Raw genomic sequence first — 72089 nt, forward strand, 5'->3', positions numbered from 1 at the left:
TGTCAACATGAGTATCAATATTTTTAGTGTATATACACATTTGTATAAGTAAATGCAGAAGTGTAACAATTCCTTTGGATGCTTTCAAATGAGTTGCAAACATGGCTTTCTTTCAGTACAAGAATAGAGACCTGCAGCTCTTTACCAGCTGCACATGAACTGAAGTTGTCAAGAGGGTTGATAGAAGGTCCCTGAAGGATCTTAAGCAGGAATCATGGCCTCTGGGGTTCCATCTGTCAAGAGAGGATTGTCTTTCCTACATGAAAGATAATAGCAGCAAATACAGCTAGAAACAGTTAAATATGTACATTCCAGTCATGTCAATAATATTTAGGCAAATGAATTTCTACAAAACACATAGGTCCACTCTCATATACTGATCACCTTAAACTCTTATGCTTGGACTCTGTGTTTTTCTCTGAGCTAAATATCTGCAAGAAAATGCATTTATAGATGTGGCTTCAATGTGCCAACACATGCATGAAGAAATACTGTTTGCAAACTTAACACAATAACACCTGCACCTATTGGCTTTGAAAATGCTTCTTTACAGGAGCCTAAAAACCCTTGTCAGTATCAGGGGTTCAGTAACCTTCTTTTCTAAGGGTAACAGTCCAAGTTTTCAGCAAGACGAGGATCCGCCTATGGTCGGTTGCTTTTCAGAGATAATGAAGACAACTTGAATATGCTGTTTGTATCTTTAAATGAGTGGGGAGCAACTTTCTGAGAAAGAATAGATGAGTGATAAGAATGCTCCTGGATCCTGTTGTGTGCACATCTCTTTCTTATTCTGCTGTCCATGATGATAGAAAAGGAGCTTCCTCACTAATGCAAGTGTTGGCATGCCCAGGGTGCACACATCCCATGCATTCACATGCTCAAGGCTTTTGTGGTAGGCAACATAAAAATCTCATGAATCTGACACCCCTATTATATAAATGAGGGGCAATAACCTATTTATGGCTCACAACAAGATCAGTCATGGAGGCCAATCCATTGGGATTTGAGTTATACAACCATTCATCGAGCTTTGACTGTCTAACTGAATCTTCCATCCTCAAAAAGATCATTAAATCAATACTAGGGAGGCAATTCCACACACCACCCTCACCTATTTAATATAGGGACTGGAGGCCATGTTATCAGAATGGTAATGTACAAAATATACATTGAAGCAAGCCAGAGAACTCAAACACAGGAAAAGCACATGAGCATCAACCTCCATGACATTTGACACTTTGGAACTGATCACATGTTTCCAGAATAAACATCTCACAATGACCTACAAGGAATTGTCATCACAGTCAAGCTGCAAAAGTACTGGATGATGGCTGGAAGCTGACATGGAAGTGCTAATAAAAATAGTTTCTAAATAAATTAATAAATACATGTTCCATGGCTCTAATTTTATTAGTACTATATCTTTACATCCATCTGCTGAGGGCTATCCTACTTGTTAAAGTGTCTAAATCAATTTACAACCATACAAATTAAACATTTATGATTTACAAATTTCATATTGCACGAACCCAAAAAGTTGTCCAAGGAAGCTCCTGGAAACCAGCAACAGTTGCAGGTTCAATAAGCACTGCTGGAAAGGTTTTGTGAATCCCTGCGTATGTTCATGGCAAGGACCATTAAACAAATTAAAAGGCCTTTGAATGTGTGTAATTATTTTATTATTTTCCAACAGGGAAAATGACTGCCCCAGTGAAGAAAGAACCTATAATTTTGCTTATGCTTCCTCTCCATTAGCACCCATTGAAATTAGTCACTCCTGAACTTTGGAGTAAATTTGCAACTGTATCCAGAGCAGCGTTAGGTGAGGTTAAGATGTTGAAGACCCCCAAACTCAGGAGACGGCATTGTTATTCCTCTCTCATGAGTTTAACCAAGGCTTGAATAGACGGCACGCAACCTGGGCTTCATCCTGGACTCCTCCCTCTCCATGACCAGACAAGTCAACAAGGTCTCCTCGTCGTGCTTCAACATCCTGCGCATGCTACGTAAGATCTTCCGGTGGATCCCCACCGAGACCAGGAAGACGGTCACCCAGGCCCTCGTCACCAGCCGTCTGGACTACGGCAACACCCTCTACGCCGGAACCACCGCCAAACTCCAGAATAGACTCCAGCGGATCCAGAACGCCTCAGCACGACTCATCCTGGACATCCCCCGTCGCAGCCACATCTCCGGACACCTGAGGGATCTGCATTGGCTCCCGGTCAACAAGAGAATCACCTTCCGTCTCCTCACCCACTCACACAAAGCCCTACACAGCCAAGGCCCAGGATACCTCAACAGCCGCCTCAACTTCTACGCTCCCAAATGCCAGCTTCGATCGACCAGCCACGCCCTCGCATCCGAAGAGCCACCACAGGAGGACGGTCCTTCTCCCTCCCGACCCACCTGCGCCTGACCCAGGTCCACCTCGCCTTCAGGAAGCAACTCAAGACCTGGTTGTTCGAGCAGTAGCAGATCCCCCCCCCAGCGCCTTGAGACCCTCTGGGTAAGTAGTGCACTATATAAATGCAATGATTGATTGATTGATTGATTGATTTTATTTAAAATGGCTTTTATCTTTTTTTGGGAGTGGTGGTGAAAGATGATGATCAATGGACACAAAATGTAATAAAAGTAATTTGTAAATAGAAACAATAGCTCTATTGTGTGCCTGTAAGATTAAGATATGATTATGGTAATGAGGAGTGTATTCAGTAGATCACAGCATTATCAAGGACTAATGAAAACACATACCAGTTATTTCAAACTCAAACTCAAAATAAGCTTTATTCAATTTTAGTCAGATAAAATCACAAAAGCAGACATAACAGATAAAATACATTTTACACACTCTTAAAATACATAATGTTATTCAATATTTCCAGAAAATAATTTTTTCCAAAGAAGGGCCAAGAAGTACAGATAACTGCGATGTTTAAAGGTGGGAGGGGAGAATTTTACCCATCATGTATAACTCACAATACAATCACTTACAGTTTATTTAGTTTGGATTCCCAATAACAGTTATCCACTAATACTCTTCCTGCGTCTAAGTAAACTTTTTAAAAAACTGACCATTGTACTAACGCAATACATGCTATCCAGTAATTGCAAACATAAGAAGGCCGGTCGGTATTGCCTCCATCCCCTGCCCTCAGAAGAGGCAAAATCCTTATCGCTCTTTCTTTTGTATATAATTTGCAAAAAAAAAAAAACATGAATTGTAGATTGTGGCGATAGATCGTCGCAGGGGCAACAACATAGCTCTCTTGACCAGTCATTCCTGTCAGGGTATCTGACTAATTGATAAAAAATCCCAAATCTAAAAAGTGTTAACATATACCTGTCATATCCACTTAGACAACATAATGAATAAGGCTGAATTTCATATGTTGGTAAAATCAATTGATGCTGTACAACTTTTTGCTTAATTTCCAGCGCAAGTCTGTTTGCCTCCAGGTGGCTCATACAATTTTTTTTTAACTCTTTTCTGGAGATAGAATTTATTGACTCAGGGCAATTATAGTACTCAGGATGCCCAAGATGACACATACTTTTTTATATATATTTCAACTAGGTGATCTTGGTTGCGTGATCTAGCTTCATTGAGTCCTTGATTATTTCTTGATTCAGAGCAGTTCTAGCAGAACTCCAAATCCTATGCCAGAGTAACACTGGCTGGGCTTTGATGACATCTGCAATATACGGAATGCCCAGCTCACTGTGGCAGTTATAAACAGGAGTACTGCTAGGTACTGCTAAAATAAACTTTAAAAAAGCATTCTCAACATATTGAATAAAATAGGAATCATAAAAAGCCCACACACCTGTCCCGAAAATGACAATACTCACACATTTTGCCTTATATAACCTAAGGAGTGTCTCGGGGGGCCCCCCTGTTCAGAACAGAATATACTGAATCTGCTTGATTGGATCAGTAGCCCTTCTCGGGTTTTAGACACCAAAATTGTATCATCGGCGGATAATAAAGTTGGAGTTTTTACAGCCCCGCCCCACACAGGTGCATCCCTGTATGAGTGGCGCTATAATACGAATTAAATGCATCTGAGAGAGAGTGGTTACAGAGACTTTAAGGGGACTGTTAAAGGGTGTCAGTGAGAAATTCCATGGCCTCCATGGCAGAGGTTGTCATTGGGTGGTGCCAACAAAAATTGTTGCACTGGGCGTCACCAACGCTAAAGCTGGCCCTGGCCGAACCCGCAATGTGTGTACTGTGAAAGATGGAGCAGCTGCATCAAACAGGCACCCTGCTTTTCACTAATTTGATTTTCCTAATTTGCTGTCCCCAGGGCAGCAGAACATGTTATGTCTGCTCTGGGAGCAGCACCCTATCTGTAGTAAGGTGTACTCTCCCTGATTGCACGGTTTCACCTAGTAAAAAGTGTGCGTGGATGAAACAGGTACAGTGCACCCTTTGTGTAATGCGTCCTCTGGTATAGGGCCTTGTGACGTAAGAAAATCAAGATGAGATTTAATGTGTATCTTAACATAGAGTTTAGTGCCTTTAAGATTTCCAGGATCTTCATGGTGACACCATCTAAAGAATGAAATGAACACAATAATTTATCACAATGCCTGTTGTTTAACATGGTCTCTGACACTGAGAAACACCAGTGCTCACCCATTCTCTCCTTTGCCAAAGGAAGGATTCATGGAGCCATCCACACTTATCAGAAGGGACCACACAGTGCATCATATAATCAGCTTTGTCTGCTTGCATTTGCCACAATATCTCTTGCACAGGTATAATGCAAGGTGCAGGGTTAGCCTTGAGCCCAGACTCAAATCAGGTTACATTGGTGTGGGAACTCATTGAGGCTACACTGAGAAAGAGTGTGTTTTTAGGTGAGATTACTGGATAGTACTAAAAAGGGACATCAATCAGGAAGAGCAGCAGCTACCTTTGGCTTGCCCTTTGATACTCCTGGAACTCCCCACATCATCAAGCTCTCCTTTCAGGGGTAAGTTAGGCAGTGCCAGGGACTTGAGAGTCCTGTGTCCTTCCTGTAGTGTTACTCCATGCCTTTTACTGCCCCTTCAGCAGCAGTAAGAAGGAGGTTGAGAGGCAAATACTGGGGAAAGAGGATAGTCCTTTGGGGAAAGCATGTTTGATTTCACTTCTGGTAAACCATAGTATTCAAGACAAGAGCGGAATAGTGCCGAACTGTACTGTGGTTTTGGTATTCCATTTATCACCTTTGGATTATGTATCATAATTCAGAAATGAGGAGAGTGGCAGCGAAAAGATCATAAGAGAGACGCCCCCTCCTTCTTCAGAGAACGATGCAGACCACCACACAGATCTATACCGTCTTCGAAACGTATCCCTTGATTCCACTGTGTGTTAATATGTGAATATGACAGCACGAGTATCAGAGCACTGGACTACATTCACTATTTAAATGTACATACACATTTTTATTGGTAAGTGCATAACTCTAAAAATACTAAGCCTGTCCTTTTTCTCACATAATGAATTTCTAATATGACACTGCCAACTATGTGAATAACTTTTAAATATTACATTGAGTCCTACTGAAGCATGTGATTGAATACTTCATAAACAGTTGCAAAGACTACTTCAGTGAAACCAGAAGATCCACTGGTTTCCTAAACAACATCATTTGAGATCTCTTCAGCACTTTTCCAGGTGCACATGACAATACATTGTCAACAAGTTGGAGTAGGTCTCTGGAGGAGCTAAAGCAGGAGTATGGCCTCTGGGGTGTCTTCTGTCATTACATGCTTTTCTTTCTTCTATGAAAGAAAAGAACAGCACTTGCAAACCCAGGCAGATAAACAAAGAAATTCCAGTCATGTATCAAAGTCAAAGTCAAAAAGCTTTATTTCGATAAAATTTCATTATCATAAAAGCAAGTTAAAAAAATGAATGACATATATCCAGTTAATAGCAACAAATATAACATTTGCTAGAATAAATATGGTGTAAGAAGGAATTAAACAGTATTTTTAAGCTTTCTGGCTCGAATAGCCCAAGCCCAGAATAAAAATTTAGCTAAGGCACAGGCATAGGGTACATAGCTGTCCGAAACAAGTATCCTGATTGCCACATCATGGCTCCTGGTTCCCAGTTGTCGGCACAAATTCTTCAGCCACGCCCTTCTTGGTTTGGCATATTCGTTACAAACAAATAGAAAATGGGCTAATGTCTCTGGGTAGACTAGACATGAAGGACATAGGTCGGTTTTGTATAGACAGGAATTCCATGTTTTGGTGAAAGTGTTCAATGGCAAGGTACCCGTTCTAAATTTAAAATACAGAGATCGTGCAAACGGTTTCCCGATAATATCTAAGTAAGGTTCACGCCTGGGAATGTCTTTAAACTTCAGAAAATCCTCAGTGAGCCTTCCAATGGATACGCTAGAATGCCTTTGGGAGCAAATCCAATCCCGATATAAATTTTTAAGTACTTGCTTTGGAGGAGAGGTTCTGCTTAACCAAAAGTCCGAAAGGCCCAGGTTCGTCAATAGGGATTTCATGTCTGTTAGCCATTTAACTCTGGCCCAATGTGGTGACGCCATTATTTCTTCCAGTCCTCTGGCGTAGGCACTAAGTTCCTCTACTCGCCAAATACGGGCCCATAATAAAAGAGGACGAAAATTCGCAATTTCGCCAATCTGAGTACAGTCAAAGTCCATAAATAAGGGTAAAAGTGGGGTGCTTTGAGGGAGGGACATTATTTGTCTACAGAAATTGTTCTCGGATTTTTGGAGAGCTTTTGAAGATGCGAAGCCCCAAAGTTCAGCTCCGTAAAGTGCAGAGCTGACACCCTTGGCAGCATAGATCTCTAGGACTGTTCCTATTGGTTTGAACGAACTGGAACGTTGCTCCCTCAATAGGGCACCTGTGATCCTTTTGTGATTCAGCAGCATCTTATCTAAATGGGGAGACCAATCCATTTTGTCTGAAATGCGTATCCCTAAATAGTCAAACACTTTCACCCTTTCCAGGGGCTCAGTGTTTAAAATAGGGGGACGCACATGCTGTTTAGGGGGGTTAAGGACAAGGTATTTTGTTTTGTTGGTGTTTATAACCAAACCCCGATCAGTGCAAAAGGACTGGAAGTTATCCAGGAGTTTCTGTAGTCCCATGGGCGTTTTGGAGATTAGGAGCGTGTCATCCGCGAAGAGGAGGGTCGGTATACGAACCCCCGCCAGCGATGGTTCATCAGATGGAACTTTGAGTAAGTGCTCCACCACCCCATTAATGTACAAAGAGAAAAGGGTGGGAGCCAGAACACATCCCTGGCGGACCCCTCTCTCGACCGGAATACAGCCCGTTTTCTCCCCTCCAGAGCCCCACCTAATTTGGGCAAAGCTGTGCTGATGGAGCCTAACTAATAGGGATAGTAGATACTGTGGGAGCCCCATGTTAGCCAGGACCCTCCACAGTAAGTCCCGAGGGACAAGGTCAAAGGCAGTCTTTAAATCGATAAATGCGAGATAAAGACTACCCTTGCCTATCACTACCACCTTCCAGTAGAGCATCATAAGCCTAAAGGCCTGTTCTATCGTTCCAGTACCTACTCTAAAACCGGCCTGGAAATCGGTAAGTATTTTATTTTCATCTACCCAGTTAAGAATCCTGAGTAGAATAACTTTACCGACAACTTTTTGGGTTACATCTAGCAGGCTGATCGGCCTATAATTGGACGGGTCATCCCTTGGGCCTTTCTTGTAGATGGGAACCACCTCTGCCCCCTTCCATGATGCCGGAATGGGGGCACCCTTACAGATGGCAAGAAGGAGGGAGTGGATTAATTTGCCCCAGGTAACACCATCAGATTTTAACAGGTCCCCCGGAATGCCGTCAGGTCCTGCAGCTTTTTGTGGAGTAATGGAATTAATGGCATATTCTACTTCCTTCTGTGTGAATTCAGGATCACTGGGTAGAAGAATATAATTAATGTACGGAGAGGATTGAACAGACGCTCTCTCATTCAAATCATTATGACAGGAATAAAGTTTGGAAAAGTGATCCTCCCATACCTGCCCCGAAATATTGCAGGTTACGAGGTCGCTATCCGGTCTGTTCCGTGCCCTTATGGTGTCCCAGAAGGATTTAGAATCTTTTTTCATACTGGCTTCCTTAAGGGTTAGCCAGTAGGCATCCTCCCATTCCCTTTTAGCTACCTGTAGGGCCTTTTTGTGATCTTTTCTGGCAATTTGAATTAGTGGGGGGGACTTCCCTTTAACTGCCTCTATTAGGCGGGATTTGGCCTTCCTGCATGTTACCGAATACCAATCATGTTTACCTTTGGTTTTTTGTAGAGATTTTTGTTTCCCTGAAGGCAATTGGATCCAAAAAAGGTCACCTATGGTTTTTACAGCAGCTTCAAATATAGCAGTGGCCTGGTCTGCTGCTACGGTTAGATCAATCGAGCCAATATCAGCTTGCATGCTCTTAGCCACTTCACCTATTGCAGATAGTTTGTCGGTATTGAGCATTATCTTACTCCACTTTAGACGCCTGCCACAAGTGGCAACAGTAATCCCCTGTTGGCGACTTAGAGGGACTGGGAGTACTTCAGTAGGCCAAGGATTTTTTAGAGATAAGGAGAGTGGATTGTGATCGCTCTCTATAGTGCTGGTGATAACCATGTCATGAACATGGCTCCAGAGGCCCCTATCCAGCAGAATGTAGTCAATCCGTGTGCTTCGACCAACTCTGTTGAATGTGGGAGCACCCTGGAGGTCAGATCGGGTGCGACCGTTTGCAGCTCCTAAGCCAAACTCCAGTGTAAGTGCATTTAGGTGGATTGCACTGCGGGTCCAGCGTCTAATGGGTGGGATAGAGAGAGTGGGGATTCCCCATCTGTTATCCTCTTCTCCTAAATCTAAAACTCCTTCTAGGGGGAGTGGTTCGTATGTACAATTAAAATCCCCAGCTACTAGGATATGCCCATGTCCACTCTGCTCTCCTAACTGAGCCTCAAGCTCCATCATTGTAGGTGAAATACACCCATTTTTTGTTCCCCTGATATAGACGTTATAGAGGTCAACACTCATACTTCCCCGTATGCCCAATAAAGAAACACTAAGGATATCCGGTGTTCTTGGCTTCTTGGTGATTATCCTGCAGTTAAGGAGTACACTTATCCAAATAATAAGCCCCCCCGATGGCCGCCCCTTCCCTGCCTTGGGTTTTATTGCTGGTGTGAAGATAGTGACATACCCCACCCGATGTAATGGTTCGATGGCCCATGTCTCTTGGAATATACAAATTGTATGTGCATCGACCAGGGCATTCCACTCCGGGAGACCTAATTTCCTTGAAATCCCAGCAAGGTTCCAACTAAGGATTTTTAGCTTGTCATTTGCTAAGTTTCCGTCTGAGATCACAGTGCATTGGGAATTTAATGGTTCACTACTGTCCCTAGTTAGTAAGGGTGATAGCACCTCTGAATTTATAGGGAGAGATGTGCCCAGCACTGGATCATTCATGCTGTTGTTATCACTAAGGAGGTTAGTATCTAAACCTCCCTTGGGAGAAAGTCAATCAACCTCATCCAAAACGCAGTACCTATTTGGGTGGGCAAATTGGGTATAGGAAGGGTTGAAGGACAGAGATGGGGACGGATCCTGCCATGGCTGCTGCCATTGCTGATTAGTAAATGATGGATGAGGAAGTTGTTGCCACTGCTGGGTAGGTTGAAGAAAAGGAGGAGGTAAGGGGTGGAAAGGTTGTTGCCACTGCGGGCCAGCATGGTGAGGGACAAAGGATGGGAAGTTAGGCGGTTGCTGCCAATGGTTAGAGGCATAATGGGGGGGTCGTGCGAACCCTTGATTGCTTGGCCGATGAAAGTTGGGTCTTGTCGAGTTGGGGAGGAAGTAGGATAAGGGGAGTGGTTTGATCTGGGTGGCAGGACTGCTATTAGGTGCATTACAAATAAAGGTCGCATCCCCCACATCTCTAAAGTTGACAGTAATTACATCCCCTAATATTGTTTTCTTACTTCTTCCCACCCAATCCCCTCTGCGCACAGTAAGAATTTCCCCACTCATACTACTAGGTAGTGGTCTATGTAATTGAAGCCACTGGGCACATTTATTTCTTAACTCTACATGAGTCTCTCTAACTCCTTCCTTCAGCGGGGGGACAGCAGTCAGCACCACCACAAAAGGAGAAACTTCTGGTGGCAGACTAATAGACTTAAAATGAGTCTGCCTTGGCTTGGGGGCCTCAGAGTTATTGGTAGAGTGTGGGCCTGGGGTGTTCGTAAGTTTCCCCTAGGGGTCCGTGGCTTGGGAAGTTGTAGATTTTGATCCAGCAGCTGGTTGCTGGACCGGTGAGGGGTTGCTCACTACTTTTGATGATAGTTGGGGGAGGTTATTCCCTGAGTGGGGAGGATGTGGTACAACTTGTTCTTTGGAAGGCTGAGGGATTTTCGCCTTGTCAGTTGTAGACTTAGTAACCTTAGCTGGCGGGTGGGGGTTAGGTGGTGGTTCTCTATGCCCTTGTTTCTGGACAGGCCCAGGCTCATTGATCTTATTGGCCCATTTGGTGTTAATGAGCGATGTTAGTCTATCCAGTTTGGAAATCAAGGGTTTAATTTGAGCCACTATTGTGGTTTCAAGATCATGCTTGAGGTCTGTGACCATGTTTTCGACCCAGCATGGAATGCCAGGCGTTGTTTGCGGAGTAGGTGTCACCAGATTGTGATTGCTAGTTTTGGCTTTGGACTTCTCCTTGAGTTTAGGCTCCTTGGTTTTAGACTTGGTTACAACTTTTGTAGGAATACAGGTAACCTTTCCCCTGGAATCACTGGGCACATAAGGGGTCGACTTGGCATTTAGCCCATCCAGGCCTGTCTCCGCTTCTCCGGGTGTCCGACAGGCTTCTAAATCTGGGGTCGCCTCCAGATCCACGAAGGACGGGTCAGACTCTGAACAGGTAACTGACAGGTCGACGGCACTCGGTACTGTAACGGTGCCCGTAGTGGTCAGGGGCAAGGGCAAGGAGCAATTATTCGAGGCTTTCTGGGAGGGTGAATTTGCGTTTACAAGGGAACCCAGGGAAGAGCGTTTGGCATGCATGAGGTCCAGGGAAACTCTTTTCTCCAGGAGTACAATGCTCTTATCGATTGTCTCGGTTACTCGTGAGATGAAGAGGTCAATGGGGCCAGTCACTTGAGCTACCTCCGCAGCTTTTTTGGTACAGCTTCTTGTTTTATGCCGCATGGTTCGCTTTAACAATAAACAGGCTATACCAGGTGTTAAGTGTCTGTGGCTTCACGGAGGGCAGAGTAACAATTGTCCTACCTGATAGGTGGTCTCAGAGCAATGAGACAGGGTTTCAGGGCCTAGGCCGTCCTCTGCCGTCCTTGAACGGCCTTAAACGGCCCGCTCTTTGCCCGGTCTTCGCCCCGAGCTGCGTCCCGCGCTGCGGGAGAGCACACACTGTTTATAGTAGTTTGAAAGGGCAGGGGGCGGAGCTAGAGGGAGAGCGGACCGGAAGATGGAATCGGTCTCGCAGGGACACCTGGATCAGGTAGTCCCTGCACGCTCGCAGCCCTCAAGTCTTCCAGCTCCCAAAGGTCGCCCTGAAATACCCCAGTAGGATGCAGGCAGAGTCAGCAGCAGGACCCTCGGCGAGCTGCAAAGCTGGGTCCAAGAGGTAGGCGCGGGTCCAAGGGTGCGTAGACAGCACAACAGGCAAGCAGGCAAGGTGTCCAGGCAAAGTGTCCCAGGGGTCGAGGGCTGCACAGTTGGTTTTATCGGCCCTCCGATGGGCGGGGGGCGGAGCTAGAGGGAGAGCGGACCGGAAGATGGAATCGGTCTCGCAGGGACACCTGGATCAGGTAGTCCCTGCACGCTCGCAGCCCTCAAGTCTTCCAGCTCCCAAAGGTCGCCCTGAAATACCCCAGTAGGATGCAGGCAGAGTCAGCAGCAGGACCCTCGGCGAGCTGCAAAGCTGGGTCCAAGAGGTAGGCGCGGGTCCAAGGGTGCGTAGACAGCACAACAGGCAAGCAGGCAAGGTGTCCAGGCAAAGTGTCCCAGGGGTCGAGGGCTGCACAGTTGGTTTTATCGGCCCTCCGATGGGCGGGGGGCGGAGCTAGAGGGAGAGCGGACCGGAAGATGGAATCGGTCTCGCAGGGACACCTGGATCAGGTAGTCCCTGCACGCTCGCAGCCCTCAAGTCTTCCAGCTCCCAAAGGTCGCCCTGAAATACCCCAGTAGGATGCAGGCAGAGTCAGCAGCAGGACCCTCGGCGAAGCGGCACCCGCGGAGCGGGTGCGGCGAGCTGCAAAGCTGGGTCCAAGAGGTAGGCGCGGGTCCAAGGGTGCGTAGACAGCACAACAGGCAAGCAGGCAAGGTGTCCAGGCAAAGTGTCCCAGGGGTCGAGGGCTGCACAGTTGGTTTTATCGGCCCTCCGATGGGCGGGGGGCGGAGCTAGAGGGAGAGCGGACCGGAAGATGGAATCGGTCTCGCAGGGACACCTGGATCAGGTAGTTCCTGCACGCTCGCAGCCCTCAAGTCTTCCAGCTCCCAAAGGTCGCCCTGAAATACCCCAGTAGGATGCAGGCAGAGTCAGCAGCAGGACCCTCGGCGAAGCGGCACCCGCGGAGCGGGTGCGGCGAGCTGCAAAGCTGGGTCCAAGAGGTAGGCGCGGGTCCAAGGGTGCGTAGACAGCACAACAGGCAAGCAGGCAAGGTGTCCAGGCAAAGTGTCATGTATTTAATGTCCAGGTAAATGAATTTGAACACAATGCACAAGCTCACTCTCAAACATGGAGCACCTTTAACTCTTAAGCCTGGACCCTATGCTATCAGCAGCCAAGACAATGCACTTGTAGGTCTGTTTTCAATGTGATAACACATGCATGAAGGAATGCTGTTTAGCATTTTACAAACTTAGCACATACCACCAGGACATAAGCATAAATACCTTTGTCAATGTCTGTGTTCAACAAGCTTCCTTTCAGTGGCAAAAGGGACATGTCTAAAGGCATTGGTATCTACAAGCTTGAATGTGCCCCACCCCTCAAGACCACCCACCCTGCAAGACAGGTTTCTGCCCCAATATGTTTGCTTTTCAGAGCTGGTAAATAATATGTTGATTGTGCCTTTAAATTCTTGGAAAGAAAACATGAGTGATGTTATGTGTGTATCTTTTCTGTCTGTCCTATCCATGATGGTAAAAATGGGAACTTTTCTAAATAACACTATTGTGGGTATGGCAAACGTGTTATGTTATGGTATGTTATGTTATATGCAGTTTTGTAGCGCGCTCAATTACTACCTGAGTATCCTGGCACGGATAAATGCAAAGGGCCATAGCACAGCAACAAAAAATGAGTAGTTTCCATTTATTTTGTGTTTTGGTGAAATTTGTAGTCTACCCCTACTGGATGTACAAGTGGAGAAAGACGTTAGGTGCAGTAGTACAAGATGCCCTCTGTTGAGTAAAACAAAAGGGGAACTGCCAAAGACAGCTGTGCGGAGTCATAATAATAAAAGGTGATAAGAGATGTCCCACTTGAGGCAGTGGTGCAGCGTCACTCCAGAAATTATTTCTAAAATCCTGTCACCTTTCCCTGAAGTATCAAAATACCTCAACTTACTCATCAGTGGGGCCCATAACACTGCGAGTTTCTCACAAAACACACTCATCCTACTACATGGATCAGCGAACTTCAAAGGAGTGCTGCTGTATCATGGCAGAATGCCTAAATTAACTAAATATTTTTACTATTTACACCTGCAGTTTAAACGAGTTTTACCATGGTTTTCATTTTATTCAGGCACATCACCAATATAGATGGATCTGCTTGTAAAAAAATTAGACGTAGGAAAATACAAGACCAGCTAAATTCTCCATTTATCTAATTTTTATTCAAAGCAAAGTTTAGCATGCCCAACAGTAAATTAATTTATTTATTTCTTTATTCAGAGTACTCTAAAGATAACGTTTTATTTCATGGAAAGCAGTTATATTCATTTATTTCAAAGATTCAGAAATAGACATTAATATTTAGCTTTCAAAACACAGATTTTAGCAAAGACTAATAGTTCCAAAAATTCATATCTCCTAACGTCCCTGACTAGCACCCTCAACTATAATACAGCCTTAAATCAAATAGAAAGGAAAATTAGCAAAGTATCTTACATCCCAAGGAAATCAGCATTCTGACAGCATCTCGTGAAGAAATCGAGAAGAGAGTTAAACAAAATCAGGGTTTTTTATACACTATTTCACTAACTTTATCTATCCGAAAGTAACTATCAGAATAAACTCAAATCCTGATTGGACAGTTCAAGGGTGGATGAGCATCACCTCATCATTCTAATATCCAGTTTACGCTGCTTCGACAATTAAAAAAAGTCCATTATCTTTATTAGCATCCGGCACAGTCAAGTCCCCAATTGGTAATTTCAGAATTCATTCTCACGATATACAATAGAGGCAACCATGTTTGTTGGCAGTCATCGGACTTCCAGGGCAGACTGTCCTTGAACCTTTTTTCATTCCAGCACAGGCAGCTCACATTCACTCTCGGTTTCAGCCGTGCCTGCGCAGTATCATTTACTGTCTCAGTAATCAAAAAGCCTCCATGTTCTGGAAGGCCTCAAGAGCCAGAATGGGAACTATCATAGAAACAAACACAAATAAATGTTAATTACTTGCAAAATAGCCTTTCTGTTTACAACCCCCCATACTAAGGTTTCCCTGTTAGTAATTACCTAGCAAATAAGCAACATAAATGCAAATTATACTTACTTATCCTCCGGATTTCTGCCACAAGTACATACACAAGATGCACATTTATGCCGTTTTGATTAAAATAAAGCTTTCGCATTATTCACAACACGAGAACAACATTAATTAGTTAGTTATAATTATGCCATACAAGCAGATTAGTATTCCCACATGTATATGTGTGTGCATACTATACTATGTTGGTTAATTTTCACAAACCATGCAATTAAAAATGATTATAGTTATGAAGAAATAATTTCACGAGGGGTACACAAAATTTTGTTTTTCTACCTCGCTCCATCAGCAGCAACACAAAGTCCTTCACATTGGTGCCAGATGATCCATTTGGGTCAGCAGCATCAGTGCAATAGCACAAGCTGTTACTACATATCTCTGTTTAGTCAACAGTACAAACGTGCAGAAGTGTAAGCTGATACCATTGTCTGTTAGCATGCCAGCAGGAAATTATGGCCGGACACAGTCAATGTTGTACCTATATACGCCCTTCTAACAGACTGGGTAGAACTGTGTATTTTTACATTTGAGATCTCAGCTATGAATCAATGAAGTGAGGCACTATCTACCACCCACATGGAGCAAAAAAAGAGTTCAGACATTTGTTAGCTGATTACAGTTCACCACATGTACTGGCATCTAATAATTTCTTAATTCGAGTGACTTCAATTCTCATGTTGAATACTTCATTAACACTGAGTTAGACCAACTTTTGTCAGACATGGAAATGATAGGCCTCAAACAGATAGTGACAGGTCCCTCTCATAAGGCAGGCCATACCTTAGACCTTAACTTTAGAACCTCCCCGGCCCGAAGGAGTGATTTTCCACTACCTCTCATCTGGTCTGACCACTACCTGATCATGAACAAGTTGCAGATCCTAAAAGATAATGAGTCTGTAACCCTAGTAGAATGGCTTGCAGAGGAAAGAAACAATGGAAATCAGTATCACTGGATTTTTCTTCAAAGTTTTTAAACCCATAGTGACCTCGTGGAGCAATGATATGAACCATGCTCTGGCCGACTCTCACAGCTCCCTCACCTGGGCACTCAATAAGGTTGCCCCATTTAAGCAGGTACCAACTATTCAAAGCTGAGGCCAGGCCCCCTAGTGCCCAATTGAATTAAACACTGAAAAAGCTAGGTGCAAATGCCTCGAACAGAGATGGTGCCAGACCAAATCCTCTCTAGATAAATAAGTTTAGAAATCAATGCTCAACAGCTACCATAACAATATTAAGTTGGCCCGCAAAAACCATATAACTAATAAAATTAACCAAGCTGGCAACTTAGCAAAAGAAAAGTTTTAAGCACTTATTGAACTTATTAAACCTCAAGCTTTCCTTGGGGCTATCTCTGCATCAAAAGGCTTGGCAGACTTCTTGAAAGGGGAAATCAACACAATCTACAGGAACTTTCCTACTACTCATGGGCATCTAAAGGAGGTAGTCAATTTCAACTTGCCCCAAAGGAATGCCACCTTTTTCTTACAGAGAGGCTTGAACCGTGCACCCTTGACCAAACACAGCTCATGCCAAATCAGGGTCTCAGCTCGATTTATTCTCTCGTATTATCACTGCCTGCCTACCTATTGCACCTTCTAAAACTCTCTTTGGACTCAGCTAAAATGATTGTAGCCTGTAAAATCTGTTCAGGGCTCTATAATTTTTAAGAAGCCAAACGTTGACCCAGAAAAAAATTCCAACTATCCTTCCATCTCATAACTCCCTCTTTTAGGAAAAAGCCTAGAATGCCTTATAAATATACAGCGTTCTGCTTTTCTGGAAGAGCATGAGATTTTGGATCTTTCATGATCAGGATGCAGAACAATGCACAGCTCTGACCCCGCGCTGGTTACAGTCACAGATACCGTCAGGCTCTGTGGTGGCTGGTACCCCGGCTATGCTGGTGCTGTTGGACTTCTCAGCAGCTTTTGACACTCTCTCTCAGGCTACACTAATTCTCAGGTTGTCTGATGTGGGTATTTCTGCTAAAGCACAATATTGACAATCTCTTTGGACTTCTTTAAGTCACGTAAAATGCCTGTCAACAAAGGCTTCCCACAGGGCTCCTCTGTAAGTCTCATATTAATTCAATATCAATGTGCCCGCCTCCCACTTGCGCTAATTGTCAAATCATTTGGTTTCGAGATTATATTCTAGACTGATAACTCCCAACTTGTCATCTCTTTTGATGAGGTCAAATCTCGTTTCTCTGACTGCTTGAGAAAAAATTCAAACTGGATAACAAGCAGTTCTCTTCAATTAAACAGTGACAAGACTAAAATATTGTTATTTGGAAAGGTTCAGGATCTCTGGTCCACTGAGTGGTGGCCTGCTGAACTAGGTCTTGCCCGGTCCCTGAGGCAGGTAGCAAAAAACCTCAGTAGAAAGTTGGATCAGACACTACCAATAAATGATCAGGTTATCGCCACATGGAGCACATGCTTTGCTACCATGCCATCTTGGGTGGACGCCAATGTCAGCGTTCTAGCTGCTGGCTGCCTCCCCCCTCTTGGCTATTTAAATCGCGCTCTTCATCGGCGCTCAGATTTAATTTGACATCTCCCCTGAGGCGGAAGCCGGGGGCTAGGCTCGAGATCACAGCTCTCATTTTAAAAAACGCCACGCTTTTGTTTTAGTATACTTGCTCACTTTTTAAAATACTAAAAGTTACTTACTGCTGACACTAGATTTTCCGCATCTCAAACCCCGCTCCTCGCGTAGCAGATTACGTGCTCACGCGGTAGGAGACAGGGGTGGACGCCATCTTGGGTGGACGTCAAGGTCAGCGTTGTAGCTGCTGGCTGCCTCCCACCCTCCTTCCCTCCTATAAAATGACCTCTACTACCCGACCGCGCAGCGGGCAGGCGCAGGTGGCGCGCTGTCGGCGCGCCAAAGGCAAGCCCGTCTGCGCCCGTCCGCGCCAGTCCAGCGCCAAGTGCCAGGACCCCTGGTCATTTTTCCTCAAACCATCAGACCAAGAAAGTTTACAACCGTGAGTTGTTGCTGAGTCTGAAGGGAACGGTGGAGGAGAATTGCATCTGCATAACACCCGATAAGAAAAATGCTGACTGGACCTATTTCTTGCCCAGCATGCTTTTCTCGCCCACCTGCAATTTTATGTATTCCTATCAAGGCATTCATTTGGTCACACTACATCAGGAGGGATAGGGAGGAGAATACAATCAACTGCATACTCATCAATGTTATGTCCCTGGTCAAACATAGCAAGGAATGCGCAGAACTGATTCAGGACAAAAATGCTAAAATTGCATTTACTACGGAGACCTGGACAGATGCTGCATCGGGACCGGATCTAGTCAATGCAACGCCTGCAGGCTACTGTAGCCGTGTTCTGGATAGAACCGGTAAAAGAGGGGGTGGGCTCGGTATTATCTCTCATGCCTCTATCCAGGGATCATTTCAGGCGGTGTCCTCACAGACATAAGAGGCGCTGGGATTTAAGCTTTCAATATCAAATCACCATACCTTCCAGGGCTGCCTCATATATCGACCACCCGGGTCAGGTCTCAGTTCCTCGATACGGTGGGCACTTTGTTGGAGGAAGCCCTATGTACCAAATCCTTTACCGCTCTAGGAGATGTTAATTTCCATTTAGAAGGGGGTTCAGACCTGGACCCTTTAGCTCTGATTGAAGCAATGCAGGGGGCAGTACTGACTCAGGTGCTAAGGGGAGCCACACATACAGTAGGGCACACTTTGGATGGCATCTTTACAAACAACCCGGACTTACATTTCATCCATACAGAGTCCTTGGCCTGGTCAGATCACTCAGTTATGCTTTTTAACATCCAAATACCCCAGCTGGTCAGGGCCAGGCAGGATAGGAAGTCATCCATCCCTTGATTTGCAAGGTTTCCTATCTTCCTTGGCTGACAATCAACCTCCATTGCACAGCAATGCGGCAGTCCAGGCCTTGGAAAACGATTTTCCCAGTTGGATCACCAAAGCCAGTGATCTTTTTGCCCCCCTCTCTAAATTTCCCCGTTCTCGCCAGAGCAATTCACACAGGTGGTTTAATAGCTCCCTGAAATCCCAGCAGCTCAAACTGCGTCAGATGGAACACAGGTGGAGGCGTTTCTACTTACCACTCGACAGAGAGGCTTACGTTGAGGCATGAAAAATATACAAAAGTGCAATTATAGCTGCAAAATCTTCATACTTCTCTGAAAGAATCTCTGTCGCCCCCAATAAGTCCAAGGAAATATTCAGAATTATGGGCGAGTTGACGTCTGATGCCAGAACTCTCTCTTCCCAGGTCCATACCCAACAATCCTGTGATGCTCTAAATAGCTTTTTCACTGAAAAGATCATTAAGATCAGGAACACTATACCCCCGCCCCCCTGCTGCTCCACCTGTCCCCTCCCTTGGTAACCCATGTTCACTGTCACACTTTCCCCTCCTCGACTCTCCTTCCCTCGCCAAACTTGCCTCCCGAGTCAAATCTGGCTCCCCCAATGATTGCTGCCTTCAGGGACATTTGCTTGGCTCTGCCCAACTGCATCTTGCCTCTACTAAACACCTCTCTTGAGGCCGGCATTGTACCCAACTCCTTCAAGGAAGCTGCCTTGGTACCATTGCTGAAAAAACCCGGAGCCGACCTAGAGGACCTTGCCAACTATCGGCCTATTTCTCTCCTGCCTTATTTTTCTAAGATCTTGGAGGCACATGTCACCTGCTGCCTCTCTCAGTTCATCGAGTCCTCCGGCTACCTTGAGCCTAACCAAGCTGACTTCAGACCTGCCCACTCTACTGAGGCTGTGATCTTAGTGGTTAAGGACTCTCTCAGGAGCAACGCCGACAAAGGGTTTCCTCAGGCCTTGATCCTTCTGGACTTGTCGGCAGCGTTCGGCACGGTGGACCATAACATCCTTCTCCACCGTGTCGAACAAGCCGGCATCCGGGGCGCGGCTCTGGTCTGGATTAAATCCCTCTTGACAGGCAGAACCCAGGCTGTTCACCTGGGTCCTTTCACGGCTACTAGGGAACCATTCATCTGTGGAGTGCCTCAGGGTTCCTCTCTGTCTCCCTTGCTTTTCAACCTTTATCTTCGCCCGCTCATCCATTCCCTGAAGAGCTGGGACAATACCGTCTTCAATTATGCAGACGACCTGCAAATCATCTTCCCTCTTAACACCCCTAACGCAGCTCTCGACTGTCAGGCGGTCTTGTTACATATCCAGTAATGGATGAACCTTAATCAGCTCAAGCTGAACCCAGGGAAGACTGAGCTAATTCTCCCTGGCAGTAGCTCCACTCACTGGGGCCCACAGTTTTGGCCTACAGAGCTGGGCTCCCCGCCCATCCCGGCTAAATCAGCAAAGAGCCTGGGGGTTATCATAGACTCAGAGCTCTCCCTCAAGCCTCAGGTTGGTGCAGTCGTATCCTTCCTCGTGTATTTTTCAGCTTCGGAGAATCAGGAAAGTTTCCCACCTACTCTCGCCTGAAGCCCTGATACAAGTTTTGATCGCCCTTGTGCTCTCGCGCTTGGATTTTTCCAACTCCTTGTATCATGGCCTACCGAAATACCTGCTACATAGGCTGCAAGTCGTGCAGAATCAGGCGGCCCGACTAGCCTTTAAGACCCCGAAGTGGCAGTCTGCAAAAACCACTACTCTGTAAACTCCACTGGTTGCCGGTCGAACAGAGAGCTGCATTCAAGATCGGCTACCTGACCTACAAAGCTGTGACTGGTACGTCCACCGTCTTTCTGAAGTCCCTAGTGACTCCTTACCGTCCGGCACGCAACCTTCGGTCCTCCCACCGTCAACTTCTGACCGCAGTCCCAATCAAACTCAAAAAATATGGTGGTTGCAGATTTGCTCATCTGGCTCCCAAACTCTGGAACCAGTTGCCGTTATCTTTCAAATCCTCCATGTCTCTGCTGGAATTCAGAAAACTTCTTAAAACCAATCTTTTTAAACAGTCTGGCTAGCTCCCCCTCTCATAATCTGTATAGACCCTGGAAAGAGCTTGATGGAAGGGTGCTGGAGGATCAGCTCACATCCTCTATGTTTACTCTGCCTGCAGAGGTAAATGAAGCTGCAGAAAGTACACAGACTGGATAGATTGAGCGTGTACTATTTTAGCTCAGCCTAAACTCTGTCGCCCTACTCGCACAGTACCATCTGCTCCCTGGTTCACCCATGTGTTACGAGACCATAAGGTGATCTGTAAAAAACTAGAGCGCGTTTGTTGTACAGATTACCTTCAGGCAAATAAAATTAAGCTCAAAGCCAGTCAAAGGATCTATAAAGAAATGATTAGGAAGGCTAAAAGCACATATTTTACTGATCGGATTGAGGGAGCCAAGAACTCTACTAGAGAACTCTTTGACACAGTTGCCAGTCTGGTCACCCCCAAGTCAGTAATTGTTCCTCCAAGTTTGGAACTTTGTGAAGTCTCTCGCCAAGTTCTTTTTAAATAAAATGGAACTGATCTTCTCAGCATTGGAACATCAATTGGGGTTGACTCTCCTTGAAGGGATACACAGGACCACTTTGGTCAATCCACACGAGGCGAAACTCTCTGAGTTCCGTCCTGTGAACTCGGAAAAGATACAAAAACTGCTAAAGGCAACTAAATCAGGTTCGCCTCAAGATCCCTGTCCAGCCTCAGTGGCACAGTTGGCAGCTCTCCCCATATCGTGCATTCTTGCGGATCTATTTAACCAGATGTTTGACATCGGAGAATATCCAACATGCTGGAAACAAGTGTCGATTGCCCCACTACTTAAAAAACCGACACTCAATATCTCAGAGCCTAATAGCTACCGGCCCATAGCCAGGCTACCACTGCCAGCCAAACTTATCGAGAAAGTCATGAATGCACAGCTGTGTGACTTTCTCAGGTCCTCTCAGTGCTTGGATATAGCCCAACACGGGTTCAGGGAAGGCCACAGCACCGAGACTGCCTTGATCAAATCCACGGAAGATATTAGGAAGGCGCTGGATGCAGGAGGACGGGCAGCTCTGGTCCTCCTCGATCTTTCCGCGGCCTTCAACACGGTCCACCACAGTATTCTGGTGGATCGTTTAGAAGGCTGCGGAATCCAGGGGACAGCCCTGAGCATATTGAAATCCTTCCTTGCCGATAGGGTCCAGGTGGTGGCCCTGGGAGATTTTGAATCTAGATCTTCCAAACTCCCAGGGGGGGTCCCATAGGGCTCCTCCCTAAGCCCCACTCTATTTAATATTTATGTTTCCTCCCTCGCCCCGGTGATTCGGTCATTTGGATTTGAATTAACATCTTACGCAGATGATACACAAATTGTGGTATCTCTGCTGCCGGGGAGAGAAGAAGGAATAGCGGCTAGGTTCCAGGACTGCATGACTGCGGTAAGCTTGTGGATGGCAGGCAACTGCCTTGAATTGAACTCCTTTAAAACCGAGGTTCTTCTCTTCGGAGCTGATGTTAGTTTCTGGAGCCCCAAATGGTGGCCCCATGATATAGAGACCCACCCATCCCGGCAACGAAGGTAAATAACCTGGGAGTTCTTATCGATAGCCAACTATCCTTTAAACCCCAAGTCAATGCATTAACCTCTTCCATCCACTGGATTATGAAAACCATTAGGAAAGTTCTCCCCTTCTTATCAGACAGTAGCAGGAAAACGGTGGGGACAGCATTTATGCTGTCACGCCTTGATTACTGCAACAGTCTCTTCCTGCAAGCCCAGCAGGGGCTGCTCAATAAACTACAGACACTGCAAAATGCAGCCGTTCGATTAATTACTGGCCTGCCCAAGTTTGCACTGGTGGCACAGGAACTGAGGAAACTGCACTGGCTCCCGGTACGCAAGCGGATAATGTTTAAATCATTGTGTATGGTGTACAAGGCAGTGAATGGACTGGGTCCATCCTTTCTTCAACAGCACTTTCAACTGTACACGCCAGGCAGACAGTTAAGGTCAGCCAACAAAGGGCTAGTTAAGACTTTTCGGATTAGGAAAGCACAGTGGGGAGGCCGTAGCTTCATCTCTGGAGCCTCCACCGTTTGGAACAAACTGCCCCTGGCTTTGAAACAAAGTACTAACCTGATGGCCTTCAGGAAAAACATTAAAACCTGGCTCTTTGACCTTTAGAAACCGACGGACATCCTAGCGGAGACATCATATCATTTCAGTGCCACAACACCGCTCGGTAACAGCGCGCTTTATTAATGGTATAAATAAATAAATAAATAAATGTACATTTTAAGGACATATTTTCCTTGGCTGCCGTCAGACTTTAGGGAAACAATAGTCCAGGCCTTAATTACGAGTCACTGGAACTATGTAAATGTGCTGCTATTTGCAACTAATGACACACTGTTGCCCAAGCTATAGGTCGTGCAGAACATAGCCACCTGATTGATTTGCAATGTTTTCTTAGGCTCTCCTACAGCACAAGGCGCTAACCAGCAAAGCCCCAATTCATCTGCACAGTAGGCTCAGACATTATTACCCCCTTAGACTGTTTATATCCACTAAGAAAACTTTACTACGGATTCCTCGAATCCGCACCCCAAGATTTGGTTGCAGATCTTTCTCGTATCTCTCCATATTCCATTGGAACAAACCCTTTTCTTATGGATGGAGCTGGGCAAGTTCAAAAGACTTCTGAAGATGTGGCTGTTATAATGTATTCTGTAGTTTGGGAAGCACAGAGATACACCTTCAGTTGTGAGTTGTTGCTCTACAACAAGTGGCAATAAGATAAGATAACATAACATAACATTCATCATGTCGATCAACACAGTTGCATCCACGAAGGGTATAAGAAGAGAATCAATACAGGCAGAGGATTTGTAGGGTTGGGAGTAAAACATGTACACTCTGGCGTTGGCCCCAAGCTCGCCCAGCTCGTATTTACCTCTGCTGCCATTTTGTTTGTTGTGCTTTCGAGCGAGCCCCTCCTCTCCGCCCCGCACCCGCCTCCCCAGCTGCTCCTCCCTCCCAAGGATTGATTAAAATTGCCCCGTAGACTGAAGCGCTGTGACCTCCCTTACGCTGTAAGAGGCGGCCGCTCACTCGCTCTCTGCCGATTTCCCCAGCGCTATCCTCATCCTCTGAGTGATTCCCTGATTGAAAACTGCCGGCTGGTATCGTAGCGCTTCTCATTAGCACTGCTCTTCTTTGCTTGCATCGCAACGCTTGTCCACATTGTAACCGCCCGCATTTGACTGCTCACATTTGCATATTTCATTTAGTACTGCGCTCGCTTTGTTTGGCTTCTACCTTATATATTGCTGTTCGTTTTACCTGAGCCTTCTCTCCATTGCTTTATTCACTTTTTGGCCCCAAGCTCGCCCAGCTCATATTTACCTCTGCTGCCATTTTGTTTGTTGTGCTTTCGAGCGAGCCCCTCCTCTCCGCCCGCACCTGCCTCCCCAGCTGCTTCTCCCTCCCTCCGCCCCCCTCCACTCTCCACTTAAGGCGAATGTCCCAACGCGCAGCGTCCACGTGCTACGGCCGCGCCGAAGGTGCGCCAAAGGTAAGCCCGTCTACGCCCGTCCGCGCCTGGACCGCGCCCAGCGCCAGACCCCTTGGCCCCCCCACCACCCAACCCACCCGCATTACATACGACGCCACCACCCTCTTAGCCCTAAATGCCGGCCGTCTCCCCAACTGCATCCAAGCCGCTCCTGGACACACCCATGGTCCCTTCTCTTGCCAGTCCTGCAAGTTCGACGGCACCAAGAACATCCATGAACACAAAACAGATATCTGACACCAACCACCTACAATGCATCCTGCTCAACACCGCTCGGTCCACAGGCACGCCATCTACCTTTAGAATCTACTAGACACCATCTCTGCGGACTTCGCCTTCCTAACAGAAACATGGATGAACGCCTCATCAGCCCCAGACATCACCATTACCATCCCAGAAGGCTACAAGATCATCCGTGAGGACCGCACCAAGCAAACAGGAGGAGGCATCGCCATAGTCCATAAGAATTCCATCCGCATCTCAACCAGCTCAGACGTCAACCTTGCCAGCGCCGAACACCTTCACTTCCAGATCCACACCGACCCCAAGACCACACTCAGAGGCACCCTCCTCTACCGGCCTCCAGGACCCCATGCACAATTCAGTGACGACATCACTGACTTTATCACCCCACACGCCCTCCCCTCCGAGGAATACATTCTATTGGGAGACCTCAACTTTCACCTGGAAAAGAGCAATGACAGCAACGCCACCACCCTTCTGGACAATCTCGCCAACCTCGGACTCAAACAACTTGTCACTACCCCCACCAACATTGCAGGTCACACACTCGACCCTATCTTCACCTCCAGCAAAAATGTCTCCTTCAGTCACACCACAGCTCTCCATTGGACGGACCACAGCTGCGTTCACTTTATCTACAAAAAGACCACAACCCACAACCATCCTCAACCTACTCTGCGAAAAAACTGGAACAAACTCACCATCGACCAGATCTCCTCATCGCTTCTTCAAAACCCCCCTGCCCACTCCTCAAACCCGACCAAGCAGCCATTAACCTCACCCAATGGCTATCCAACAGCGCCGACATCCTAGCACCGTTGAAAAAACGTCAAATCAAACTAGGCATCAAAACGCCTCCTGGTTCAACGATGATCTTAAGAAATCTAAGAAACTCTGTCGCTCCCTCGAGAAGGCCTGGAAAAAAGACCCAAACACCAGCACCAGGGACGCCTTCAAAAACGCCACCCGCATACACCACCAACTAATCCGGACTGCCAAGAAAGCCGCATTCAAAGACCGACTAGATAACAACGCCCACAACAGCAAGGAATTATTCAACATCGTCAAAGAATTTACCAACCCCTCAGCCAACTCCAACGACATCACCCCCTCTCGAGCCCTTTGCGACTCCCTAGCTTCATTCTTCCACAACAAAATCGCAGACATCCACAACAGCTTCGACAACCAACCCGGAGACCAACCCACCCAACCTTCTACAGGACCTTCACCCCCCTTGAACATCCTTAATGACTGGAACCCAATCTCCACTGAGGACACCATCCGCCTGATGAACTCCATCCACTCAGGATCCCCCACAGACCCATGCCCTCACCACATCTTCAACAAAGCAGACTCCATCATAGCACCACACCTCCGAGACGTCATCAACTGCTCCCTCAACTCCGCCACCTTCCCGGAAAGCTGTAAACACGCAGAACTCAGCGCCCTTCTGAAAAACCCACAGCTGGCCCCACCAAACTCAAAAACTACCGCCCCATCTCGCTCCTTCCATTCCCGGCCAAAGTCATCGAGAAAGCCTTCAACAACCAGCTCGCCGCCTTCCTCGAAACCAACAAATCCCTCGACTCCTCACAGTCCGGCTTCCGAGCCAAACACACCACTGAGACCGCCCTCATCGCAGCAACAGACAACATTCGAACTCTACTGGACAATGGAGACACAGTCGCCCTCATCCTCCTCGACCTATCCTGAGCCTTCAACACAGTCTGTCATAGCATCCTATTACAGCGCCACAGAAACATCGGAATCCAAGGAAAAGCACTGGAATGGATCACCTCTTTCCTCACCGGAAGAACCCAGAGAGTCCGCCTCCCACCATTTAAGTCAGAGGCCACTGAAGTCATCTGCGGCGTGACACAAGGATCTTCACTCAGCCCCACCCTCTTCAACGTATACATGATCCCCCTCGCGGCCATCGCACGCCAACACAACCTCAACATCATCTCCTACGCTGATGACACTCAACTGGTCCTATCACTCACCAAAGACCCTAACACTGCCAAAACCAACCTACATGAAGGAATGAAAGAAGTAGCCGAATGGATGAAGCACAGCCGTCTGAAACTGAACTCAGACAAAACAGAAGTCCTTATCTTAGGTACCTCCCCCTCCGCCTGGGATGACTCTTGGTGGCCAGAGGCCCTTGGAAAAGCACGCATCCCGACGGACCACGCACGGAACCTGGGCGTCATCCTGGACTCCTCAATCTCTATAAACAGACAAGTCAACGCCGTTTCGATGCACAGACAAAATATCGACTCCAAAATATCGAATGGACAAAATATCGAGTTAAAAATATCGATAATAATAAAATATCGATAACAAAAATATCGTTGGTCAAAATATCGATTAAAATAATGATAAAAAAATATTGAGTACAAAAATATCGACAAAATATATATAAATTGTCAAAGTAAAAAATGTCAATAATATGTTAAAAAAAGAAAAAAAAAATATTAATAGTAATATAAATTGTAGTTAATGTTTAGGAGCGGGATGTTGGGTTAATAGGGGATAAGGGTGGGGAGTAATTTAATAATAATTAATTAATTAATATATGTTTGTAAATATTTTTAATTAATAATTAATTGGTAATTAATTAATATTAATTAGTTAATTAATTAATATAATTTTGTACATATTTTTAATTAGTAATTAATTGGTAATTAAATAATATTAATTAGGTAATTACATTAATTGGAGTAATTTATTTATATATATAATTTTTAGTTATTGTTAATTAATTAATTGGGAAACAATAATATTAATTATTAAATTAAATTAATTACAGCTAATGTGCTAATATATTTACTTTATTGTTATTGTTAATTAATAATTAATTGGTAATTAAATAATATTTATTAATTTTGTGTAAAGGAGTATTTTTTAGGGTTCAGGGTCAGTTTTCAGTTTTTGGGTAAAGGGGTATTTTTAGGGTTCAGGGTCAGTTTTCAGTTTTTGGGTAAAGGGGTATTTTTAGGGTTCAGGGTCAGTTTTCAGTTTTTGGGTAAAGGGGTTTTTTTAGGGTGCAGGGTCAGTTTTCAGTTTTTGGGTAAAGGGGTATTTTTAGGGTTCAGGGTCAGTTTTCAGTTTTTGGGTAAAGGGGTATTTTTAGCGTTTAGGGTCAGTTTTCAGTTTTTGGGAAAAGGGGTATTTTTAGGGTTCAGGGTCAGTTTTCAGTTTTTGGGTAAAGGGGTATTTTTAGGGTTCAGGGTCAGTTTGGGGTTTTTGGGTAAAGGGGTATTTTTAGGGTTCAGGGTCAGTTTTCCCTACTGTTGCACCCACTGGAGTGGGAATAGTAATTTTAACCCCTACGCTATCCAACGCTTTCCCTACGCTTGCACTCTTTGGAGTGGGAATAGTATTTTTTACACTTCTGCTATCGTACGGTAATATAATAGTATCTTATTTAATTATAGTATGTTACTATATATATATATATGTTTTAACAAATAAGATTGTAAAAAATGTTTTTAATTATTTGTATTTATTATTTAATTATTATAAGTTAATGTAAGTATTTTTAAGTATGTTTTAGTAATTAAATTTTAATATGAATTTAATTTAACACTGTTTTAATAAAGTCGATATTTTTTACAACTATATTATTGTAAACGATATTTTGTACTCGATATTTTTGTACTTACCTGTTTGTAGATACAAACTCGATATTTTGACTGTCGATATTTTGTCCACGATATTTTTGCAAGTCGATATTTTGTCCCTCAATATTATTTCAGTAATCCCGCCATTTCATCATCTTGCTTTAACATTCTTCGCATGTTTAAAAAAACATTTCGCTGGATCCCCTCCGAGACTAGAAAAACGGTCACCCACGCACTGGTCACGAGCCGCCTAGACTACGGAAACACCCTATACGCCGGTACCACCGCAACACTCCAGAAAAAACTCCAACGCATCCAGAACGCTTCAGCCAGACTCATACTGGACCCGAATGCCTCAACACACGACTTTCCTTCTACACCCCCTCCCGCCAGCTACGATCCTCCAACCAAGCCCTTGCTACTGTACCTCGCATCAACAAAACTACCGTGGGAGGAAGATCCTTCTCCTACCTGGCAGCTAAAACCTGGAACTCACTTCCCACTCACCTTCGCCTCACTCAGAACTACCTAGCATTCAGAAAGCAACTTAAAAGCTGGATATTCGACAAGTAATTCCCCACCCTTCTTCAAGCGCCTTGAGACCCTCTGGGTATGTAGCGCGCTATATAAATCATTTGACTTGACTTGACATCCTTCAATACCGAAATGCACCCAAAGGAGTCACAAATTATGTTAATTGACGTGACTTGGGATGCAAATTCACTTGATGATAAGCCAAGGACATATCAAGAACATTAAAAACACAACCTCCACCCATCCTACCCAGCATTTCTCCAATGTTCGGTAAAGGTTGTCTATATACCCAAATATTATGATTTAAATCTCTTAAATCAATACATAAACTAATTTTGTTCCCTTCCTTTGGTGCGACGACATTTGGAGATAACCATTCCGATGATTCAATCGGTTCTATAACCTTAGCCTCTAACAACTTATCTAACTCTTTGCTAAGTGGTTCTCTCATCATATGTGGTATTGTTCTAACTTTATGAACAATTGGTTTAGCATTTTATTTCAATAATATACGATGTGAAAATCCTTTCAACATACCCAATTTATCTGAAAAAACACAGGAATGCTTTTCCGTTAACTTTTTCCCCCATTCATTGTCGATCTCCCCACCAGAAGACAAATTCTCCACATTTTGTTCAATAATCATTACAGGTTCTACAGCGTTTAGATTGAGTACAATATTCAAACCTTTCTGATGACGCCATCCAAGTAAATTAGATACTTCTTTGGTAATATATACTCTCCCATAGACTCAATCCTTTTTGAAAAAAATATCCATCCATTTCATCCCAAGAATATTAATCTTTGAACCACCATATCCTACAGCTCTCACATCCACTGCTAATAGATCTTTCATTTCTCCATGTAACTTTTCTTGAAAAGTTTCCTTTGAAACCAAGGTGAAAAGTCTACCAGAGTCAGCCAAAAGATTTACAGTTCGTTTTCCCATGGTAATTTCACAATGAGGTTTCTCTAATTTTGTTGTACTTTCTTTCTTTAGATTCGTGCAACCCTCATCACTTTTGATATGATATCAGAATCAAACTGTTCAACTGACCCTATAACTTGTGAAGAATCTTCCACAGTTTCAACAGATAGGAATAATTCTTCATGTTGTTCTTCCACATTTTCTATTTCTTTAATACCAGCAATTTTAGTGTATCCCTTGGATCTACATGCCTTTGCTAGATGACCCCTATGTCCACATTTTCTGCATGTCGCGTTTCTTGCAGTACATGCAAAGCGTGAACTTACATGGCCTGGACATCCACACCTGTAACAAATTATGGGTCTCTTATCAGTTGTTTCGAACAATCCATTTTCATTACTTTTAATTGGAGGAGGTTTTTTATACATATCTTTTTTTTACTTCTTTGATTTCCACAGCAGTCTCTTTACTCGATATTACCATTGAATTTCCAGAAACTCCTTTACTTTTATCAATTTCTTTAACCCACATGTCAGTATTTTCCATGCTTCCAGCAATTCGAATAGCTTGTTCTAAAGTGGGATCTTTTGATAACAATTTCTCTTTTACTCTTTTGTTATTCGTGCACCTAACAATTTGATCTCTTATCAAAGAATCACACAAACCTTGAAAGTCGCACAATGTATGTCTTTCAAAAACAACTTTTACTTTTGGAGTAAAATGCTTTTCTAACATTTGTATGGACATTTATTTCAAGTTTCAAGTTTATTTTATTTTTATTTGCTTTGGTACTCAACTGAGGTCCACAAATAATTTAAACATAAAATGCAGGTTTTTTACAACAGTAACATTTTGTGTGCTAATACAATGTTAAAAAGGTTTTAAAAATTTATAAAAGTTATAACAGACAAATTCATTTGGCGGGAATTTACATAAAGTGATCAGTTCCTTTGCTAAGTTAATCCTACATTTAATGTATATGGCTTGCAGATACGGCTTCCTTGCTGTTACCACCTTTGGATTTGGACAGGAAAACATCAGATGCTCAACATCTTGCTCTCCTCCATTACACAGATTACATTTAGAGTTTTCCTTTAAGTGCCATTTGGCTGTTACAGTTTTGACTGGTAATATACAGAACCGGAGCACAACAATCGCTCTCCTGACAGTATGATTTAGATTGAAAGCAATGTACTGTTGAATTTTCTTGTATGTTATAGTTTCAGTAAAACTCTTATATGTAGATAGTTTAGAGCAGTGCAGAAGGTCAAGATCAAAGCTAAGCCTTGAGGTGAAATGTTTCAAAAAGAGTTTAGGCTGGGATGGAGTCCAAGCTAGCAGCAAATCGATATTAATCTCCGCTAGCTTAAAGGCAACTGACATGTTTTTCTTAAAAACGTGTTTGGATGAGTCACGATCAATTGTTTATGTTTTGAGCAGCGTCGAAGAGTTCCTTCCTTGGCGTGCAGGAGATTATATGCTGAGATATTGCTGCTCAGACACAAAGGGCCCTCCCTGCCACCACACCTCTGGCCCAACTGCTTGGGTGACCCCCCACACCCAAGGAAGAGGTCAAGAGCCTAGGCGTATGGATTGAAAACGACCTGAGTTTCAGAACACAGGCAAAAAAGACGGCAGGAATCTGCTTCGGACTCCTCAGGGCCTGCAGAAAGATCTTCCCCTAGCTCCCCGCGAACGCCAAGAAACTCCTGATTCAGGGCCTCATCCTGGCAAGACTTGACTACTGCAACGCAATCTATCTGGGAGCTCCCGAAGCCACCCTCAACACCTTGCAGAAAGTTCAAAACGCCGCAGCCCGCCTACTCACTGACACACCCGCAAGATCATCGGCTAAGCCAGCTCTCAAGCTTCTCCACTGGCTCCCAGTCAGAGAAAGGGTTGCCTTCAAGGCTCTCTGTCTGGCCCACAAAACCCTCTATAACAATGGCCCTCCCCTCCTCAAGGAATTCATGATCCCCTACAAAGCGGAAAGGGCCCTCCGGTCCAGCGGAGAGAACCTCATCTCAGTCCCCAGAGTTAAAAAAGCCAGGTCCGGAGGCCGCCGCTTCTCGGTCCACACGGCCAAACACTGGAACAACCTCCCACGGAGACTGAGAACTGAGCCCAATCTCCTCCAGTTCAGGAAATCACTAAAGACCCTTCTCTTTCCTCACCCATAATTCCCTCCTTTGCTGAACCCCCCTTGAGTTTCAGGTCTAGCGCTGGGATGCTCTAGGGTTACTACGCGCTCTACAAAACCTTTAAATAAATAAATAAATAAATAAATAAATATGCCCACCTGATGACATTAGCAATTCCTCAAGAGTAGGAGCAAGTTAGTGAGAACTCGAGACGAAGAGCTTGTACTGGGACGGCCTGTGACACCTTCGTTAGTCTCCGTAATATTTTCCCTTCTTTTAGGTCTAGGGATTTTCACTGGTTTATGGGAATATATTCCAAGGTATATGATAGTACAAGCGGTATCTTAACACTATATAACTTAAGAAGGGAAGAGAAATGCCTGTGTCCTGACGCTGCATATAATCTTGAAAGAGCTCCGCGTGTACATCAGCTTTCCTGGTAAGGTTCACAGTGTGTGGCCGAGTTTGTAGAGACTTGGTGAAGATTCTGCCTAGATAGGTGTATTCGTTTACTTCTTCCACCTTGTCTCCCCCGAGGGTCCAGTTATATTTAGAACTCTTTTTTTTTTTCCTGAAAAAGAAACTATTTTTGTTTTAGTAATGTTAGGGATTAAATAATTTTCCTCCATATATTTGTTCAGTGCCTGGAGATTGCTTTGTAGTCCAAATGGTGTTAAGTCTAATATGACAATATCGCCTGCGTATAACAGTGTATGTATGTTATGGGAGGCAACTTTTGGTGGAAAATTGCGTGCTTGCTGGAGACATTGAGGCATATCACTGAGATAGAGGGAAAAGAGTAGAGGAGCAAGGTGACATCCCTGTTTGAGGCCATTGGGGGTCGGGATAGGGCTAGTTAAGCCCTTTTCTCTACCCATTTGGACCTGGCACCAGGTGTCTCTATGCGGTGATATTAATATTCGTAATAACTGGTCAGGGATACCCATTTTACTAAGTTTTTCCCAAAGTATTCTCCTGTCCACCCTATCAAACGCAGTCGAAAAGTCGATAAAAGCTGCGTAAACAGCCTGAGATTTGATGGACACATATTTATCTAGGATAGTTTGAAGCATGGCAATATTATCCGTGACTGAATGCTTTGGTCTAAATCCAGATTGATATCGAGGGATCAGTCCAGATGAGAAGGTCCAGTTTTTAAGTTGATCCAGGACTTCCGCCATGAAGATCTTTCCAGTGGCATCCAGCAGAGCGATTTGTCTGTAATTACCAGGTTGTAGTCTTAATCCCTTTTTATGTATAGGTATGATGATACTCCCCTTCCACGACTTCGGGATTACCCTAGTGCTGAGAATGTAGTTGAAGAGGGGGGATAGCATCCTGCTCCACCCTTTAGGATCGATCTGGAGGGCTTTGATTGGGATTTGATCTGGGCCAGTTGCTCCTGTTGATCTCGCCCTTCTTATGTGTATCTCAATAGAGAGGGAGGTGGATGTTCCAGTGTTTAGGGATTCAGTTTCTGTATTGCTAAAAGACGTATAGGCCATTTCAGAATTATTGTTTAATTTGTATAGATTAGTGAGATAAGTTTCCCATTCGTTTGGGGGCACCGGAATACTTTGTAATGTTTTTTTCGTGCCCGTTTCTTTGAGATTATGTTCCAGTAGGCACGTTGGCTGTTCTGCTTTGCTGCTATCTGCAGATCCACCCAATTTTTATCTTGGGTTATTCTCTTGTGTTTTTCTTTTTCTCTCCTCCGTTGGTTCTTTAGTTTGTTAATTTCTGCTTGTCTAGATAGTGAACCTTCTAAGAACTGTGCTCTTATTAATTTATTTAGCAGCTTTATTCCAGTATCTAATTTTGGATTTTTGTTTTCAATCTTTGTAGATCTTGGTTGCGTCAGTTTTTTTTGCAATTTTTGCGTTCGTTTTTTTATGATCAATTCAAAATTTGTTATTGGGTTTACAGAGTGTGTTGTTTGAAGAAGCTGGGTAGTGGCTATTGTATTAGTTATCTTATTAAGTGTCGCTGAGTTCCAATTGATCCGCCTTTGGTTTTGATTTACCATGACTGTACTGTGCTTGTACATGATTTGAGTAGGTGAACATGAATGTATTTTCTACTCTGTAGATAACTGTAGGATAGCGTGATCGCTTCCATGAACAACATTTATTTTTAGTTGTAAGGCGGATCCAAACAAGTCGAGACTGGATATCATAAATGGACATTTCATAAATATTCACTGCTTGACCATCTCCCGTACCTAAAGATATTTCTGGCAAGTCATCATATATTCTTCTACCTTCCACTCCAAGGTTATGCAAAACTATAGCTTGTCTCCTCACAGGACCATATTTGTCCCCTCCAATAGCTAAAAGATATGTTAAAAATATATTTTTCCAATGCTTCCAAGGAATAGGAGGTTCTCCAGGAATTGCTAAAAAGTTTGGTGGTGCAGACAGAGATTCATCAGTCATACCTGCAATTCAAATTTAAAATAACAAGCAAAAATAATAACATTACACAATAGATTAAAATAACAATCTAAAACAATTAATTAAAGTAATTAATTAAAATAATAGACTGAAATAATAATCTAAAATAACTAATCCATATGATGATACAGGTCTATGATTTGAGTCTGTTGTTTATTTCAGTGAATAATTTTGTGAAGTCCTTCCTTTGTTTCAGGTACACAAATAGGAAGTTGGAGCAGACAAGCTTGAAGAGTAAAAACAGACTCCGAGAAAACGATCTTGATAAGTATCGTCTATTTCAGTTTCCTTTTGAAAGATGATGTACTTATTTTCATTAATAATGTGTCTTTCAATGTTGATGCCACACACTGCTTAACAGCGCTTGATTACATGAACAGCACGAGTCAGTTTGCCCCATGTGCTACTGTTTATTTTCAATTTGGCTCCCTTCACGCTTAATCGCACAATGTATCTGCTCTTGCCTCACGCGCTAATGTTTACTTTGAATTAGGCTTCCTTCAGTCAGCTTCACGCTCAATCACACGAGGTCTATGCGCTTGCCTGACGCGGTAATGTTTATTTTCAATCAGACTTCAGTCAGTTTCACGCTCAATCGCACGAGGTCTCTGCGCTTCCCTCACACACTGATGTTTATTTTCAAATAAGCTTAACCAATAACCAGACGAGGGCTCCGCATGAACTCTATATTTAATTAGGTAATTTATTTTCTATTTTTTTCAATTAGCCTCTTTTCACACAGCTTCAATTGTGTTATTTTCACACAGCTCCGCACAAGACGAATTAATGAGCATCCAATTGGCTAATTCTCCGAGTCAATTCCGAGTCTTTCAGAACTTCCTCACAGCAATTAATACATTCGTGCTTGGTGCTCATTAATAGAAAAGTCAATAAGGGTTAAATACGTTGTGTTACTGGAAAACAGCAGATTTTAGAAGATTTCAGTTTGTGCAAAGTTTGTCTTTCGTATAAACATCAATCACAGAGAAAAGGTAAATAAGAGCGTTGAAGTAAACCAGTCTCTTAAAAATCAAATTCTTCGCGCTTATGAATAAACAAAGGCCAACTTTCAATTTCAGATGAGAATTATCTTTAGTTGTACATTATTGTCTTCAATAGTGCTAAATTAATTTAGCATCATTCCAGAGGTGATGGTTGAGTCTTTTCCTGTTCTCTGCCCAGGTCCTCGTCGCCAACATATGTAGTAATCCACTCAAAATTAAGTTAAGGATAATCTTTATTCAGTAGATGTCATATACAGCAACCACCAGCAAACCCACCAAATACTGGTTTAAATTGGAACATTCACAATGATGCAATTCCACTGCATCATGGCTGCATCATCTAATTCTAAACATTACCACAACAGGTCAGCCTGAAACACATTTTTCTTGTTCAGGTCAGAAAGCCAGGAGCAAGACAGTTGATAAATGTGCAGGGGTCTGACTGCGTGAGCTGAACTTTGCGAGGCTGAGGATTTCACAGGGCTGTAAATGTGACCTCCTCAGCCTAGCAAAAGTGTCTCAAACCTCTCCCCATAGTGACGAGGAGGAGTGTCACTGAACATCTTGGTCCTGCACACTTCAATTTTCATCTTGCCAAAGATTGGTTGGTCAAAAGAGTGAGGGAGTTTTGCCTTCTCTCATTGGCTGGCCTAAGGACTCTCCTGCAACTTCTGAAGCTTCCCTCCTGGTGAGCTGCAGTTAGGCTAAGTTTTAATTTTTTGATGATTAAGTGATGCGAATGGGTGGTATGCACATGTGTGAATCCTTTGATGTTTGAGTGCATTTGTGCCACACTGACCTCCACTCTGCTAAAATTACAGGTCGCCAGTGATTAAAACATGTTGAATGCCTGTTGTTCTCTGGAATAATTGTATGGCTCTGATAAGGGAATGTACAAACACATGTGGTGTGGTAGATCTTATCTTGCTGCTGTTTTTACATTCAGTTGGATGTTTTACTAAACAAATTGTCCTGTGCAACAAATATTGTAGTATTTAGTTTTGTTAGGGATAGGTTAATTTTGAACAGACCTTACATCATCCTTCTGAAAAAGACATAGCAATGCTGATGAACTGTGTAATACCGAATCATTTGTGTCTGTAATAGTTTTGTTTGGACTGTTAGTTATTGTCAGCTGACACCAGAGTTTGTATGATTAGCTTGCTTTTCTTGTGGGTTGACTGTCTGTGTAACTATAACCTTGATAATCAATATTTCCTATGTATCTGCACAAGCTACTTTAGTAAAAAACTCCATCAGCCCTCTTCAATAAGCAGGACATAAGAGGGCCAAGAGGGCAGGGGCACCCGTTTTCAAGGTGCATTGTTTGTTTATCATTCTTCTTATGTAGGTAAGAGCTGTATTCACCTCCTTGTTTCTTAGTGTGTATATGAGAGGGTTCAGCATTGGAATCACAGCAGCAAAAAACAAGGAAAAGATCTTCTCTTCTCCATTTTTATAAAATGACTTAGGTGTCATGTAGTTACAGAGAGCAGTTCCATAATATAGGAGCACAGCGGTGATGTGGGCTGAGCAGGTTGAGAAACTCTGACACTTCCCGGTAGTTGAGCAGATTTTCAGGATAGTGATGATGATAAAAACATAAGAGGTGAGAGTCATCAGAGAGGCAGGAATCCCCACAAGTAGCCCAGTTACAAAGCTGAAGGTGATGATTCCACTGACATCACTGCATGTGAGCTTAGTAAGAACTGTGACATCACAGCAGAAGTGGTTCAGCTCCTGGTGCCCACAGAAGGACATCTTGGATATCAGCAGTGGATGAGGTATGGAAGCCAGCATTGAAATGGTCCAGGAGGCAGTGGCCAGCTGAGCACACACACTTTTGCGCATGATGGTGGCATACCGTAGAGGATTGCAAATGGCTGCGTATCGGTCATATGCCATGGCGGTGAGTAACAAGAACTCAGTGCCCACAAATAACTGAAAAAAATAAAGCTGGGTAATGCAAGCTACTAAAGAAATGATCTTTTTGTCACTCAAGTGGATGGCTATGGCTTTAGGAAGGGTGACAGAGGTTAACGAGATATCTATGAAGGACATGTGCAGTAGGAAGAAGTACATTGGCTTGTGTAGACGAGGATCAAAACAGATTGCACAGAAAACCATGGAATTCGCCAACAGAGAAATAAGATAAATGAGAAGTAGCAGAGCAGCCATGGGCTCCTGGAGTTCCGGATCTTCAGAAAATCCAAGAATGAGAAACTCAGTGACTGCAGTGTGATTTCCTACTTCCATTTGTTTTCTACCATGTGTGAAAAAATACAGACTCTAATAAGAAATGGGAAATGGGAAATGCATTGCACAACTATGACTGGATCAAGGGGCACATTAACACTCAAGATACCTGCTTCAAAAGTAGTTTCCACTCTCATGAAGATATTTTTTGTAAATATTTTCATAAACAAAGGGAATTTAAATGTTATTTTTAATCACACAGGTTCCCAATATTTTTGTTCTTGATTGGGATCTCCTAGCCTGTTCACAATAATGTTCTTTATTACTTACATATACTAAGTCAACTTTATGATTCTGTTGGACCATCTAAATGTAAAACAAAAACCCCAAGAGTTATTTAAAAAATATGACAAAATTGCATTTATTCATGTTTTCCATAGAAACAACATAAATCTACACAAGTGTTTATAAGGACAGTCAGTATATCTTGTTACTGTAGTTTTGACTAACTTTAAGCAATGAATTGGTTTTGCTTTCACCATTTCACTAAACTGTGAAAAAAAAATCAATCCTTTGTAGTCATAGCAGTTGCTGTCACTTGACCATGAGACTGATGGCAATTGTGTGGTTTTACTTAATATCTTTTTTTGAGTTTAAGAAGCTTTATTTCATCATATCAAATCAGTAACATACATTAAAGACCTAGAGAATAAAAGTATAAGAATATCATGTAAGCAAAATAGAGTAGGCAGTAAATCACAGAAGAACGCTATTTATATGTTTAAGAATTTAAGGAAAAGGAAAGGAAGGTAAAGGGAAAGGGAAGACGGGGTATAAAATATCTTTATAGTCAAAAACACTGAAATATATATCAATGATATGCTCATAAGAAACGTAAAATGTAAAGAACAAATAACTGTTGAATATAAACATTGCCAAATAATAAGAGAAGAAGAAAGATAATAAAAAGAGGAAGGAATTCAAGGGGGTTGGACATTTTCAGAACGATGATGAGAAACATTATTGATTGAAACTATATTTCAATAAGTAATTAATGGCATCCAAAAAACATCTCTAGTTACATGTGAATTGCATTGGGAGGCAAATGCCACATCTAACCTATGATATTGACATAGAGTATTCCACCATGACTTATTTGAAAGTTTAGTCAAACGTTTCCAATTCATTGTAATTCGTTGAAATGCTAGAGCCAACATAGGGTCAAACAACCCTTTTTCATAGGAAGGTAAAGGAATGGATTCTGAGAGACATACCACAAAGAGTAGAACATTGGATAATGGTGTGTGGATCTGAAAAATTTTAGATGGACGAACCCAGATTTGTGTCCAAAAAGAAAGAACAGGAGGACATGAAAAATGGGAATGTGCGAGATCTGCTGACAGTAAATCACAGGACCAACATTTCTTATTGCCTATGTGTGTGAAAGTAGCTATTGAGATAGGAGTGAAATATAATCTATGACAAAGAAAAAAAATAGATTGAGTGGTGGAAGCGGATCTTGAAATCCTCAGCGACCGAGCCCAAATCCTCTTCCATATATCAGTGCTCCACTGGAAACCTAAGTCCGATTCCCAAGCATGTTCCAATTTAGTCTTATCTTGTTCTGGATTTGTGGTGTAAAAGAATTTGTAAATTGATGAAACTTTTGGGATTAATGCTAAGATTTTAAGACGTGAGTCATGAGTAATGGGAACTTCATCAGAAGGGATTGAATAAAAAATGTTTAAAAGTAATTCCATAAGTTTGGAAAATGTATGTAAAAAAGTTCAGTGGCAATGAAATGTAGCTTGAAAGTCAGGAAAAGAACAAGGAGAGGTGCCATCGAATAAATCGTTAACCCAAGAGATTCCTTTGCTCTCCATGAGGCCCAGTATATAAGTCTATCTATATATATATAAAAAGAAAGTATGTCCGTCTGTCTGTTTGTCCCTTATGCATTACTACACCATTCATTCGATCACCATGAAACTTTGGGAAGTTGTTGAGTACACTCCAGTGAAGGTTTCTGTCAATTTTTTTTTTTAAATCGGCCCCCCAGGGCCCTCATAATTAATCGAATACTGAAATAGACAGCAAATTTGAGAGCATTGTTGACAGTTATGACCCCCAAATGGAAATCGATTGGTCAATCTACATCAGAAGCACAAAAGAAAAAGGCATTATGCGCTTCAGAAACAGGTGAGCAATGGGAAGCAAGATTACAAGCTGTTCGAATACAAACTGCTCAAGCCCATATTTCTCAAACGAACGAGCAACAAGAATCAAGATTAGAAGTCGATCGAGTACGCACTGCTCTAGCCCATTCTTCTCAAATGAACAAGCAACGAGACTCAAGATTAGAAAACGATCAATTACAAACTGCTCAAGCCCGCTCGAATGAAACAGGAGAGCAACCAGAATCAAGATTGAAAGCCAATCGAGGACGCACTGCTCAAACCACATTTAGAAATGTTTTCAAAAAGAAAATGAATACGTTTCAATAACAATGACACAATGTAAATTTAATTGTATCATAAAGAGTTTCCTTGAATTTCATTTCTTCTGAGATCGCAACAATGCGCGACGGTTCAGCTAGTTGTTAATAGTTATAAGACGATTATGCCACAGAGGAGAATGAAGAAAGGTGTTTCTGGAAATTGATTTAGGTTGAAAATGAGATTTTAATAAAGAGCAGGTGTTTTTAAATAGTGGAGGGGATGTGAGGGTGTTTTTGGCAGCAGAATAAAGAACTTCTTTGGTCGAGAAAGGAGCAAACATACAATGTTCAATAGTGACCCATAGAGGAGTAAAAGGATTCCGTAAGAAGCCAATAAAAAGCTTATTTTAAGCTAAATGCTTTATGATATAATCAAAAATCTGGAATGTTCCCTCCGCCTACAAGTCTCGGATTTCTGAGATAAAGTAAAGAGATTCTAGGAGGCATATTTTCAAGACAGGCGATAAAATTATCGACGCTTTAGCGGCAGAAAACTGCCGCTAACACAGCGATAATGTGCTTGATAATATGCTCTATGGAATTCCAATTGATGCCCGTGGTAGATATGAAGGACATCTAACATGGGCTTCAATTGGAATTCCATGGAGCATATTATCAAGCCAATTATCGCCAATTTAGTGTCAGTTTGCTTGCTCTAAAACGGCGATAATTTTATTGCGTGTCTTGATAATATGCCCCTAGATGTTTTGTTTTTCCATAGAAATTGAGAAAGAAGAGAGTCTATTTTTTTTTCAAAAGGTTCCATGGATATGAATAGGAATCAATGAAAAATAATATAATTAAATTGGAGTAATCATCATCTTAATGGAATCAAGACGGCCCCACCAGGAGAGGAAAAGAGGATTTCAGGATGAGAAGAGTTTGGATATGCGATCTAACTCTACATTCATGTTTAATTTAACCGAGTCAGTAATAAAATTGGAAAACCAAATACCAAGATATTGGATATTAGTGCTATACCAATGAAAACAGGTAGATTCAAATTGTTGTTTGAGGCAAAATTTTGTATTTGGCAAAACTTCTGTTTTATCAGAATTGATCTTATAGCCTGATACTGCTGAGAAATTGGATATTTCTTGTCATAATGAAGGAATTGAAGAATCTGGATTGGAGATGAAAAGCAAAATATCATCATCATAAGCAGATAATTTCAGGTGAAGATTCCCATATGGAAAACCAAAGATAGAGGGATTCTGACGAATACGGGAGAGAAAAGGTTCAAAAGAAAGAACAAACAAAAAAGGGGATAATTGGCAGCCTTGCCTAACACCTCTATGAAGTGGAAAATGCTGCAAAATTTGACCATTAACAATAGTAGTAGCAGAGGGTGTAGATTAAAGGAGAGAGATAAGAGAAATAAATGTAGTACCAAAACCATGCCATCTAAAAGATTTAAACAAAAAAGACTAATCTACCCTGTCAAAAGCTTTTTCCGCATAGATGGAAATCACCGCAAGCAGAAAAGATAGAGAAGGAGCTTTATTGACAACATTGAAAAATAGACAAGAGTTAACAGAGGTTAGTCTACCTTTAACGAATCCTGATTGTTCGGGTCCTATTAACCGCATCGCTGCGGCGGTTATTTTTGCGCTGTGCGGCTTTTTCCCAAAAGCCGTGTTAGATGACGAGCTCAGCTCGTCATCCGCACACGACCACCGTGGCTGATGACGAGCTGAGCTCGTCATCAGCAGCGAAAGGGTTAAATGAGGGAGGAAGGATTCGAGGTGTAATGCTAAGAGTTTAGCAAAGATTTTATAATCAACATTTATCAAGGAGATGGGGCGGTAGTTTCTGCAGCACTTGGGGTCTTTGCCTTCCTTATGAATAAGACAAATGGATGCTTTCAGAAAAGTACCACTTGCTGAACCAGTAGTTGGTAATAATAGATTGGAAAAATGAAGATAAAATTCTACAGAAAAATCATCAGGGCCAGGGGCCAGGGGATTTATTCTTCTTTAAAGAATTTAAGGAGGAGAAGATTTCCTGTAATGAAAGATCTATGTCAAGAGAGGTAAAATCTGCATCAGATAAAGAAGGAGAAGGGATATTACTAAGATATTCATTGATAAGCATATCATTTGGGGGGACTGAGGAGTGTATAGGGCAGTATAACATTTTGTAAATTCGGCTGTTATGTCTTTATCTTTAAAAAGAAGTTTACCATCAGTAGATTGAATCGATTCAATGAATGTTTTCTCTTTTCTAGATTTTACATATTTAGCAAGAAGTAATCCAACCTTATTACCACCACCGTAGTACCTGGCACTGCTACGAAGCATGGTGAAGGAGGCTCTATCAGTAGAAATTTTATTAAATTCCATCTTAGCATGGATAAGTTGTTGCAGAGTAGGAAGTTTGATATAAGATAATAATGTTTTATGTTTATTAGAAACTGCTTCTTTTTTCTTCGAAACAAAATCAATAATAAAGCCTCGAGCAGCTGATTTAAAACTGTCCCACACCGAAACAGGAGATATAGATGTATCTTCAATAATAGAGAAAATTCTTCAGCAGAGGAGGTGAAGGAAGAAGAAAAAACTGGGTCTTGTAAAATATAATTAATAAATCTCCACCTAGACATTTTAGAGTGAGAAGGAAGTAAATCGAAGTCAGCGACCACCGGAGCATAATCTGATATCAAAATGGGCTCAATCGAGGAGAAAATAAGGTTTTGGGCTAAGGATTTAGAAAGAAATATGTAATCAATCTGGGATAGAGAACCATGTGGAGGGGAAAAAAAGGAAATTCTGATCTGGGTTGCATAGCCTCCAGGCATCAACAAGTTGAGTCTGCGTAATAGTGTTAAGACATTGTTTGTGGGTTTTATGAGGGATAAAACGCACCTGGGATTTGCGATTTGTAAAAGGGTCTGCAACTTGATTACAATCACCTCCAAGTATAAAAAATTCATCCTTATTTTGAAAAAATGTGTCTGTAATAGTAGGCCAAAAGGAAGAATCAGGATCAGGTGGGCAGTAGAGCTTAAACACAGTGAGAGGAATGTTATTAATTAATAGTTTGACCAGAATCCACCTTTCATCGGAGTCAGTATCTTGTGTAACAAAAATGCACTTACATTTTTTGTGGCATAGAATTACTACTCCATTCTTTTTTGTTTTGGTAGGGGAGATCAATTCTGAGCCAACCCAAGTTTGTTTAAGTTTAAGTGCTTCAGCCTCAGATACGTGACTTTCTTGTAACAAAACCAAATCAGGATTATATGAGGCTAAATGCGAAAGAATTCTCTGCCTCTTTATAGGATTATTGAAACCTTTTACTATCCATGTAATAACTCTAAATGGAAAAGATTAACATCAAGAAACAACAGTGTATTATTAAGAAAAAATGCAATTGAGCATACAATGAGAATGAGCAATTGAAAATTGGAAGAAATAGATGGCAGTAATAAGATGAAATGGAAAGGAATAAAAACAATAGAGTGAGAAAGGTGGAGAATTGAGAAGAAATAAGACAATCCATTTCTTCCAGCAATAATAAGAGAAGAAATAGAATATAGTTAGAAAAAAGAAGACAGGATATGAAGAAGAGAGAATCAGGTATAGGTAGGAAAAAAAGAAGAATATAAGGGATAAGGGAAAAGGAAAAAGAAGAAAAGACAGCAAGAAGAGAAGACAATACATATCGAAAAGGACAACTGAAAAAACATACCTGAGGGGACAAAGAGCGAAAGAGAAACTGGGGCATGAACGACACATGAAAAGATTAAACACCTGAACACACGGGTCCGAACCACATCGGGATGGGGAAGAGAAGGGAAACAAAACCATGATATGAAACACGGACGAGCGGACCTATAGAGGGAAACAAAGGGAAAAAAAAGAAAAATGATAAGCATCAAATACATAAGACAAATGAAATGCACGTTTATTAAATCTAAGAAAAACAGAGAGGGAAAGACCTGCGTCACATAAATATTAAATAAAAAAAAAAAAGATCAATGAAGAGACAACTGATGAACCCTGGGACGTGTCAATATTGTCCATTACATAACCTGAAAAAATTCCGAAATTGAACTAAACTAAAGCAACGAGATGAACAATGTCATCAAGCATTTCAAATGTAGTTGAAAAAATACCCTTACAGCTAAAGAAGTATAATCTAATCAACCATTGGAGGGGCCAGCAGTGTCCATGTTGTTTGCAGTATGAGATTGAAGAATATTTTTGAGCTCCGTAGGGTCTTCAAAAGACCAAGTTTGATTTTGAAAAGTCACCTTATATATTCAGGGATGAAAAAGACCATATCTGGCTCCACAAGATCAAAGAGGTGGACGAAGACTTAGAAACTCCTTCCTCCTAGTTGCTGTAGCATTGAAGACATCTTGGGAAAGAAATACCTTCTAACCAAGCCAAGTAATTTGACGTTTGGCTCTAGCTGCAGAGAGGACTGGGAGCAAATCTGTGGATTTTAAAGAAAGGATGGTGACTCCTCTATGTCTGGCTGGAGACATAGAGAGTGGCGGACGAGGCCTAAGCCTGTGTGCTCTCTGGATGTTTCGGCAAGAAGGTTGCTAAAAAGGAGAGAGGGTCATCACCTTCCAAAGTTTCAGGCAGACCATCATTGCGTAGATTATTTCTCCTATTTCGGTTTTCCAAATCTTCAGTATGTTGTTTCAAATTACAAACTTCTTTTTCTAAAGTTTTCGAAAGTTTCTGGGAATGACCCTGAACCACTGAAAGCTGCTGTTCTACTGAAGAGACTCTAGTTTCTATTGTAGACCATTTCTCCTCCAGGAATTGCATCTTGTTATTTGTTTCCTCCACAAACGGGCCTAAGGCACGAATCTCCTCCAACAGCAATTCCATAGAGAAGGGAGAAGACGCCATGTCCGGAGAAGGAGGGCCTTGCTTCAGAAGTTTAGAAGCTGAAGACTGCAGAGATGATTTAGAAGATGATTTTGACAAGGAAGAGTGATTGGAAGATAACCCAGCCCTTGATCCTGTAGTAAAAGGTGAGACCAGAGCAGAAGCAGGAAGAGAAGATGTTGATGTGGTACGTCCTTTACGTGTAAAAACAAATTTCGGCTTGCGCAGTAAATTCATATATAAGAATCACCAAAATAATGCATAGGTCTTTGAACGAGTTAGCAAAAGTCTTGGTATACAAACTTTCACAAGAGAGGTGAAAGTTGGATGGCCTCTGGGAGTAAGTAGAATATTGACCACACTCGTCATATGATGGAAGGTATAGTATGGTTTAGTTTATAGTTGGAAGGAACCTGACTGAAGACCACCAAATAATGATGCAAGCAGAATTATATCAAGGAATATGAAACAGCCGATTGAAGTCAGAATAGATATGAAGTACCATACATTCTTTAATTGATTGAAGCTACAGGTGTTTTTTCCAGCTACCCTCTGAAAAGGTGCAGGCCCAAACCTGCCTAGAGTTCAATCTGGCTCTGCGAGATTATGTGCTTTACGCTTGTGTTCTTCCTTTTTGTACAAAGCTATCACCACAATCAACCGGCTCGTAGACATTGAACTTATTCAAGTTTCCTTACCAGTGAGAAAGCTGGTAAAATAATTTAAAAATAGGCCAGGTGGCTATCAGCTCAGGATCACCTACAAGTTATTCGCTCAAAAGCGCGTGCATGTTTAATCATGGATTTCTACCAGCCATTAACATTGCTGTCACATTGATCATGTCCATCTAAACTCACTGTTAAAATGCGATTACCCAATCTGCGACTCGGCCTGATCCTGCAAAAACCATACAAGTACGGAGATTTGAATGGTAAAAACATATTTCATACAGGGGCTGCCAAACCACTGAGTCTCATTCTCACATAATTTACCTGTGTCCTTATCTTTCTTGTCTCTGGTGTTATTGGCTCCTACCTATGTGTAGACAGCTGAACATTAGATCTTCTAAAGCTGTTGTTGATGAATGTCTGAAGGGGAGTCATGCCAGTTAACAGCTAGATTTACTTTAAATTACTAAATGTGCATCCAGGATGATGGGTGTTTGTGGCTTAGACTGTTATTAATCTGTCCATTTCAATCATCTCTTTTTTCAAATCCTTGGGTTAGCAGTTCAATAGAGGCTTAATACCCAGTGCAGGTGCCAGCTCTGTCTCAGCTGGTATATTACTTGCACTATTGTCCAGGCAGCGGGGTGTTTGCACCTACTTTCATACATTATTAGGAACAGAAGACCTTATTATATTTATTTACTTATTCGATAAACAAGAACAACCATACAAAAAAGTGAACAACAAGTGAAAGGGTTCTGGAAATCAAAAGATTTCCTAACCTCAGGCATATAGTGGTAAGGTGGCTTTTCAGTGATAATATACTGCTACCCTTGGTCCCTACCGACCTATAGGGTTCCCTTGTTCCTTTTCACCTTCTTTTATACATGCAAAATTTTATGAGTGCCCTTTTTTTTATCATTTTGAACTGCCATGTTTGCACAAATATCATCTCCTGACTTTTTGGGACACGTTGTACATCTGATTTAACTGTTGTTGGCCATCTGCAATGTTATATCAATCCCCAGCTAGACACTGCCTTTAGCTGTCTAGTAGTTACTAGTATAGTCTGATTCCAACTGCTAGAATTGCACTTAATTAATCTAAATTAAGGTCGACCTGGGCCAATTTTGTATTTGTATCTCTTGGGTATTTAACTTTGCCCCGGTAGCTAGAGTTTCCCTGCATACGAGGGAGCAATTGATTACTTACAAAATCTGCACCACATATCCCTCACCGCTGGCACCAGTGGTGGGGAACTTGGACTTTTCCCCAGGATGTGATAAACAGTGCCTCCAGGATTGGGTATATGAAAACAATACGTTAAATCCTGGAGAGGGAACCGTACCATTAGTCACAACTTTGACCCTGGAGGTCCCTCGCACACGATGGAGAAGCAGCCACATGCCAACTCATTACCTTCAGGAAGTTTAGTTGTAATCTATGCTTGGTATTCCACATGTTGTATATCCCTTGCATACTGGTACCTTCCCTGCCTCCCTTGTTACCACAGTTCCCCTCCGACCACCCCTCCCTTCCCTCTCCACCCTTGGTGCGTTCCTACCATAGAATGTTAGAGTGAAGCTCACCTTAGAATATTGGTGTGCTCAGTTGCCAGCTGGTACCTGAGAGTCTGGTTTGAATAAACGGCTTCTCTTCATCTCCCTGTGTCAGTGGTTTATTCTAACAATTTGGCGATGAGGATGGGATACAAACCCACGCGTGCAAAGCACAATGGAAACTAACGAAACAAAAATAAATCTGGTCTTAAGGCTTTGTGTCTTAGTCAACTCAAAACTGCCTAACGGTGTATATTCATACAAATTAGCTAGGAGAGATAACTAGGTGTTCAATTGGAGCAGAAACAATCGGAAGCCACTTTTATTTGAACTAACAACAATGTACATACATTTTGCAAAAATGGTGTACCCAGTTTTGATATCCTTAAATGAAGATAACAGTGGTCTAACATGAATGAACAGCTTACCGGCGATTGTACTCTCGGATACAGTTCATCGCTATTGGACCTTAGATTAAACCCATCAGACATTATTCGATTGATGTGTCTATGTATTGCAATGTAATGTATTGCGACTTATATAGCGCACGTATCACCCAAAGGCATCAAGGCGCTTGCCTTGGGAATTCGTCCTGGCTTTTCCCTGTGAGATAACCTCTACTGGGCATCCCCAAGGTGAAAGTCAGGCATCCCGCAGCAGGTGGGCCGCTGTAGTGGAGATTAAGCAAGCTATTGCCCAGAGTTGCAGTGTGGGACCCCATGATAGGCACTGAGGCGAGAATTATCGAGTCCATGGACATTTTTGGGCTCAGGACCCTGCCGCATCAGGAATTGAACCCTGGTCCCGGGCCAGACCTCTGCAACAGGGTCTGCAGCTCTAATCAGTGAGCCACACTCCTCCATGTCTATGCATTATAATCTGTGACATGGGAGGAACCTCTAGGTAAAAAGTGATTGAGGGAAAAGGGATTGTTTCCAGGGTGGAATGCTTGGATAAGTATTCGTCACTACCTATAAAACACAATAAAAAGGATTGAAACCTGGAGACCAGTTACATCCAGGTCAAAACTAAGCCTGCTCGAGAACAACAACAACAACTGAACTCTAACAACTGCTAAGGATAACTCCTAGCTTAGTCCTTCTCATCGGAAGCTCTCTAGATCCTTCTAATTCCATTTTCAACAAAAAAAACTCATTTTTATGTGGAAATATGGATGTCTGAGCAGGGCTCTCTAATTTGTGTACATATTCTGAAGACTGTACTGCACCTTACCATTCCTATATGCGAGATTAAACATCAGAGTCCCTCTTTGTCATCTACAGGGGCATATTTGCACTTACGCCTATTTAAGAACCTAAAATGACCCCAAAGAACTTCACTCTCTTGATATTGAGAGGGCAAGTTGATCACAAAGCATCTTTGAGCGTCTTTAAAAGTCAGTAAATAGCATAATCTACTTTCTTTTGAACAAACAGCTTTAGTGAAAATACTGGTACCATTGGAAACCAGTTTCGTTTCATTCGCCAAGACAATCCCTGAACTTTAAAGGGCTGTTTTGGTTCCATTATTGCTGATATGAAGCAGCGAATGTAGAAACCTACATCGATGAAGGCTTCAGACTTTGGGAACTGGCCCATCCTTATGGATGAGGGTAGGTCACATGATCCAAAATATGGAAAGCTTTTGCAAGTCCATTCTTCAATCATTGACCTCCAAAGGTGATGCTCCACTCACCTGGGCGCGAGATCCTGGTTCTTGGAGTCCACTCTACAGGCAGTTGAATTTTTGGAAGGGTGTGTGTGATAAAAACGATATAAGACCTTTTTCTGAATCTGTTCAATTTTGTCTACAAGAAGTAGACACCAGGGTTTGCTCAAACGTGCTGAGGTTTTGTTTCTCATAAAAAGGCAGTTAGAAAAAAGCAATGAGGTATGTCATTCAGTGCGTGAGTAAAGTATGAAATTAAGGTGTGTGTGCAGGGTGCCTAAATGTACTGTATGGTGCAGTTATATTTCAATTTGCAGTCACTGGTTTTCTTCTTTGAAAAGTGAGACAATGGTTGAGTGAATAAGGTGAAATGTATCTTATTATTATATTTTGTTTACGATTGTTTTATTTATTTAAATATGGTTTGTACATATGTGATAACTAGTGTTACAGAATTAATGTAGAACATTGGCATGAAAGGATTTGCAGGCCTGCCAGTGCCTTCAGCCCTCTTCTCAGTCACAAAGGGATTGAGGTACGATACTTTTGTTATCTTAAATCAAAAGACTGCACTTTGTTCCAGAGTCTTACAGTCCCAGGGATCAGAGTACATCTCTAAGTAACCTACATTACAAGTTAATAATCACCATCCATGCCGCTGCCTTAGTTATATGGCCGAGATACCCGCCACCCCCTCTCAACACAATCAATCCCCAAAAGGAGGGAAACCGGAAACAGTTCTTGAAGTTTTTGGAAGTGGGATGGAGTGACCATCCCGGCCGTATTTATTAAAACAAAATTAAAACATTAAACGTTTCATGTTATGTACAATTTCATTACCATATTACGATGTTTGGCTAACCTTAACAGATTCTCTAATACAGAGGTTCTCCTAGCCGAACTAGCATCCTACAAAACATTTCTTGACATATTGAAATTGTACAACCTAACGTTTAAGGGCCAACGGCAAGATCATAACCGGTGTCAAGATCCCTAACCAGACTTACCCCTCCCACTTGGGCTGGGCGACAGCACGGAGGCGTACCTCAAGTGCAACTATTCCCAATTTCCCTTGACTTGACGGGGGCACCTAAAGACTCGACGCCAGTTAAAGGTCGTTCGAATACTCGTGTGAGGTATCTAGAAGGTACCGTAGACCTTATCCCAACCCCACACTACTTACCGCATCTGCCGTCGCAGATGTCACTGGCCCCGGGAAATTCCCCAGGAGGGGCTGTAACCCCTCCTACAAAGGAAGGGGCCTTGACCGCCTTTCCTTTACTTCCGGCGACCCATCCTTAGAAGGGACCGCCTCCCCATTGAGGGGCCAATGGCCACCTCTCCCGAGCGCTCCCATCCGTGTTGGGTGACGCCCACTCATAGGGATCTACTAATTAGTGCTCACCGATCATGACCTTACCGCCTACCAAAATAAATACGACAGTGCAAATTAACCTACGAATACATTGGCCACTATGACCGAAAGAGCATGCATTAAAATTCAACATTAAACTGAATATCTTTAATGGCAAACATACTCGAAACAACCATTCTTTATTAACTCATCATCATGGCACTACCACTTGTATATGAAAACCGAAGCAAAAATTAATCAACTTTATTATACACAACTGGCTGTCTTCAGGGGCTGGTGGGTGGGTCAAAATTGGCTCTTCGTTCTGTCCCGAGCTCACGTGCAGCGAGGAGGTGCAGCTTCAGAGCACAAGAACAAGAGGATGTCTTCTGGTCTTGCGTTCCTTTTTATCCATCTTCAGGGCGGGCGTATACCCGCCCCTGCCTGCCCCGAGGGCGTGGCTGGCTGCGTCGGTGTCTAGGCCAGCCCACTCTAGGGCGGGAACGAGCGCGCCCCAGCTACGCCGCTTCGGGCATACCAGCTGAGGCGCGCCTCCCGCCCAAAAATGGCTTCCCGGGGGGATCGAGGCACTCGGCCATACGTTCGGGGGGACCGAGTTGGTCGCCCCTTTCCATATGGCCGAGATACCCGCCACCCCCTCTCAACACAATCAATCCCCAAAAGGAGGGAAACCGGAAACAGTTCTTGAAGTTTTTGGAAGTGGGATGGAGTGACCATCCCGGCCGTATTTATTAAAACAAAATTAAAACATTAAACGTTTCATGTTATGTACAATTTCATTACCATATTACGATGTTTGGCTAACCTTAACAGATTCTCTAATACAGAGGTTCTCCTAGCCGAACTAGCATCCTACAAAACATTTCTTGACATATTGAAATTGTACAACCTAACGTTTAAGGGCCAACGGCAAGATCATAACCGGTGTCAAGATCCCTAACCAGACTTACCCCTCCCACTTGGGCTGGGCGACAGCACGGAGGCGTACCTCAAGTGCAACTATTCCCAATTTCCCTTGACTTGACGGGGGCACCTAAAGACTCGACGCCAGTTAAAGGTCGTTCGAATACTCGTGTGAGGTATCTAGAAGGTACCGTAGACCTTATCCCAACCCCACACTACTTACCGCATCTGCCGTCGCAGATGTCACTGGCCCCGGGAAATTCCCCAGGAGGGGCTGTAACCCCTCCTACAAAGGAAGGGGCCTTGACCGCCTTTCCTTTACTTCCGGCGACCCATCCTTAGAAGGGACCGCCTCCCCATTGAGGGGCCAATGGCCACCTCTCCCGAGCGCTCCCATCCGTGTTGGGTGATGCCCACTCATAGGGATCTACTAATTAGTGCTCACCGATCATGACCTTACCGCCACAGGCCCGGATAGTTGACCGGCTATCCGGGCCCCCCACAAAACTCCTAGCTAAAGGTCATGTACCAACGTTTTTAACCATGCTAAGAAGTCACCTATGAGTAACTCATTTCCCACCCGAGACAAATGCACACCATCCCCTAGATACATACTGTCATCATTAATACAACCGTGCGAGATAGAATGCAATGTCCTGGAACGAAACAACCTACTCACTTTGTTATTAAGTTTTCTAACAGAATGGTTCAAAGCAGGGATCGAAACAGCCCCCCGCCACACTTTTCGTGGGATCATATGAGACCACGCAATTATGCACCCCGGAACTTTCCTCGCCAACCAACTTACAGTGGAAAGCATTGCCTCCAGGAGAAGTCGTCTACCGGTGGTGACCAAATCATTGCCCCCTAAATGTACTATGACTATAGACGGCGGTGACCTCGTCCGCCCTAACAAACCCTCAAAGAATGCCTGAAACTGGTCAATACAGAGACCGCCCCTTCCGTAGAAGGACATTCTGTACCCGTATTCCCCAGCTACGTGAATCATGTCACCTGCTTCGAATACGTCAGCGGCACGCCTCACGTATGAGTGGCCCACGACCCACACCTCCTTTCTCACAGCCGGTGATGTCTGACCGCTGGCCTGGTGTTGGGTCGACTGCATAGTCCGCCCCGCCTCGAAGGCTTGCGTAACTGAAAACCAAACAAAAGACAAGAAGCGTGAGTACATTATTACAGCTTCACAACATGTGCAACCGCACATACCTCTTATAACAATTGGAGGACCAACGCCCCACTCGTTTTACTTGTTCCACATTAAGACCCCTGGCTGTAGCTTCAGTGGCAGCCCCTATCCGAAAGGAATGGGTCCCAAACTCACCCGGGTCCAAGCCTGCTGCGGTAATTGACATCGCGAGCACCCGCTGAAACTGAAACTTCGTCAGTGGGGTGGCGTCCGCGTGTCTCAACAATGTCCCCCCCCATGATGCCACCCTTTGTGCTAGGTAATCTTCTAAACACTTCACCGGACACATGGGAGACCCTGAAATCCTGCGAATGACTATGCAGTCACCCACCCCACCTTGATCGGTTTTTGACTTGACAAAGGATACAGTCATCGTCTCACCCCTGATCTGAACGTGTTCCCGGCACAAACCCCCCACCACATCCCGCTTGTTCCTTGCTACCAGCTCACTTATCCTCATTGCCCCATGAAATGCAAGCGTAAAAGCAGCTCGGAACAGACAGGCCTCGAACTGAGACGAGCATGTGGCGGGGAGTGTGGCCAGCAACTGGGACAACCTATCCAGACCTATCGGGCGCCTCTCATCTACTTTGCGACCCTCAAGGCGTTGCCACCCACGCAGCGCTTTCTGTACCACAAAAGACGCTGTCGGGTCCTGGATATTATGCGCCCTGGCAAAAAAGGAAATGGCAGCACGATGCCTCTGGGCTGTAGCCACCGACTTCCCAGCCTTACGCAAGGACATCAGAAAATGTACTACCCAATCCTCATGCCCCCAAAGCCCCCCTCTCTCAGTCCCCAAAAAGGCTAAATAAGCCCGAAACGCCCCTTCGTATGCCTTCCTCGTCCTTGGTGCTAGACTCTCTCCCACGAGGTAACGAAGTTCGGGGCACCGAGAGACCAGAGAGCTTCGGGAAAGGGTGCTGGCTCTGGGTCCGCTGAGGGAAGGAAACCCAAGAAAGCCTGCATTTGAAAACGAGACAGTGCATCAGCAGCCTGATTCATCACCCCTGGGACATGTTTTGCTCTGAATACCACGTTCAGTTGCATACACAGTAAGACAATTTCTTTAAGCAGCCTTAAAATCATTTTGCAACGTGCTGCCTGACTATTGATGCATTCTACAACGGTCATATTGTCACACCAAAATATGACAGAGTGATTTTTGAATCCATCGGGCCAGGTTCTGAGGGCCACCAAAATGGGAAACAGTTCAAGGAAAGCAATATTGCTCGTCAGCCCCTCTTCATGCCACCATGTTGGCCACCTTTGTGCCGACCATTTTGTGCCGAAGATGGCGCCGAAACCCATGCTTCCCGCTGAATCTGTCCATAGACCAAGCTCTTCAGAGGACAAGGCCGGTTTGTTCCAGACGACTCGACCATTGAACTCCGCCAAAAATGCTAACCAAATACGCATGTCTTGGCGGACCTCTGCCGATAATCTCGTGCGATGATGACCCTCTCTTAGGCCAACCATCGCCTGGGCAATTGAACGGGAGAAGGGGCGGGCCATCGGGATCACCCTTAGGGCAAAATTCAACTTCCCCACCAATTGCTGCAATTGATGCAGCGTAACTTTAGATGCAATAATACACATTTGCAGGGCTGCCCTGAATTTCGACACTTTGGCAGCTGGTAAACGAAAACAACCCTCACTAGAGTCCAACTCGATCCCGAGAAACTCGAGGCAAGTCGTGGGACCCACCGTTTTACCTGGTGCCAATGGCACGCCAAATTGATTCATTAAAACACAAAATTCAGTCAAGGCCCGGGCACATTCGTCATCCCCAGCGGCCCCAAGGAACAGAAAGTCATCGAGGTAATGCATCACATTCCGAAAACCCGTTTTCTTCGTGTAAACCCATTGTAGAAAACTACTGAATTTCTCGAAATATGCACAAGATATAGAGCACCCCATCGGCATACACCTATCCATGTAATACGAACCTTGAAACATGAATCCCAAAAGACGTTGGTCTTCCGGGTATACCGGGAGCAAACGGAACGCTGACTCGATATCTGATTTTGCCATCAGCGTCCCGGGCCCCAGGCGATTCAAAATGGCTACGGCCTCATCGAATGATGCGTACCGCACCGAACATATCTCTGGATCAATTGCGTCGTTTACAGAAAGGCCATGAGGCGCTGATAAATTGTGAATCAATCGAAACTCACCGGGGTCCTTCTTGGGGACCACCCCTAAAGGAGAACAAACAAAATTCTGTACCGGGGGAACACTAAACGGGCCGGCAACCCGACCTCAGGTAACCTCTTTCCGGATCTTATCCTGTACTACAGTCGTATGCTGCAAGACGGAAAGTTGGTTTTTGCACGTCCCGATACCCTGAAAGTCCCCCACCGGGATGCGGAAACCGTATGAAAAACCGTTTCGTAGCACCCCAGCGGAAGTACGATCCGGGTATTCGCTGAGCCAGGGAATCATTGCCAGGGTATCAATCGGGGTTGGTAAAGGCGCCCCTCGGACTATATTAGACCTGTTTGGCGCCTCCTCTACCCCCATTTTCACCCGATTTGGCTCTGCACGAGGACTCGGGATGGGGTGCCCCACAACCACTACATTCGTGTTTGAATTTACAAGATCCCGGGGGCCTAGTACATTTACTTCTGTTGAAATTGAAACAGAAACCCCTCTTCCCTGTAATTCCGGCGGGTCTCGGATAATCGTCTGTACCCGTACCCGACCGAAAGGGCGTCCCCCCATTTTGGCGGGAGGACTCACCAACAGAACTCCCCACCAACGGCACTTTCAACATCCCCGACTCTTTCATTTTATTCCATGTCAAAGAATCGTAACAGTCCCAGGTTAAACTTTTGTTATGCTCCATCGCTTTCCTGAAAAGGTTGTCATAACAGAACCATTGGTTACCTTGGTGCGATGTCGAGTACCCCATAATCCGTGACTGATATACTGGAAATTCAGGGAGCAATTCAGGCCTACGTTCCCCCAAAATTGACGTAAAAATTCCCCAAGCATTACCCCAGTTGCCAATATTCTCATTCACTTTAAAGGCGGCCATTTTTGCGCGCCAAACACTTGGGTGCATCAGATCCTTTTGGCCTTTAACAGTTTCCACCTCATAATGATCAACGAGCAAGGAGAAAATGTTTACGTATTCCCCCGCCCAAATCTTTTCCTTTATTGCCAAAGGAACATGTTGCCCCAACTTTTCTCTACGAGAGGGTGTTGACTCATCCCTTGCGATCGGCAATGGCCGCTTACCTGCACCGGACGCTGCCTCCGCCACTCGTGGCTTGTCTATCACTGCATCCGACGCGGGCACCTTGGCTGTATCACGCTTCTCGCGCAACTGTTTAATGAGTGCTTGCGCTTCGGCAGCCGTGGCGCCCTCGCTGCTGTCCCCCAACCATGCCGCTAACTGTGCCGCCAACTCGGGAGGCATATCTTCAGTGGATGTCGGGGTGACTACTACGGGGATCGGATTCCCCTCCTTCGGTACCGGGGCCGGTACCGGGGCTGGCGCCTCGAGCGGGGAACAGGGAACCGGGACGTCTCCCCCGACCGGCCCCTTTCTCGGCCTCTTTGGCTTCCCTCCGGCCGGTGGACGCCCCGATCCCTCCTCACCATCTCGCTCCGCCAACCGTTTCTTAATTTCGGACATGTCCTTCATGAGGGCCCGAACCAACTGGTCAGTCGACATTCTCTTCGCGCCTTTCTTGGGCATTTTTCAGACGAAGTATCTAGAAGACAAAAAGAGGGATTAAAACGCTCAAAATTGGCTCTTCGTTCTGTCCCGAGCTCACGTGCAGCGAGGAGGTGCAGCTTCAGAGCACAAGAACAAGAGGATGTCTTCTGGTCTTGCGTTCCTTTTTATCCATCTTCAGGGCGGGCGTATACCCGCCCCTGCCTGCCCCGAGGGCGTGGCTGGCTGCGTCGGTGTCTAGGCCAGCCCACTCTAGGGCGGGAACGAGCGCGCCCCAGCTACGCCGCTTCGGGCATACCAGCTGAGGCGCGCCTCCCGCCCAAAAATGGCTTCCCGGGGGGATCGAGGCACTCGGCCATACGTTCGGGGGGACCGAGTTGGTCGCCCCTTTCCACAATATCAGGTAAGTGCGCCACTGTTTATAAAGCGCTTCATACATGTGTTTCGTGTTTCTAGGCACTCGCAGTTCTTGTGGGACTCAGGCACAGGGAGATGAAGTCATTTTCCCAGGATAAAAGAGCGCACAAAATGTAAAAAAAAAGCAGCGTGTTGAGCTGGCAGGCTGGTGGAGAGCACAGCACAGGATTAAGGGCCCCACCTTCTTCCTCAGGTGCTGAGGATCACACAGCGTCCATTCCGGCAGATCACACGCTGTGAGCGGAGAGGAGAATATTCCCGACTTTTAAGGATGTTCTTGGTCCCTGGAGTTCTTGTGAAGTCAGCCTCAAGAGACCGCCAAGAATCACGAAGCACTAATGAGTTCACTGTTTTTTTTTAACAAACTATGTATAACAATTCACACATCATTTGTCCACCCCTCCCTCCCCACTTTCCCAACAGAGCACCCCTATCTCTAGGCATCTGCCTCTACCATTTCACTTGGATGATGCAACCAGGCACTCAGGCTTGTGCCGGTTGCAGCAGGCAGAGATGACGTGTCCCATAGAGTTGTGTATCAAGACTTGGTTCTACATCGACCCCTTGTGAACCAGAGGGTGTCCAATGAGGCCACGAAGGGCAGGATCCAGGCCCTATTCTCAGGATTCAATGGCTCCCATCTAGACTCAGTGAATGTGTATTTATTGTAAGTGACTGTCCCGAAACTCTGCTCCGAATTTGGCCCTTTCAGCCCTACAATCCACACCGCTTATGGAAAGTCTTGTTACAGCCCCCTGTAACTGAGCATTAGTTTGCGACCACTTAGGCCCAGATTTGCAAAGTTTTAGCATCGGGTCAGCATTACTTTTGTAATGCTAACCCAGCGCTAAACCTATTTGGGGATTAACAAACCAACTCTAACTGGTATTATTATGGTTCGCATGGGAAAGTAACACAAAGCAGAGAGAAACACAGCTTTGTATTACTTTGCCTCAAGGGGGCGTTACATGGATGGTACATGGGTGTTCCCCTACAACCCCCCATGCTTTTGGGGGCTAAATCATTTCTACGAACATTAGTGAACCCAAAAAATAACACCAGTGAAAAGCAGGCGGCAAAAGGAGAAATGTTTTTATTTCTCCTTGCTCTCCGGATCCTGCGTGCCTGCTGCACTGTGCGGCACACTTACAAAGAAGGAAGAGGTGTTTAACTTCTCTAGCTATAGTATTCTGTACGGGAACGGTGACCTTCCTGTACAAAACCCATGCTAAACTAAACTCACACACACACCCTAGTGCTATGAAGCTAGGGTGAGTGCCTGGCGCGCGGCAGCTGGAATCAGCAGCACGCTGGGAGCAGGGGGGAGAGAGCCACACCTCTGTAGATATGGCACGTCCCTGCCATCCCCCTGTCACGCAACGCAGCGCAGCCTCTTTGGGTGCAGCGCTGCGTTGTGCGACACCTTGCAGAATCAGGGCCTTAGGGTTCACTGTGATGCTCTGCACACAGCAACAACAGGGACAGGAAGTTGTGTGAATGGCGCAGGAGGGTCAGGCTTCCATGCGTTATGTTGCCTTCTGCGAAGTTTGTGTAATTGGTCTCATTTTCCCCCAGAAAACTAGACATTCATGCAGCCCTTGAGGTAATGGGCTTAAAAGCCAGAGCTCTGCTCTGAGGGCCAGGGTGGCCTTAAAGTTTACAGAGTGCTCATATTTTCTTGCCAAGTGTGTGCTTCCTGTGCCCAAGATGCAATACTGGCCCAGTTGCAAATGATTCAGTAGTAATAGTTAAGCATGGCTATCTATAACTGAAACTCACAAAAAACAATAATATCCTTATTTAATAGGTTTCAAACTTTTATCAGGCCACATGTATTAATCATTATGCAAACTTTTGTCTGGCCCCATCTGGTCTTTTATTGATTGCAAGTCTGACTCTGAGGTTTATCCTTCCAAAGACGTTGTGTAAAATACCCTTTATGAGAAGATCTTTGTGAATTTGTAGAAAAAGAGCGCACACACAGGAACTGAACGCCTGTCACTGTTTGTTTTACCCCGACCACCAACAGCAATCAGTGACGACCACTCATGGAAGCTTCCTTGGAGAGTGAAGGCCAGCTGAAAGTAAAGGAAGACAGTAGAGTCGAAACACCTCACATCCACCTCTATACAGAAGAGGCAGAAGAAGTCCTCAAAGAGAATCCCTGACAACAAATTCCACCTCAAACAAAACAACAAAAGTACTAATAGAACATAAGGTCTGGTGTATATAAAAGCAGCATTGAAATACAACCCAAAGAATGACCTTTCAGATCAGAAAATGTCACGATTAGTGATTGCAAAACAAAAGATTGGAAGATCAGAGAGCAGGAGGCAGGAGAGAGGGTGGTCTGAGCAGCAGACATCACTGCTGCCTTCAGCCGTCTGATAATATTGACAATGAAGATGAACATGTTTCCCATCATGCCAGTCATTAAGTACTTCACATGATGGGTAAACAGGGCTGGTTCCATGTTGGTTCTATGTTTATCCCTTTCCCATGATGCAATTTCTTTAATTGGTAGAATCCGATCCCCATGCAGTGTGTCTGGCAGGTCCCTTGTCTGAATGTCTGCTTGCATTGACCTATTTGCACTCACTTGGTTCAGGCAAGTATCAGTGTCTGTTGCTTTTGCCCAGGGAGCATGGATGGAGTTTCTATCACATGTCTGCATCATTCCTTATGGAAATGAATGTTTGAGAAGCATGCTGAGCCCTGATGACTGAATCACAGACATCAGATTGTAATTGTACCAAAGGCGAGAGTAAAGGGAGAAACATTTAAATGATGAGCCTGTTTGGGGTGTTAGAGGGTCAAATTTGAATTGATAAAACTATATAAATTTTTTTGGTATACAACTAACATTTTCCAATTAGCTTATCTGGGTGTATCAAGGGTGTGCCCGGGGAATGGATTTAGGACTTCAGATTTTAAACACTCCAGGGCAGATTGATCCAGAAAACCTATTCACCTGAGTGTCACTGGGCTAAGAGACGTGGCACATGTTATGGGGTGCCTGAGAGTATTCTCTGCTCTGGCTTAGCTGGAAGCAGAAATACAAAGATAGCAATAATTTTAAGTGGGTCTTGACTTCTAAGCAGGTATCAAATAAGTAGTGTTTTAGTAATATGGAGTTTAGCATCTGCGTGGCAGCATTAGCTAAGAATACTAGATGCCAAACCAGACACCATGGGTCTGATTACCATCTCGGTGGACGTCTTACTACGTCACAACCATGATGGATATCCTATCAGCTGAAATATAAATCGCATTGGATATAATGGAGTGTATCTTTCGGTGGGCACGATATCCGTCACAGTTGTGATGGAGTGAACCATCCACAAAGACATAAATATGGCCCCAAGTTCCAGCTTGTCCTGAGACTATGACCAGGATGGCTTCCAGATGACAGGGCAAAGGTCATTTCCGTACATATTGTTGAAAGTTACTGGAGTGGTCACCAAGTACCCTCCTCAATTCAGTATTCTCCAATATACTTATTATGTGGGCATTGTACATTTTTCCTGTGTGACGAACAAGTGTTTGTCAACAGAAGGAAGATCAGATCAGTCATTTCTCAACTGAGATACAGAAAGGATTCCCTTTGAAAAGTGCTTGCACTTAAGAACCAGGAATTCTGTATAATCCATGATTGAAACATACTCCATAAAACTTGTGCTATTTCAGAGACACCCTTCCAATAAAATGAGTATCTGGTGTCAAGCAACTTAAATGAACACATCCACTAATGGAATATAACTTAAAGACAACTCAACATAAGGGCATAAACGAACATGTATTTCACAGGCCACTTGAACGCAAAAAGTGCAGGTAATCGAAAAACATGTGATACATGTCCAACCTGAGAGGAACAAGTCCAGCATTTGACAAAAATCAAGCTAATACTTTAATGACTGAAATATGCAGTCAGAAATAATGTATAGGACCTAGTCATAGTGATATTAGAAATAGATTTTGTGTTGCAAATTATTGTCCTGTAAGGACTGAACAAATTATGTTAATATAATTTCCCAATAACAATCCACCCATATACATACTTAACAGAGAGAGAATAATTTCAACTTTCTTGGAGTGCAAAGAGAATGAAAATTAAGCATGGGCGGAAAATCCGTTCCGCTCGCGGATTTTGCAGATTTTCTGTAAATTCACAATCCGCGAACGCTCGCGAATTTACCGAAAATCCGCAAATTCGCACGCAGCGAATTTTTTTTTCTTGGTGATACAATTTTGCGGCGTGCGACGTTCACTTACCGTCATTCAGCGTTTGCCGAGATGTTTTGCTCGATATTTTGCAAGTGCTGCGCCATTTTGGATCTTGCTGCGGGATCCCGCGGGAGTTTGGCGACCGCGATTACGTAATCGCGGCTTGCCACCTTGCACAGCAGGTATCGCGAGAGTTCGCAACTGCGAACACGTAGATGCGGCAAGCAGCAACAATATCGCACTCGCGAAATTACAAAATTTGAAATTCTGCACAAGAAATCCACCAGCAAGCAGCATAAACCTTCTGAAAATGATGATTTTTATCAGAATAACTCCTCAGGTTGACATTTGCCTGCACTTTTTTTTGCAAGGAGTCCATTTTTGGGGAAAGGGTGGGAGGACGGAAGTGGCCCACAGTCTCCAATTTCCTGTTCCTATCCAGCAGGCTCCTCCCAGTGCTTTCTTCATGTGCTGGCCACTTTCATTCGGATTCTTGACCTGGAAGGATTACTTTTTGTGGATGCTGCTGGATATTTGGATTTGAGGCCTTTTTGACTTTCTTTGGATCACTTTTGGATTAGAAATTTCACAAGTAAGTTTGTTTGGGGCATTACAGTTGCTGTTGGGCTGTTGTTGGGGCCTTTTGCCCAGGGGTAGTGAGTGGTGCATGGACTGAATCTTTCTGTGGGGTCTCTTGAATTTAAACATCATGGAGGGCATGGATGGCATGGGATTGTGCTGGTTTTTCTGTGTTTTTCGATTTTTGGGCTGTTGATCAGGCCTTTTGACCAGGGGTAGTGAGAGGTGCATGGGCCTAGTCTTTCTGTGGGGTGTCTTGAATTTAAACATCATGGAGGGCATGGATGGCATGGGATTGTGCTGATTTTTCTGTGTTTTTCGATTTTTTGGGGTGTTCATGGGGACAGGCCATGTGGGTGGGGGCCATTGTGAGTGCTGGTACAGGCAGGCCCTGGCCATGTGCTGGGAGGCAGGGGGCCATTTGAATGCAGGCAGTGTTCTTAGGTCTGCAACCATTTTGCCTAGCTTTCAAACATTATGCCCAGGGGTAGTGAGTGGTGCATGGGCCTAGTCTTTCTGTGGGGTGTCTTGAATTTAAACATCATGGAGGGCATGGATGGCATGGGATTGTGCTGATTTTCTGTGTTTTTCGATTTTTTGGGGTGTTCATGGGGACAGGCCATGTGGGTGGGGGCCATTTTGAGTGCTGGTACAGGCAGGCCCTGGCCATGTGCTGGGAGGCAGGGGGCAGTGTTCTTAGGTCTGCAACCATTTTGCCTAGCTTTCAACCATTATGCCCAGGGGTAGTGAGTGGTGCATGGGCCTAGTCTTTCTGTGGGGTGTCTTGAATTTAAACATCATGGAGGGCATGGATGGCATGGGATTGTGCTGATTTTTCTGTGTTTTTCGATTTTTTGGGGTGTTTATGGAGACAGGCCATGTGGGTGGGGGCCATTTTGAGTGCTGGTACAGGCAGGCCCTGGCCATGTGCTAGAAGGCAGGGGGCCATTTTGAATGCAGCAGTGTTCTTAGGTCTGCAACCATTTTGCCTAGCTTTCAACCATTATGCCCAGGGGTAGTGAGTGGTGCATGGGCCTAGTCTTTCTGTGGGGTGTCTTGAATTTAAACATCATGGAGGGCATGGATGGCATGGGATTGTGCTGATTTTTCTGTGTTTTTCGATTTTTTGGGCTGTTGTTGTGGCCTTTTGACCAGGGGTAGTGAGTGGTGCATGGGCCTAGTCTTTCTGTGGCGTGTCTTGAATTTAAACATCATGGAGGGCATGGATGGCATGGGATTGGGCTGATTTTTCTGTATTTTTCGATTTTTTGGGGTGTTCATGGGGACAGGCCATGTGGGTGGGGGCCATTTTGAGTGCTGGTACAGGCAGGCCCTGGCCATGTGCTGAGAGGCAGGGGGCCATTTTGAATGCAGGCAGTGTCTTTAGGTCTGCAACCATTTTGCCTAGCTTTCAACCATTATGCCCAGGGGTAGTGAGTGGTGCATGGGCCTAGTCTTTCTGTGGGGTGTCTTGAATTTAAGCATCATGGAGGGCATGGATGGCATGGGATTGTGCTGATTTTTCTGTGTTTTTCGATTTTTTGGGTGTTCATGGGGACAGGCCATGTGGGTGGGGGCCATTTTGAGTGCTGGTACAGGCAGGCCCTGGCCATGTGCTAGGAGGCAGAGGCCATTTTGAATGCAGGCAGTGTTCTTAGGTCTGCAACCATTTTGCCTAGCTTTCAACCATTATGCCAAGGGGTAGTGAGTGGTGCATGGGCCTAGTCTTTCTCTTGGGTGTCTTGAACTTCAACATCATGGAGGGCATGGATGGCATGGGATTGTGCTGATTTTTCTGCGTTTTTCGATTTTTTGGGGTGTTCATGGGGACAGGCCATGTGGGTGGGGGCCATTTTGAGTGCTGGTACAGGCAGGCCCTGGCCATGTGCTGGGAGGTAGGGGGCCATTTTGAATGCAGGCAGTGTTCTTAGGTCTGCAACCATTTTGCCTAGCTTTCAACCATTATGCCCAGGGGGAGTGAGTGGTGTATGGGCCTAGTCTTTCTGTGGGGTGTCTTGAATTTAAACATCATGGAGGGCATGGATGGCATGGGATTGTGCTGATTTTTCTGTGTTTTTCGATTTTTTGGGCTGTTGTTGTGGCCTTTTGACCAGGGGTAGTGAGTGGTGCATGTGCCTAGTCTTTCTGTGGCGTGTCTTGAATTTAAACATCATGGAGGGCATGGATGGCATGGGATTGTGCTGATTTTTCTGTGTTTTTCGATTTTTGGGGGTGTTCATGGGGACAGGCCATGTGGGTGGGGGCCATTTTGAGTGCTGGTACAGACAGGCCCTGGCCATGTGCTGGGAGGCAGGGGGCCATTTTGAAGGCAGGCAGTGTTCTTAGGTCTGCAACCATTTTGCCTAGCTTTCAACCATTATGCCCAGGGGTAGTGAGTGGTGCATGGGCCTAGTCTTTCTGTGGGGTGTCTTGAATTTAAACATCATGGAGGGCATGGATGGCATGGGATTGTGCTGATTTTTCTGTGTTTTTCGATTTTTTGGGCTGTTGTTGTGGCCTTTTGACCAGGGGTAGTGAGTGGTGCATGGGCCTAGTCTTTCTGTGGCGTGTCTTGAATTTAAACATCATGGAGGGCATGGATGGCATGGGATTGGGCTGATTTTTCTGTATTTTTCGATTTTTTGGGGTGTTCATGGGGACAGGCCATGTGGGTGGGGGCCATTTTGAGTGCTGGTACAGGCAGGCCCTGGCCATGTGCTGAGAGGCAGGGGGCCATTTTGAATGCAGGCAGTGTCTTTAGGTCTGCAACCATTTTGCCTAGCTTTCAACCATTATGCCCAGGGGTAGTGAGTGGTGCATGGGCCTAGTCTTTCTGTGGGGTGTCTTGAATTTAAGCATCATGGAGGGCATGGATGGCATGGGATTGTGCTGATTTTTCTGTGTTTTTCGATTTTTTGGGTGTTCATGGGGACAGGCCATGTGGGTGGGGGCCATTTTGAGTGCTGGTACAGGCAGGCCCTGGCCATGTGCTAGGAGGCAGAGGCCATTTTGAATGCAGGCAGTGTTCTTAGGTCTGCAACCATTTTGCCTAGCTTTCAACCATTATGCCAAGGGGTAGTGAGTGGTGCATGGGCCTAGTCTTTCTCTTGGGTGTCTTGAACTTCAACATCATGGAGGGCATGGATGGCATGGGATTGTGCTGATTTTTCTGCGTTTTTCGATTTTTTGGGGTGTTCATGGGGACAGGCCATGTGGGTGGGGGCCATTTTGAGTGCTGGTACAGGCAGGCCCTGGCCATGTGCTGGGAGGTAGGGGGCCATTTTGAATGCAGGCAGTGTTCTTAGGTCTGCAACCATTTTGCCTAGCTTTCAACCATTATGCCCAGGGGGAGTGAGTGGTGTATGGGCCTAGTCTTTCTGTGGGGTGTCTTGAATTTAAACATCATGGAGGGCATGGATGGCATGGGATTGTGCTGATTTTTCTGTGTTTTTCGATTTTTTGGGCTGTTGTTGTGGCCTTTTGACCAGGGGTAGTGAGTGGTGCATGTGCCTAGTCTTTCTGTGGCGTGTCTTGAATTTAAACATCATGGAGGGCATGGATGGCATGGGATTGTGCTGATTTTTCTGTGTTTTTCGATTTTTGGGGGTGTTCATGGGGACAGGCCATGTGGGTGGGGGCCATTTTGAGTGCTGGTACAGACAGGCCCTGGCCATGTGCTGGGAGGCAGGGGGCCATTTTGAAGGCAGGCAGTGTTCTTAGGTCTGCAACCATTTTGCCTAGCTTTCAACCATTATGCCCAGGGGTAGTGAGTGGTGCATGGGCCTGGTCTTTATGTGGGGTGTCTTGAATTTAAACATCATGGAAGGCATGAATGGCATGGGATTGTGCTGATTTTTCTGTATTTTTCGATTTTTTGGGGTGTTCATGGGGACAGGCCATGTGGGTGGGGGCCATTTTGAGTGCTGGTACAGGCAGGCCCTGGCCATGTGCTGAGAGGCAGGGGGCCATTTTGAATGCAGGCAGTGTTCTTAGGTCGGCAACCATTTTGCCTAGCTTTCAACCATTATGCCCAGGGGTAGTGAGTGGTGCATGGGCCTAGTCTTTCTGTGGGGTGTCTTGAATTTAAGCATCATGGAGGGCATGGATGGCATGGGATTGTGCTGATTTTTCTGTGTTTTTCGATTTTTTGGGCTGTTGTTGTGGACTTTTGACCAGGGGTAGTGAGTGGTGCATGGGCCTAGTCTTTCTGTGGGGTGTCTTGAATTTAAACATCATGGAGGGCATGGATGGCATGGGATTGTGCTGATTTTTCTGTGTTTTTCGATTTTTTGGGGTGTTCATGGGGACAGGCCATGTGGGTGGGGGCCATTTTGAGTGCTGGTACAGGCAGGCCCTGGCCATGTGCTGTGAGGCAGGGGGGCATTTTGAATGCAGGCAGTGTTCTTAGGTCTGCAACCATTTTGCCTAGCTTTCAACCATTATGCCCAGGGGTAGTGAGTGGTGCATGGGCCTAGTCTTTCTGTGGGGTGTCTTGAATTTAAACATCATGGAGGGCTTGGATGGCATGGGATTGTGCTGATTTTTATGTGGTTTTCGAGTTTTTAGGGTGTATAACTGAACTGATGTTCCTCTGTCTTCCATTGCTTTTAGGTGCACAAGACTCAAGAGAACCACCAGTGCCAGGAAGAAGTCCTGCAGCGGTGTGTGTGTGCAGCATAACGTCACACGACGTCAAGTCTGGCCACAAACAACTCTGCAACTCGTGCAACTGCGGCCTGCTGTTCTGACCTCTGAAGAAGATGGCCCCAAAAAAAGTTCCCTGTAGCTCCTCTAGCAATAAAGTTGCCAGTAAGGAGCAGAAGAATCAAGTTACCAAGGAGACTGGTGTGCCGCCCGCCACATTTTTTGGGAGTAAAAAAAAAAGCACGCCTGCAGCTGCAGCGGGATCTGCTGGGGACCAAGCTGGGAGCAGCACCCCCGCACTATTGGGCTCAGTGCCACCACCACCACAACCACGCCAACTTAAGTCCAAGCCCTTGAGTGCTGCAGAGGCACTTAGTCTAGTTGTTCAATCACCATCGACCAGTGATGTTGGCTCATCGTAAGAAAGTAGCAACAATGTCCCTCAATCAACACAGGTTGTTGTAACTCATCTGACGAGTGTTGAACAACCACATGTGCAAGTACAAGCCCAAGTACTTGTGGAAGGAGAGGCAGCGCAAGGAGATTTGCAAGCAGAGGTGCATGGAGGGTCACCAGTGCCCACAATTGTTGTTCCTCCAGTAGTAGGGGCACATCAGGAAATCGACAATCAAGCCGAGGTATCATTTGAGGAAGCCACTCCTCCTGATGATCATTCATTGTCTTCCTCATCCCTAGCAAGGAAAAGTTCAAGGGTGGTGTCCACATCTTCTTCAAGCCCACCTCCTTCTGATGATATGGATCAAACTTGGGAACCACCACTGCGGTCTGAGAGTGAGGCACACCATGATCTGACAAAGGTAGTTAAGCGTAAAAGGGAGGTCATCGAAAGTCTCATAGTTATGGAGTGTGATGATGCTCAACAGGAAGTAGCGGATATTCTTGCTGATGAAGACTCTCATGACGGCGACCCAGTCATCATAAAGGTCACTGCAGCCCCAGCGGGCATGCAGCAAACAGACATTTTGACCCTAGCCCGAGAAGCTGCTGAGCGTGATGATGATGTTGTCGACGAGGAGGCAATGGAAACACCACAATCATTGGAGTTAACTAGTACACCAACTCCTACCACTTCCATATTTCTTCCTCACCAGAAGGGACCTCCATCCACCTTGACCTCAATTAGTGGTGGTGAAAGTGCACAACGTAGTAAAGTTCGGCAATCCACATCCTCCACTTCATCTGGCATTAGCAGCACGACCACCACCACCAGTATCGCTGCCTCCTCCGGCCCCCACAGACATTTCAAGTCCACAGTTTGGGACTTCTTTAGTGTTTGCCCAAAAAAGGAAAACTTCGCCATTTGTAGCGTTTGTAAGCATGCAGTTAGTCGTGGTAAGTTTGGTACCAACTATGGTACCGGAGGCCAGAGAGGTCATCTTAGGAGACAGCACGCTGTCCAATGGTTTGCGCACCTAAAGGAGATCAAGGAAGCCCAAATTGCAAGTCAAGAAAACGTTGATGTTTCATCTGATTATGACGAGGAGGAAGAGGTGTCAAACACTTCACTTACACCCAGTACCCCTGTCAGCAGCACACCCCCTGTGAGCCACACTAAGAGTGTGGGAGAGAGTGAGACACCAATGCGAAAAAGTTCATCAGCGAGCGTAACTGGGTCGAAGAAGTCATCATCATCATCATCCCGTAAAAGCTTGGACCAGGGCAACATTAGAACCATGTTGTTTTCAGAAGCGCCATATGATCGCAACCACCCACTGACGCATCTGTATAACAGTAAGATGGCTAAAATGCTAGCTCTGGACCTTCTCCCTTTTTCTTTTGTAGAAGGGGTTGGTTTTCTCAAATTAGTGGCAGTGCTCTGCCCTAAATGGAAGGTTCCTAGCCGGTTCTATTTTTCCAGAGCTGCGGTTCCAGCACTACATGAAGATGTGCTGGAGGTGATTGGGGCAGCTTTGCAGAAGAGTGCTGTTCACACTATACATCTGAAAACAGACATGTGGACCAGTGGCGCAGGCGCTGATTACATGTGCATCACTCTTTTTCAGGGGTTAAAGCAAAGCTAAACGCAGGTGTTTACCCGGACCAAGTTTTTAAAGCTGCTCGGAAACATGCAACACTAGCCATGTTTGGCTTGGAGAAACGTCATGCAGCAGAAAACATTTTGAATGAGTTTAACACAAAGGTCTTTCACTGGCTGTCCCCAAAAAAACACCAGATTGGTTATGTTTCCACGTATAATGGCGCCAATGTAGTTAAGGCCATGGATCTGGGTCAATATTTCAGAGTGCTGTGTTTGGCGCACTGTATAAACCTGGTTGTTAAAAAATTCTTGAGTGATGAAGACAGTCCAGCGTGCGAGCTAGTGGCCACCTGCCGAAGAATGTGCAACCATTTCAGCCATTCTTTTACGGCCCGAAGCATCTGAGGAGCCTGCTACATGAATGTCGAATGCCAGTGAAAGCACTCATCCAGGAGGTGCCAACACATTGGAACTCAACCTTCTACTTGCTTGAGCGTCTGTATGAGCGGTATACGGTACTTTATCACTATTTCTTAACACTGGGTACAGCTCAGAAGGACCTGAGGCTAGATGCGGCGCAATGGAACCTAGTTAAAAGCCTGACAGACATGCTTCGCCCTTTTGAGGTCTTCACGCGTGCAGTCAGCAAGGAGGACTGTAATTTGGGAAAAGCTATCCCATTGTTGCGCATGCTGGAGCACCAACTGAAGGCGGAGTCTTCTATGTTTCAAAAAGATAAAAAAAAGCAAGACACTTTTGTTTTGGCGGAGAAATTATTAGAGCGCCTACTTGGCGATGAACATCTGAAAATGATCCACTCAGAACAGCATTACATTTGTGCTACTATTCTGGATCCACGCTACAAAAAGGCCCTGGCAGGCCGAGCATTCTTTCCTTTTGATGATGAAGATGTTACAAAGTACAAACGTTGGCTAGCCTTGTCAGCCATGAGGTTTGAAAGAGAATGGCAGGAAATTGAAGGAAAAGGCAGTACAGCAGCATCAGCAGGCCTTCCCCAGTCAAAAGAATCCACTTCTGCACCTGTGGCGGTGGCACAAGTCACCTCTCAGCCGTTAAAGACACCGGCAACCGGATCATCTGCACCAGACACAACAGTCACATTGGGTGAAGAAGAGGATTGGCTAACTTTCCTTGGGATTGGTTCTCAAAAGGTCCCAGCAAAAAGTAAGCAAAGTGGAGGAACCTTGGAGAACCTTCAGTCGTTTGAGTGTTTGGGGGTCTTCTACTAGTTTTCGCCTGGGTTGACGGCTCTGGGGCCATTGCTGGGAAGCTCTAATACCGGATAAAAGTGGTTTGGACCAAATCGAGGCGAATTTTTTTTTGCGTTTTTGCTGACTTGCTTGCCTTTGAGGTGCTCTTTGGGGGGGTTCTGGGTGTTTGTGGGTGAGTTTGTGGGTCTGGGAGCACTGCTGGGACAGTCTAATTTTGATTGCATTTGCTTTTCAGGAAATCCGTGGTAGAAAACGGGAGTTATGACCTAGCTGCACAGCGCGTTTGGACCGAAGGCCGATAAATATTGTAAGTATGAGATTTTCCTTTTTGACTGTTTGGGGGTGTTGTGCTTTTTTGCAGGTGGATTGGCAGGTCTTGGGGCATTGCTGGGAAGGTCTAATACCGGATAGAAGTGGTATGGACAAAATCCATGAGGGAAAAGGTTTTGCTATTTCTGACATTTCGGTCAATGTAGCGTTTTCGGGGGCCTGTTTGGTGCGCTTACTGGTGTTTGTGGGTGGGTTTCGGGGTCTGGGAGCACTTCTGGCTATGGATACTTTTGATTGCAAGAGGTTTGAAGCAAATCCATGGTGGCCGAGGGGAGTTAGGGCCTAGCTGCAGAGCGCGCGCGGAGTGATTTTGGAAATTGCCATGAAAATGACTAAGTCCCCATTTTTGTACATTTGCTTTTTGGCTGTTTGGGGGTCTTCTACTAGATTTCGCCTGGGTTGACGGCTCTGGGGCCATTGCTGGAAAGCTCTAATACCAGATAAAAGTGGTTTGGACCAAATCGGAGGCGAATTTTTTTTTGCTTTTTTGCTGACTTGCTTGCCTTTGAGGTGCTCTTTGGGGGATTCCGGGTGTTTGTGGGTGAGTTTTGGGGTCTGGGAGCACTGCTGGGACAGTCTAATTTTGATTGCATTTGCTTTTCAGGAAATCCGTGGTGGAAAACGGGAGTTATGACCTAGCTGCACAGCGCGTTTGGACCGAAGGCCGATTAATATTGTAAGTATGAGATTTTCCTTTTTTGGCTTTTTGGCTGTTTGGGGGTGTTGTGCTTTTTTGGTGGTGGGTTGGTGGGTCTTGGGGCATTGCTGGGAAGGTCTAATACCGGATAAAACTGGTTTGGAGAAAATCCATGCGGAAAAGCCTTTTGGCACTTTTTGTAACTTAGGGTTCGTTAGGATTAGCCCTAGCAGCAGGATTGCATGTGTTTCTGGGTGTTCTAGATTTTTGCAACTGAGTTCTGGGGTCTTAGAGCACTCGTGGGAATGTGTAATTTTGGTTGCAAGTGATTTGAATAAAATCCATGGTGGGAAAGGGGGGATTTGGCATAGTTAAAGAAAGCGTTTGCCACTATTTTTAACTTAGGGCTCGTTAGGGTTAGCTGTATTTGTATTGCATATATTTGGGTGGTGGGCTGTTTGTGGGGGGGGTTTGCGAGTCTTGGAGCAATGCTGATTATGGATACTTTTGCTTGCTTGCAAGTGGTTTGAATACAATCCACGGTGGGTAAGGGGGTATTTGGGCCTACTTTTACTTTCAAAGTATGTTTTGTCATCAGTTTTCTACTAGGCCTCGTTTTTTGAGATCTGATTGGGGGTCTTCTACATTTTTGCAACTGGCTTTAGTAAGGGTCTGGGTGGGAGCACTGCTGGGAAGGTCTAATTTTGTTCTAAAACACAGTTTACAGTACACCTGGCTTGAGGGGAAAGATCCGCTAAATTAATTTGCCCATACTTATTTATCCTTCAAAAGGAGACTCAGACAGAGTACGCACTTTCAAAAATATTGTACTGTCTATTAGGAAACTCAAAGTGTGACTTTTTGCACTACACAGCGTACATACCTTATATTTATTTATCAGTGTTGTTCTAATATCACTTCCTGTTTTTTGTTCAATAATTACAGACCGGGTTTCAGTCTGTGCAATGGGAATTAAAGGATGAAGTCAGGCTTCACATTAGCGAGCCGCAATTCAGCATCCGCCAGGCAGGCAGTGGACAGGGTGTCTTCTGGTCACCAACATTGATGGACGAAGCGTCAGCTGGAATGGAGGAGTGCCGGTAATAAGAGGAATGGTTTGATGCGTGCAACTTACTTACCAAATTCAACAGGACAACAACAACAACATACAGATACAGTATCCATTATTTTCTTCTATGAGTGTGACTGCATTTCTTGGATTTCTCTCTGCTTCTAAATTGATCCCTACAGTCATTCTATAGGTTTTACTTCGGCTATTTATTAAACCTAATTTAATGTAAGAAGTGTTTCTCTGAGTGCAGAGATAGGCAAGTGAAAACGCTGCAGCCCTGTACTGTCGCATTCTGTCATTCACGGTTGTCGAAAGTACTACTTACTTTTCAGTAACGCATGCAGTAGTGCATGCACTTCCTTTATGTCACTTAAAAGATTTATGGTTAGCTTTGTACCCAAAGATTTCTTTATCTTCAATTATTGTTTGTCCATGCTGTGCTATTTTTTTCTTCTCTCAAAAAAACCTACCCAAAAAAAAACCCAGTTCCAATCCATTTTCCAAACCCTAACCCTCTTCCCCCAGGCTGTGTGGTTTTGATTGATGTGTGACTAAATGACATCAATAATTCCACACACTTGCTGGGGAGGATAAGGTCATAGCAACAGGCTGGTGAAGGAATCCGAGGATATATTCTAGACTTACTCAGCTTCAGTACTATTTCTTGTAGTAGTAGCCAATGTCAAAGAAATTCAACGCAAGTACTATTTATACTTTCTATTTGTTAGGCTACATTGTGGCACTGTTCTAGTGTACTGTCACCTGCTATATTCTCTATCGTACCGTTGTAATGCTCCAGTAAGGACAAACCAGGTTTCATATTCTTTTTTTCCATAGGCATGCAACTGCCACTGTGTCACACCACTAGTACCACCGCAATGAGGACATTTCATCCGCCCAGGATTGCCAACCTTAATCGCCATTTCCCGTGGAGCCAGCCCTGGGCCTAGCCCTACTTTCAAACACAAATTACAGGTAAGATAAGCGTTTGGTGGGAGGTAGTATAATGGAGTATTAGGAGAGACGAGAGATTGACGGTAGTACTACTACAGTCCTAGGACTCTTGAATTCACTTACTCTGTGAGAGGCACTTAGTGTTGAAAACATTTAGCCATTTACACTTAAAGGAAGAAAATGACACTGACTTAAGTTTCAGGAAAACAAA

Source organism: Lissotriton vulgaris, chromosome 7 (genome assembly GCF_964263255.1).
Source record: "Lissotriton vulgaris chromosome 7, aLisVul1.2, whole genome shotgun sequence".
Lineage (NCBI taxonomy): Eukaryota > Metazoa > Chordata > Amphibia > Caudata > Salamandridae > Lissotriton > Lissotriton vulgaris.